Here is a 59,293-nt window from a genome sequence, read left to right as displayed (position 1 = left end):
GCTCCTGTTGTTCACATTACACACCTCTTCTTCCATGTACCTTGGATCCCCCTCTTTTTTTTTTTTTTTTTTGTTGTTTTTGTTTTTAAGATTTATTTATTATGTATACACCATTCTGCCTGTATGTCAGAAGAGGGTGCCAGTTCTCATTATAGATGGTCGTGAGCCACCATGTGGTTGCTGGGAATTGAAATCAGGACTTCTGGAAGAGCAGTCAGTTCTCTTAACCACTAAGCCATCTCTCCAGCCCCTGGATCCCAGGCTCTTGATGACTTTTCTCAGAGGTTCCTGGCTTTATGTAAGTCTTTCCCTCTCCTGCACTCACTTTTCTTCTCCCCCCTTTCCTCCAACTTCCTCCTGCAGTGTGCACATGTGTTGCGCCCAACCTCGACCAGCAAGGAAAAAAGCAACTCAGGGGAGAATCTTCTTCTAGCAGTTTAATCAGAATCCTTGAACATGCTTCTTCTTCTGACCCCGGGGAACCGCCCTGCACAGGCTTAAATCCCCTTGCGCTGACCAACCCTAGTGAGCCACGTGGACCCTGCAGATAGGCTGCTCTTATGCGGAAGCAAGCAAGCTGAACAGGCTTAGCCAAATAAGGACTTGTTTATGACAGAGAGTGCTCACCATCAGGAAGGTAGAAGGTGGAAGCCAGCACCATTTTTAAGGGCCTGCACTTCGCAGCTCTCTACACACATGCCCATCCAACCATGCAGCTTTTGCTGCCCTCCCCTGCTGCTGCCATCTATAGGCATTTTCTCACCAAATCACAGAAAACCAGCCTGTCCCTGAAAACAATGTGAACAGGGAAACCCAGGATCTAGTGATGAGCCCTGGTGGTTCTGGGGTGATAAACACATGCTGTCCCCCATATTCCCTCCCTTTATCCCCACAACCTCACCTCAATTCAAGCATAATTCTCGACTTGTGGAGGTGACTTTTACCTGCCTTGTATAAACAATGATTTTGCAGTGAGTTGTACCAGGGCCTCTTGGGACAGGCCCATGCTGCTCAAAGAAACTACTGTTCCCAGCTACAGTGACTCACTTGTCAACTAGTAGACTTATTACCCTTCCTCTGGAAAACGCAAAGTACTCGTAGGAGACCAGTCTTAGTCTAAGAGACATTGGGAAAGAGGCTTCAAAAGTTACACCATCCCAAGTATGAACTGAGCACTGGGTGTATGTTGGGAACTCTTTGAGGCACTGAGGAATCAGTCTCAGATGAAGCCAAGCAGAGTCCCATGTTCGATGACATATAAATGAATTGATAAGCATATGCTAGATGCTGAGAGGTTCTGTTTAAAATATAAGGCAGGCTGGCTTTGTGGTACAAGCTTAGAGACCCGGCTACTTGGAAGGGGACATGGGGGGAGGACAGTAACTCAAGGCCTGCCTGGTATACAGAATAAGTTCAAGGTTAGCCTGGGTGGTTTAGACAGAAACTTGTCTCAAAACAGAATTCAGAAGATGAGCTGGGGAATATAGATCAGTGGGAAAGTGCTTCCTGGCATGCCTAAGGCACTGGGCTCAATCCCTAGAACCATAGAAAAAGAAAGGAGGGAGGAAGGGAATGAAGGGAGGAGGGAAGGAAGAAAGGAAGAGGCTAGGCACTGATGTGTGAGAGAGCTCTCATCTTAACTAAGATAGAATGAGCGCTGGCAGAGTGTGCTGTCAGCACAGATCTTGCAAACCCCAAAAGTGGGACCATGGTTCACAGCCTGTAGAGACTGGGTGTCTGGATCCAAACAAGGGAAAAATAAGGGAAGGGACTGGTCCAGAGATAATGGCCTGGGGCTATCTCATGTAGGATCGCATGGTCTAAAGCATAAGAGCCTCCCTTCCTTGGAGTTTGGGTGGCAGATGAGGCCCCATTGAGTCAAGGTGTCAGTCTCTTTGGGGATGTTCTAGTATGCACATGGTCAGATAAGAACCCTCTCCAGACCTCCTTTTCTTTTCCTTGTTCTCATTTTCTTTATTATTAGCAATAGCATTTGAGCCTATTCTTTTTCTATAAGGGACAAACGCAAAATCTGCTGGGACCAAGAGGTCAAATGACAGAATATTAGAATGTAGCTGAGTGTGGTAGCTCACACCTGTAACCCTAGTACTGGAAAGGCTGAAATAGAATTGCTGGGACTTTAAAGGCCAGCCTGGGCTATCTACTGAGTACCAAGCCAGCCTGGGCTACAGAGCAAGACCCTGTATCTGAAAACTAATATGAGAGAATGGGAAAGAGCAATCAGATTGAAGAGAGCTTAATTTCCTTTATGGAGATATACATAATCATTGCTTTATAATGGGGGCTCAGGGATGATGGGGAGAAAGAATATCTTCATTCATCAATGACATCCCCAAAATGTCTTTCTTCCATGTTTATGACATAGTGCCTGAGAGATCTTACTGATCTCTCAGGGAAACAACTGTCCCTTCTAGACTTGTCCCATTGGCTCCCTGTATCTATTTGGAATGAAGCTTGGGAGAAAAGTCTGGAAAACTCCAGAATACAACCTCCCTAAGTCTATGAAAGTTTCCGTGGCTGTCTCTCTTTGGGCTATGTGTTGGTGACAATCAAGTTCCAGGAGAGGCAGCCTGAACATATGAGTGGGTAGTAGGGATATTTTACTGCACAGATAGCCTGGCTCCCACAATAAACTTTAAGTTTGGTGAGAAGTCTAGAAGCCTTTGTCCTATGGAGAAATGATTAAAGAAACTGGTTGTGTTTGGTTTGAGACAACAACAACAAAACTCAGGTGGATGCAGATATACAAATATTTGAAGGGCTCTAACATAAGCTTATACTGTATAACCAGAGCCAATGGAGCATGTTACCAAGATGCAAATATTGACCCATGTGAAAAATAGGATATCACAGCTAGGGGGCAGATTTGTGATACTCAGGTCAGCTTCTTAGATAGAAAGCTGAAGTCAAAAAGACGTAATTAGTTGATACAAAGTCAGAATTCTAAAACTAGTTTTCTAAATCAGTCCAGCCCCTCACTCTGCACTACATCACCAGGAAAGAACTTTCTAACTGATGATGAAATACAATTATGAAATGAGCTATTTCAACAAATCTGAGTAAGCAGAAACTGTCTCAGAGTAAGGTCACAGAGTAGAAATTGTTCATAACAGGAAGCTGTACTAGGAGTAACAAATGCATCATATGTATATACAAATTTCTGTCTTACAGGGCATGTCAGGTCCAACTAATAGATGCTAACACACTTTTCCCACTCAGTCTAGTGTGTATTGACAATACACCCACCAATGAAAGCTGATAGCCGGGATGAAAACTATTTGCTATTCCTGCCCCCGAACAATCTATAGCATCCTTCCAATAGTAAGAATTCATTACAATTTAAGGGAAGAATGAATGAATAAGCAATGAGATGAAAGAGGCCAGTGGAAGGGTTCTGCTAAGAAGTTGGAAAGCAGCCATGCTTTGTGGAGGAAGATTTATCTAGCTTCTTTTCTTCTGCCATTTTTCTCAGCATGTTGCTTGGGGGAAATATCAGCACTGTAAAGGGAAAGTGATGGGAAGTAGTTACACTATTACCAAGAAACACAAACCAGCAATCATACAAACAAGTGAATAATACACACAGCCATTGAAACCGTCATGTTTTTAGAATGTCTAAGAATAAAAGAGAAACACTGGCATTAGTCAGGATTCTTTGGGTCTATGCAAAAGCAAAAACAGCAACAGCAAAACAGATTTCTCTCTCTCTCTCTCTCACACACAGAGAGAGAGAGAGAGAGAGAGAGAGAGAGAGAGAGAGAGAGAGAGAGACCTCAACTAAAGCAAATAAGGATTCCATCCTAAAGTTGTTGCTCGGAGATCCCAATACTGACCAGACTTGGGGGTCTACATGGAATTATCCTATTATACTTTCTGCACTGCAGTCATTTACTAAAGAGTCAAAATCAGTGGCATTAGATCATCTTACTGAAGCCAAGGGCATTCCTTCTGAGACAATGGAAGAGTGGTATGTGACATTTTGTCAGAAGCAATAGTTGGTTTAACAAAATGAAGTTTTTACTGAAAAAAAAAAAGCTTGAACAGGAATCTGTGTAACAGGAAACATATCCATCTGCTCATTCGATAAGCCTTACTGAGCATCTGCCTCACAGATGTCTATCAGTTACTAAAGCACATCACAGCCCTGCCCTCAAAGGGCCCATGATCTCATTGTCAATAGCAGTACTGGGACAGCCATACAGCATCCCACCACCCCCCCCCACTGTTGAGTTCAAAGCTATTTCTTGATCTGCCTAACTCCTCTGTCCCCAGTAAGGGCCAGTCCAGTCTTTGGAAGAAATGGCAAATGGCAGCTTTGCCTAGAACAGCTGACAGGCATGGAAGACTGGATAGCATTGTGATGTCCTGGGCAGGTCTTCCCAAAGCAAGGGCTTCTGTTCAGCTATGTTCCTAGACTATGGAGAAGTCACAGACTGGTAGATAACCTTCAGCTTCCCCTTCAAGTGGGGCCAGAGCCACACTTCCAGGGCAGGGTGATCCTGTGACCTGGGGTTCTTGGATTGAGACACTGTCTTACTGTCTTGCCTTCAAGCCCTCACACAGACTTCCTGTTGCACTCTCTTACTGGGGCCACTCGGATGTCCCCAAAGTCAGGTAAAGTAAATGAAAATCAGGCCTAACTGGAGAGAAAGTGAGATGGGTAGCACCCCATCTGCTGCTCTCTGCCTGACCATTGGCTAGTCTCCTCACCAGCTGCCAAACTACTGCCAGGAGCTCAGAGCACTAGATACTTACCACAATCCTGCCCATCAGACCCAGGAACACATCATCCACAATCCTACAACACATGATCCACTGGTTATCTGACCCTCAGATATTGTAGAATCCTCCTCCTGTTATTGATAATGGTAACCTTACAGGCTAATACCCAGAAAATTCCTAACAGTCCCATCATCCAACATACCCTCACACCCATGCATGCACAGCACATACACACAACACACAAGCACAGCACACAGCCTTGGCTTCTTCCTAAGGCTTGAGCACACATCCCCACACTCAGTGATACCTCAGCATGAGCAGGTAAGAGAGAATGTGGACTGACCACGGACCTAGCTCCTACAAGGGAAAAAATAAGAGATTCAGGGGAGAGAATGAGGCTCACAGATTATCTGGAGGCCTGAAGCCCGGGTAGTCAAGAGAAGACAGATGTCTCATCAGTGTATTCATCTGCCAGACTGTTCTATATCAAAGGCCAGAGTTAGTACCCAGAGTGGCAGCCAAGTTCAGGTAGTGGCTAACTCAGAGTTTTGTTCCCTGGAGGCTGTGTCCTAAAAGGACAAGTAGAGTGGAATGCCTGCCAACCCAATCTCTATCAGTTACTCCTAGGGGACCATGATCAGAAATAGTATCACTCTGCACTGCATCAAGATGGCTACTGCTTGGGCTTATGCTACTGACAGCTATCCCTGGCTCACCTCCATCAGCAAGGAGAAATACCTGTAGTTCATTCTCCCTCTGAACCATACTCTGAATCCAAGATCCAGGAAGTCCCTGCCCAAACAAGAATTCTGAGACTTCTTTTCTGGATTCATTCTACCTAAGATAGGTAAAACCACCCATGTATGTGCCCCTAGGTCTGAAGTTAGCTTTGGGGCGGGGAGCAATCAGGTATCTGTGGCTTCCACATGTGTGTGGGAAATCCTCCACAGTGAAGGATGTAGTTACAGGTAAGAAAATAAAGGGTCCACCCTCAGGCCCAAGACAATGAACTAGTTTTTCCTTTACTACTGTAGGTTGTAGAATATTGGTTTACCCTATATGAAGATTTGTCACTGTGAATAGTCAATAGTTGGAAGTTCTGGGGAGAGAGAGGACTCTGGAAAGAAGGGAGGTGGAGAGATGCCAGGAAGTTACCAAAAAGGTCGGACATATGGTACAGAGTAGAGGTAACTGAGCTATGTGGTAGAATTTAGATTAATAGAAGCAGATTAATTTACATTATAAGAGCTAGTGGGACAAGCATAAGCTAAACACCAGAATTTCACAATCAATAATGAGTCTCCATGTAATTATTGGTGGGTTGGAAGTCCCAATGAAAAATAAGACTATATCTATGCTTTCATATGAAACCCCAAAGTTAAACTAGGCCTCCCCAGTAATTTTTGAAAGAAAACAAACAAAAACAACTTTAAGTAACAACATGTTTCTTGTTTAAGAATTTTGTACATGTGTGTACTATGTTTTGATTAAACTCACCCACGTTTCCTTCCCTTAAAATCATCCCACATCCTCCCTACCGCTTATCTTCACAATTTCATGTCCCCTTTTTTTTTCTTTTTCTTTTTTTTTTTTTTAATCCACTGAGTCTACTTAGTACTGTCTGTATGTGTGTGGGTGTTGGACTATCTGTTGGAGCATAAGCACACTCTCAGAGGCCACATCCCTGTAGGAGACTGACTCTCCCTACCCAATGTACCATAAACTGCCAATAGTTCCTCAGCCAGTAATAGGACTTCACAAGCCCTTCCTTGATCTGTGCCGGGATTTTTGGCTCATTTGATCATATGCAAGGAGTGTGTGTGCAGGGACAGCCACTGTGAATTCATGTGTGCAATGGTGCTGTCTTGTCCAGCACACAAACACTTTTCACTGCAGATGTCCACTACCTCTGACTTTTAAATCTTCCTGTTCCCTCTTCTGTGATGATTTATAGTTACAAATGTTAAGAGTGGCCTCCTTGGGCTCCTGTTATAACTTCTAGTCACTCTCCATAACTATAGGCAAAACTCCAGCTTTGCCTATAGCTCCTAAAGATACACAAAAGGCTATGAATTTGAACTTGGCCCAACAGACTCTGTTATCCCAGCCAACTAAGCTGTCTATCTTCAGGATTCATTCCCTCAGCATGCCTCTAACGTGTGCCTACTGCAAGCAAGCAACACTGGGAAAGAAGGTAGCTGCCTGACAGACAGACAAACCTACCTCTGCCTCTCTCTGCACTCAGGAAGCAACAGTCTACCAGGCAGAGACAGACACAGAACAAATTAGTACAAATGGGTAATTAAAATAGTACTAAGTTTCTTTAGAAGAAAATAACTGAGAACCGCAAGTGAGAAAAAATTGAGGGAGCAAAATATAGCTGTCAGGAAGGCAGCTTGCAAAATTACTCTCTCTAAGGAAGGGATGTTCAAGCCACAGCCAGCAGAAAGAGCAGGAATTGGTAAAGCAGAGTTGGGGAAGGCCTGCAAGCTCAGACATTGGCAAGTATGACGAGCCTTCTGGAAAGATTTCGATGTGTGTGAATGTCTACACTTTAGACTCTAAAGGAAGGCCCCTGTGGCCAGTGGGTAATGAGCGAGAGGGGCCTTGGAAGGAGCCTGATGCGGAGGCCAGGTCAGGCAGGGTCTAGTAAGACATGGTAAGATTTAAATTTTAATTATCAAGATAAGGGGAGGCCACCGAAGGGCTTTCAGGAAGGAAATGACATGATCCGACTTGCATTTTTAAAAGACCTGGCTGGCCCTGTGTGAGGACTGGAGCTAAGGGGGAAATAAAAGCCTGAATACAAGGCCACTGCAGTGATCCCAGCAGAAAGTGACTGCAGCCTCCAATAGACTAGAGCAGTGGTGGGAAAAGCAAATATATCCAATAAGCATCCAGCACCAAGAATAGACAGGGCATTGTGTCCTTGGTTGAAGGAAGGTCAAGGCCATCACAGGAGTATCTGGTCTGAGTAGACATGATGGGTAGATGTGGGTGTCATTCTTCAAAATTGGTAATATTGAAAGCCAAGCACATTGTGGGATAGAGTCAAAAAATTCCCTCATTCTTAATTATCAGGGGACAGGAGCTAATAAAACAATATGAGAAGGATGAAAAATATATTGGGTTGGATCATATGAAAATTGTCATAGATACAAGCAATACAGATGATTTCAGAGAATTCAACCTAGTAATTTCAATGTAAGTCAGCCTAAGGAAGAAAAATCCCTCCTCCGCTCTGGTTCCACACCCACCCAGGATCAAAAGGATATGCCTATAATCGGGCACTTTTTGCACTGCAGATCTGCCAGGATCCTTAGACGTGAACATGAGAATTGAGGTTTATGAGGTATTTTTTAAGGCAAAAACAGCTGCCAAAGAGCCTTCAGCCCATGCTCATCCAGACCCACAGTGTCCTTCCTTCTGGCCTGGATCCGGTTTTTGCATTTTCAGAAAAATCAAGACCATTCAGGACCTGATATCATAACAATGGAGAGAATTCAGTTGCCTGGTCAACTAGGAGGAAACCTCCTGTGACTCCAACCTACCTACAAAGACTCCTGCAGCATTGGGGTTCCACATAGACCGTCCTGGATGGAGTCCCTGAGAGCTGCCTTTCCAACAGTGACAGTGACATGGTCAAACTAAGTCAGACACAGAAGGCTGGGGCTTCACTTACTACAAAGCATCTGTTTTGTTCCCTGCCATGATTGTCACACAGGCCAGGTCAGAGGCGCTACAGTATCCTTTCATAGGAAGAGCAACAAGAATTACTGCCTCCTGTCAGGAAACTGGGAAACAGAGGGTGTAAAATGCCCTTGCAAGACAGTTGGGAGTTCACTTCTGGTTAGTGCCCCATGCCTGCCTGCTGATGGCTGGCAGCTGGCTGTACACAGCAAGGTTGAAGAAGGCAGGTCACTAGATGCTCAGTCACTCTGGGTTAGAAATGTCCCAGACTTCGGATGCTAATAGGATGACTGGGGAAAGGGAAGACAGAGAGAGATCCAAGAGTATCCCAAGTCTGAACAGAGGAGGAGACTATGGCCTACTCGTCCTATTCATTGGCCCTGTAGCCGCTCAGCCATCACTACCCCAGTAGACATCTTATCCCCTCACCACACAGCTTCCTGTTGGAAGGATACACAAACATCCCATTACCAAGTTGTCCCCTTGCTTGCAAGTGCCAGTACGATCTCAGTGCTGTTTTCAGAGCTAGGTCTCATTCCTGGAGGCTGACTCATCTGTGTTCTAAAAACTAAAGAGGGTTCTCCTTATACTGTTTGGGTTGGGGGAAAAAAATCTACAGAAAATGCAGAGAAAACCAAATTCCCTCAACCCTGGCAGGATGCAGCTTCAGTGGACTGTTTGCAGCAAAAGAAATAAAGGGGCCCAGCTTGGAAGATGGATCCCAGTACATAGCAGCAAACATAGACAAACCTTCCCAGCTCCAGACCCAAGGGTCTTAAGATGAAGGTAACAGCTATGAGCAGACCCCGCTCACACCCTCCATTCCAGACAAGCAAGGCTCTTATCTATCAGAGAGTTCTGACACATTCCTGAACTCTATCCCTTAATCCAGACACTCCTCCCCAACTCCCAACCTGCCATGCAATCCTTTATCCATCTTGCTCTCCAAGCAAGTGATTCAAGGCCCAGCCCTGGGCACTCCTACTTGCAGAAGCCTTTCCTCAAGTGATCTCACAGCACCAAGTCTCCCAGCTCACATAAAACTGAATCAGCAGCTACAGGCATCATTCTATAATTTTTCCAAATGAGCTTAATCATCTCCCTCAGGAGGCTGGCTGCTCCTGGAAGGATCGGGTCTCATTTCCCCACCCTGTCGCGCAAATTAAGCACATCTCCCAAAGCATGTTTGTTAATTAAGAGGTTAACGTGAGGCTCCAGGGGCAGACAGGTGGACAATACATAACCATTGCCACATATTCTCTCCACTGAGTGAGCCAAGCATCTCAGGTTGGGATGTTCTACTACTCTGACTCCCTTTCCAGACAGCACAGCCAATGGGCTGGGCTCAGACAACATTCTAGAGCCTTCATTCTGGAGAAGACTAACTGATCACCTCCCCAGGGACTGAGACCAAAAGTTATCTCCTCATTCTTCAAGTAATCTGTACCCTTATTTCTTTTCTTCCCTAGAAACAATATTTATTGAGTATTCTCTATATGCCTGGCATTTATTTATTATATAAACATTACCTATTTATGTATATGAGTATGTGTGTATGGGGGGAGGGCTATGCATGTGCCACAACACACATGCAGAGGTTAGAAGACAGTTTTATGGAGTTAGTTCTCTTCTTCTTTATGTGGGTCCTAGGGATTAAACTGAGATTGTCAGGATTATGCAGCAAGCACCTTTACTGGCTGAACATGTTCATGGCTGTTTTCAAAGTTTAAGTTCATTGGTGAATAAAGCAGATAAGAATCCCTGTCTTAGACTCCCTTCTTGTAGAGCTGGTAGGGGGACAACGAGGGGTGAATCTGTTACCTACAATCACCAGTAAGTGAAACTGTATGTGAGGTAGCATGCCCCAAAGACTGCCTATGGTCTTCAAATTAAAGAAAGGGGTGAGGACTAAGGATGACAAGCATAGGCAGAAGACACGGCCTTCAACAAGGTGGCCATGATGAACCACACTGAAAAGGATACTGTTGAGAGAGATTTGAAGAAGATGAGAACTTGTTTGCACTGGGCAATCTGGAAGAGCCAAGGGATCAGCCAGGATGAGAACCCTAAGGTGATGTAATGTGGCTGTCGTGGAGTGGGCTGGGGAGTGAGGGTGAACAATCACGCAAGTCACAGATGGCACAGAAAAGGTCTGCAACAGCCAAGAACTTTGGCTCTGGAAAGCAATTTGGGAAGTTTGAGCAGAAGAATGAATGCTCAGCAATCGGTTTGACTCCTCTATAGATACTAAGCCCTGGTGAATGGGAAGCTAGCAGGGCTATCACCCAGGGTCCCAATGATATAAGTCAGGCAAGACATCACAGTGCTCAGGAACTACAAAGCATCAGTAAAGAATGACAGGTTCTAGACTTACTCTGCAGGATCTCCTGACCAGGGGGAGATGGTGGGGAACAGATAAGAAAGGAATTAACAAATAGGGTTGCCATCTGCTGGAAGAGGGAAGTAGCAGGATGGATTTAGGGATGAGGGATGGTTGGTCTTCCCCACATGCTAACACTGAACTGTCTTAAATAAGCAGACAGCAAGTATGGAATTTAGGAGCGAAGTCTGGCCAGAGTGTGTAAATAAACGTGTGTGTTGTTGGTATGCAGGTCTGGCAACTGTGTGGGAGGTGAAGATTACCAATGGAGAAAACTGTTGACTTTATTTCCCTTTTCAGAGCATATGCTCCATTCCTGGAAAGGCTTAATGCTTACTGAAAAGAAGGAATCACATTTCCCCACAGGAGCAATGTGATAATAGCAGGTTAGACTCTGGACAAGGACCAGTTGCTCAATTTTTTTATAGCAGTAATCACAGACACGGTGTTTCCTCAAGTCCTTCACAAATTGCAAATGAGAAGACTACAAGTAGGAACTTTGACAGCCTGCTGCTTATAGACCACTATGGCCTAACTGGCAGACATGGCCCTTGGCACTTGCCTTGGAAGCCCGGAGCACTATCAACAGCTTACCCACTCATGCCCTTCTCTGTTCATCCCCTTCTCTCAGGGAGAGTTAAGTTCCCAGGTACCTTCTAGAAGGATCTGAAAGGACACTTGCAGCCTTTCTACTCTGCCTCTCTGAAATAATCACAAAGCCTTGACTATCATCTTTACCAAATCAGGATTAGGAGTAGCTAGCACAAACTATACATCATACTAATTTTACCCAGTTGCTGAGCTCCTGCGCTCCCAAAGGAGTAAATGATGAAAAAGGAGGAGACCAGACCACATCACCCTCCAGGGAAGCCTGGGTTGGTAAAGCTGGAGAACAGGACACTCTCCAACAGAAAAAGATAATTGAGTAAACACCCTTTCCCCTGGTCGAACAGCAGGGGAGAGGTTGGGATGAAGGGGCAAGGCTAGTCCCCTCAGCTTCCTATGAAGGTCAGATGAGAAAGGGGTCAAAGAGAGAAGTCAGGGGAGCTTTACAAGCAAAGAAAACCTGCCTTGGCCAAGAGCTGAGGCAAGTTGGGGGCTGGGGCTAGAGGAGGAGCTTTAGGAAATTAGGATCTCAAGATTAGGATCTTGGTATCCTGGCAGGAGAAAGGCAAGGGGGGATCCAGAAAATGCTGTGGAAACTGGCCAGAAAGTTCCTGAATTTAGTTGATTTTCTGAAGAAAAAGTAAAAGCTGCAGCAGCTAATCTGCATCCACCCTGCCCTGTGGGGAAGGCTCCTCCAGGCTTAAAAGCTGTGTGAAGAACCCCTAAGAGGAATGGGCCACCTGGGAGGGGTTGTCATGCTCAGGGCTACAGTGGGCACCCCAGAGGACAGCAACTGTAGGCCTAAGTGCCAGGAAGACACGCCCTGGCACCAGAGGATTCTGGAAGCTGATCCAGGACCCTGCCAAGCTTGTGTTTCAGGTGCTTCCTGTAATTATTAGTATCACTGCTACTAATGAGGATTGCTGTCAATATTAGTGGACTGCTGTGAAGCCTGGGCCTCCTACTTCGCTGCTGGCTGTTCACAGAATTCCTTGTCCTTTCCCTCCAGATGACGAACTGTCTCTAATTTCAATCCCAAAACATCCCCTTCCCTGCAGCCCTCCAAAACCCTCAGCCCTCATCCCAACCCCAGTATGGTTGGGTCCAGGCTTGCAGGCCTGCCCTTTGGTGGGATATGAGATTAGATATAGAGGACTCAACCACTTGCTGCGTCCCTGCTGTGTAGCCCTGTGTGTGTGTGTGTGTGTGTGTGTGTGTGTGTGTGTGTGTGTGTGTGTTATGCCCATCAATCAGTTAGCCTTCTCTGTGTTCCATTTCACAGATGAAGAAACTGACACTTTGGAAACCTGCTCAATAACTATGGATCTAGTTCTGTCTGACTCTAAGAGCACAGGCTCCTTTTGCATATGTGTACAAGAAAAATTCGCAGACCTTTATTACAACTGTTCTATTCCTCTTCTTTTTCTCCTACCCTCCCCCCAAGTCCACAAGGACCCACCATCACTATGCTCAGCCTTTATGAAAATAAATTCAGCAATTTGACCCCAGTCCTCCTCTGTTTAGTTCCTTGCCATTGCCCAGCACTTCTGTCTCTCTCCTATTGCTCAGTGTCCCATCTGAAAAGCAATGGCCACAGAGGACCAGCAGGCCATCTTGTCTACTCCCCACCAGTAGGCACAGTGACCAAAGCCCAAGCTCTCCTGATTTCCCAAAGTTTCCACTTCACCTGCCCTTCAGCACATTCAAACTAAGAACAAAGAGCTGCTGATAAAGATTTATATATAAAATCAGGTCATAGGCCAGATTGACCCTTAAGCTATACTTGCCAACCTGTGATTTAGGTCACATTACCTGAGTCCCTTTCTATTTGACTTCTACAATTTTATATAAACAGAGGCTGTTGTAGGAAAATTAATTTTAACAATTAGGAGCAAAGAACTGAGTGGAATTGGTTTTGTTTTCTCACCAGGAATAGATAAAAGTATTGTTTCAGATAGAAAAACAGATAGAGAGGAGGATTTCCCAGGCTCTCACGAAATCAGGGGACCAAGTCAGGAAGCTTCAGAGACACATCTAATGTCTTGATCCGTTATTCTTCTGCCTCCAACCAGGCTATAACTAGTCACAGTAAGTGGGGGCACACACACACACACACACACACACACACACACACACACCATGGTGGGGAGAGGAGAGAGAGACAGAGACAGAGAAACAGGGAGACAATGAAAGAGAGTGCATTTGGCTGGACCTAGACTTGACCCAGGGTAGTAAAAATGCAATGGTTACCCTGCATGGTCGTGGCTACTCTCTGAGGAATATGCAAGCAATACATAGGATTCCTCCTATCCACAGGCTTGAGAATTGACTCTGTAACTTTCTAAGGGAGGGGGAATCAGAGAGGCCGAGTAGGTGAAGTCTCAGAAGCATATCTAGCAGAGACGCCCATCATCAGATGTGCTGGAAGGCAAAATTTATGAAAATCTTGTGGATGCCAAATTGACATCCTAATGGCTATCAAGAGAGTGGTGTGCATTACCAAGGAGATGTTGATTATATACTAATTCTTCAATGACCCAAACAACTAGAATGCAGTCCTGGCAAGGTTGACAAGAGCTGCAAAAAACAGAACCAGAAAGAGGAATGGAAATAGGTGACTTTGTGCTATTTGAGTCTCTGGAGAAACAGACAGCAGTAAATCAGAACTGTTTTTAAGATTTCCCTTGGAGGTAGCGTCTGTGCTTAGCCAGCTGTTTGCCTGGCATTGCAGTTTAGATTAGTGACCACCAAAGTCCTGGGTGTTATGGGCTTGACTTCAGTCTCTGGCACTTTTGGGAGAAGGTGGAACCTTTAGAAGGTGAAGCTAGTGGAAGGAAGTTAAGACATCTGGGGCATGCCCAATGCCTCCTCAAACTTATCTTTGCTTTCCAACTTGGAGGAATGAGCCTTTCCTCTGGTGTGCTTTCACAACTATGCACTCTCATCAAAAGCCTAAAGGTGAAACAGCCAAGCAACCATGAACAGAAATCTCCAAAACTGTGAGTCAAAATCAGCTTTTCCTCTTTCAAAATTCTTATCTCAGGAGTTTGTCATAATGAATCAAAGCTGACTAGCAAGCATGGTGATATGACCCACCTAAATCTGGCAACGCAGCTATCCAACAATAGATGGATGACTGAAAGTAAATCCTAGAAATGTACAACCAAACGATTGTATCAAAACAGGGATGCTAAATACTAGAAACCTCACCACCTTTGGTTATTTTACTACCAACCTTTTTTATTTCTTTATTTTTTTCTATTGTATCTGAATTATGGAATGGTACAATGGTGTAACATGTGGAGTATGTCTCCCAAGCTCATACCACTAATATCATGTTGTCAGCTTGAGTATTCAACTGTGGAAGTATTTATGTCACAGAAGGTAAGAAATACTACAAATCAAAGCTTCCATGACCTCAACTCCAGCCCATCTCACCCCCAAATTAATTGCTCAATGTGTATCACCATGCATGCCCTCTTCCCACACTAAACAGGTTACAAGCACAAGAAATGAGGGGAAAAGACCTAGATGTTCTTGTAGTAAAATCAATTGTTGGGAAAGTAAGCTTCCTTCACTGTATACACTTAGAAACTTCCCTTGTGACCCAACTAAGCCCTCTGAATGTAGGTGACAGTCATGTGGCTTGATCTGTTGGGGTCACGTCACCTGGTAATGGGATCAGGACTTATCCTGGGTACATGGGACTTACCCTGGGCTTTTTGGAGCCCATTCCCTATGGTAGGATATATTGCTCAGCCTTAATACAATGGTGAGAGGCTTGGTCCTGCCTCAACTTTTTTGACTCTCTTAGAGAGGCCTTACCCCCTCTGAGGAGAGGATGGATAGAGGGTTAAGATGGGGGGAAAGGAGAAGGAGAGGAAGGGGAGACTAGGGCTAGTATGTAGAATGAAAAACACTTAAATATAAAAAAGGAGAAAATAAAAGACACTCTCCTGCTTCCCAGTTGACTCACCCTAACAGAAGTTGCTGCCCCAGCCTCACAATTGTCATTGCTTAACTGAAGGCTGAGTCTAAGCATGGCTCCCCAGCTCCCAGAATGGTGGAAAAGTCTGTCACTCAACACAACCAGTGCGCACATGGCTGCCTCAGCCCCTCACCAGCTCACAGAAGGCTGGGCTGGCAGTCCCTCAGAGTGGGAACACCTCCTCCTCACATCACTTGCATCAGTCACCTGCCTTAGGGCAAGTGTGCCTGGCACAGGGCCCTGCCAAAAAGCTAACTCTATCTATGAATAAGTCATCTGAAAAGCACTCATAAACATGGCCAAACGACTGCTGACTTCTGGAGTTCTCGACTCCCTCCCTAACTCTCTTCCCCCTTCATCTTTATACACCCCCAGTGCCCAGTTCCTGGTTCCTAGGTAAGCGGTCTTTGATTCAGGCATTCATTCTCTCTCATCTGTCTTGCCGAGGTAGTCAACACCACCATCCCTTGACAAACCTCAAGCCATCTCAGAAGTTTCCAGGTTATTTAATACCAAGCAGAATACTCTAAGCCTTATGCTTACCTACTTTATGTTGCCCTAGAACAGGAGAAGGAAGACTAGGAATGACCAATTTCTTTTAAGGAGAGGAAAAACAAAAGAATCTAGGCTTTCTACTAGCAGGTAGCTGGGGAAAGGCCTGCAAAACTAAGTGACTTAGAAATGCTATGGACGTCTGAAGATCCCTTAACCCACTAACATTAGACAGGTGTCCTGTGTGGAATACAACCATGTGGTCCACTAGAGGCAATGAGTGGAAATAGGATGCTCTGGGCTCCCTACCAAAGAATAAAAGGTACACACAGGCAATAGAAGAAATTTCTATGAGGTCTTCACAATCAAGGCTCATTGTTTAGGGAGGCAGTGAGCTGTCAATGAAGGTAGGCAAGAGAGGGGTTTGGGATAGCCCTCATCAGGAATGGTATAGAAGGAATTCAGCTATCAGAGAACAGCCTAGTGTCCTGGAGTCAAATATTCCTAGACAAAATCCTGAATTAATGTCCACCCTTTTCTGGCTCGGTTGAGATACTTTGTCCCCCTGAACATCAACTCCTTTTGTGTATAATGGGAATGATGCACAGCCTCACAGAACTAATGTCAAGAGGTAAGTAAAAATAAAGCATTTGAAAGCAGCTGGCACTTAGTGGGTGTCTAATAAACTTAACCTTCCCATCAATGACAGGGCTGAGCTAGATTTCCTCAGGTCTTCCTATTCTAGAGTATGAATGAGTTTATATTCCCTTCCTGGCTGGTGGAAAGGAAAGCATATACCTGGGAGAGATAAAGAAGTTTGGATTAGGTAGATGGTTGGAGAAAAGAGGATGCTGAGAATGGTCAGGGACCGTGTAGAGGTCACCTCTAACATCCACCCACCCCCACACTCGTTACCTCTTCTAGAGTAAAAAGGGAAACACGGGTTTGGAATTTTAAAATCGGTTCTGAAAGACCTCAGTTTCCCATGTGTATTGTGAAGGAACTGGACTGGCTGTCCCCTCCCAGCTGTGGCTTTCCCTACTGGAAGGGGAAGCAGAGGACTCAGATAGGAGGCAAGGCAGTAAGGAACAACTAGTGGGGTTCCCCACCCCTGGCCCAGCCCTCCGAGGAAGCGGGACAGCCACCTGGGTGTCATCTTTAAGCTTCTTTATTGTGCTAACACTGTTGCCTCGGAGCTCAAGTCTCACACACAGAACAATTCAGTCCTGACCCCCACCATCCCAGGGCTGGGGGCCCTCTGCCTTGGCTGGGGACACCTGGTTTTGTACCTCTGCGGTTCTGGGATACCGGCTGCTTCCCGCCCTTCCTCTCCCAGGAGGCCAGGGGTGAGGGAGAGAACTCTGAACTACCTTTGTCCGTCCCCACCCCCTCCTGCTTGAGAGCCACAGGAGGCTCTGTCCCTCTAGGCAACTCAGAGGGAAATTCCCCTGAACTCTCTGCCGCCTGGCGGCCGGGGAAAGCCAGGTCTGCGCCCGCCCGAGCCTGTCCCCAGCTGCAGGCGGAGAGCCCCGAACCGCCTCCCAGCCGGGGCGCAGCCCGGTGCTGCGCGCTCACACTAAGAGACCGTCCTTGCACGACCGCTGCTCAACCTGGGCACAGTCGGCGCAACCGGCCGGCTCCGCGCTCTTGACCTTGATGTAGACGGGGGAGGGACCCGCTTCGCAGGCTGCGGAGGGTGTGCGGGGCACTAGGGCCACGTCCTCGGGGCTGCCGCAGGGCGGAGGCGCGTACTTGCGGCGCAGGGAGCGGCTGACGTTCTGCGTCGGGTACCCCAGGAGCTGGGTGACGCGGCTGCCGCGCCCGCTGGCCTTGCACCCGGGCGCCTCGGCGTCCACTCTGGAAAACAACAGGCGGGCGCGTGAGCTGGCTCCTCCACGGCGCGGCGTTGGCACGGCCTGGGCAGAGCTGGGGCTCTTGGCAACCTCTCATCTCCCGCGTCTCCCTCCACCTGCCCCTCACCTCTTTCTCATTCTCTGAGCCTCAACCTACTCTCCTCTATGCACATTCTTGGGCCAGCGACCTTGCAGCGCCCCCATCCCCATCCTTTAGATCCCACTTGTCCTCGAGTGTCCCAGCAGCTCACGGCGGGCAGCCTCAGTTATGCGCCCTCTGTCCCTTTCTAGTGTTTGGCCGGAAGGGAGGCCTTAGTGATCCGGGAGCTGTGTCCCTCCTTTCCTTGACTAAACCTCACTCTGCGCTCTGGCAAAATCTCATCGCCCGTCTGTCCCTCGCTTTTCTTTCCCTCCGTCCCGAAGGCATTGCAATCATTAGCACTTGCTATTCTTGTTCTATTTTTATTTCTAGTTTGCTTCTAAAATAAGTTATTCGCACTATCGATGTTAACTCTTCTTAAATAGGTATGTTGAGGTTCCTGCCGGCGCAATACAAGGGAAGGGTGAAAACGCGGTCCCTGCCCTCCAGGAGCTTACAGTCTAAGCCAGACAGACCGAGGGATGCATAGACGATATGAAGGAAGAAAGGGAAGGCAGGGAGCAGAGGTGGAGACTGAAAGCGGGAGGGGGAAAGACAGAAAGCCATGCGGCGAGTGAGCAGGTCGACATGCTGCAGTCCCAGCACTCCATGGCGATGGTGGGCAGGTTTGGGGTGGGGTTCCCAGCCGGCCGATGACAGACAGGGGTGAAGAGGACAGGGCGCCGGTCCCCCGCCGTGCAGCAGCATGCAGCATGCATCAGGTTTTACCTGATCTCACTAGCCAAGTCGCCACAGGCCCCTCCGCCGACCCCGCCGCCGACCCCGTAGCCGAAGGCACCGCGGGCACCACCAGCCCCGCCGCCTCCGCAGCAGCAGCAGATGAGCCCCCAGATGCCTAGAGCCAGGCAGGCCAACATGAGCAAAGAGCCCAGCACTGCGCCGACGATCATGCCTACACGCTGGGAGTCTGTGGAGAGAAGTGGAGGTAATCAGGCCTCTGTCAGATAGCCCGACACGCCAAGGCAAATGTCTGTGGGAAAGAACCCAAGGCCCTGGGAAGCCCAGTGAGGAAAATGTGGGAAAGGTAAGCGAATCTGTAGATGGCTTCCAGCTGCTCTAGACAAAGGTCTAGCCTGACAGCAAAGGAGAGGAGACAAGCTGAGGTTCCAAAATGGAGCCTAGGTATCTGTAATCCAGCCCTCTCAGCCGGAGGACCCTCAGGGCTGCTTTACCTACCTGAGACCTTCACTTCTACCACGCAGACGCTGTAGCCCACATGGTTGGCCACTGTACACTGATACAGCCCATCATCATCCACATTGACACTTTTCAGCACCAGGTCCCCATTGCCCATGCCTGAAATTGGAAAGAGCATCAGAGGGGTAGTGAGACAGCCAAGTCTGGTCTCTAAGAGCCCTACCCTGCCCAGTCCCTGTGGGATGAAGGACAGAATACCACTCATAAAAAAAAATCAAGGAAGGTGTATACCAGTATTCACAAGCCCACTCCACTCTAAATACTCCCTTGCTGAGAAAGACCCCTGTCTCAGAAAGAAGACAGCATCACCATCAACTCTGTGGCCTCAGGGAAGTACATCCCGAGTCTCAGCTTCTCTAAATGCTAGGAGCCTCACACCCCTCATCCCATCTAATCCTCATGGCAGTTACTGGTAAGTATTCCTTTTCTCATCTGTCACAGAGGTGTTAAGCCACTTGCCTGAGATTTACCACCATCAGCATTCTAGCCAAGATTCAAGCCCAGCTCTTCCTTGGACCATGTTCCCTCAGAATTAACCATGCTGCTTTTGACTGACATCCCATTTATTCCTTCTCCCCCTTTGCTCAGTAGCAACTGCTGGGACACGCCCAAATGAGCAGTCAGTCTCTTGCAGACTTGGTACCACTGACAAGCTGTAGACTGTGGAAGTCCCAGCAGTGTCCCCCACCCCCACTCCTTCCCCTGGTCCTCTGCTTATCTTCACTCTCCCTTGGCTGGGCCCCCTCACCTTGATTGATGGAGCTGTGAAAAGACTCTTGATAAGACAGTTCAGAGTGGAAGCTGTGCTGGGAGTGGTAGGACCCAGCTCGGTAGGGGTGACTGTGGCCACTGATCTTGGCCCACTTGTAGGAGAGGGGCTGAGAGCCCCCATTGGCATAGCACTTCAATACCACATCGTTGCCCTTTGACATGTGGCCTTCAGTCCAGCACATGGGGACCGCAGGACGTGCTGTAACAAGGCAGGAGATTATAAACCCAGACACAGCCAAAGGACAGAGCCAAGCTCACACTTGACTCTGAAGCCTGGGGAAGGGGAGCCCAGAAGAACTAGTCATACCTTGGACAGTGACAATGACCTTCCTCGTGGCCATGGTGGTCTTCTTTACCCGACACTCATAGGTTGCTGTGTCAGATACCTGCAGATTCATGAGGTTGATAGAGGCATCATACTGGCTGGGATCTGAGGCTGCAAAGCGGACCCTCTGCTGCAGATGCGGGAGGTTTCCATGGCCGATCCTCTTGTCTTGATAAGTAAGAAACTGTGCAGAGAAAGAGAGAGCTGAGCCAAGGAGGGTCGTGTGAATCGAGTCAGCAATTCACTGACCTTCTCTAAAACTCAGTTTTCTCAGCTGGAAAAAAAAAAAAAAAGGATAGTGTCAGGCACACTGATCCCTTACAGAATGAGTGAGCGCTAATGAGATGAGATATTCTGGAGAAGTGTAAGTTCAGACAGGGTACTTGATACAGGGTAGAGGGAGGTGGAATCTGTCTGGTTTGATTCTTGGACGGACAGCTCTCATCCATGTTGCCTCACTCCCTGAGAGGTCTTTGAGGAAGTGTGTGTCTCGCTTGCCTTCTTCCTTCTCCCTCAGGATGTTGGCTTTCCCCTTCAGGTTTGACATCACAGAGTACACAGAGTAGAGAGAATCCTGTGTCAAGCACTTACCACATTCTCCCTATGTGCAGGTTCTGAGTTGACTTGCATCCACTCAATGTCCAGACCATTGGGACCATAGTCCTCAGGATCCAGGATGTAGGGGCAGCCTAGCCTCACATTGTCACCTTCTGCCAGATACATAACCTCCTGGCCATCCCCGTTGATCCTTACAGCAGACAACAGTGCTGGTGGGGGGGAAGATAAGAAGAGAAACAATGCTTGAATAGTCTGCCACTCTGCTACCTGTCAGCCAGAACTCAGTGGGGCTTCCATAGGAGGGAGGAGCTGCCTCTCTCTCTCTCTCTCTCTCTCTCTCTCCCTCTCTCTCTCTCTCTGTGTGTGTGTGTGTGTGTGTGTGTGTATGTGTGTATGTGTGTGTCTGTGTCTGTGTCTGTGTGTGAGATGTGTGTGCTAGCATAAACAATACTTAATATTGTTTGTTTATTCGTATGGCAGTCTCTGGGCATCCTTGTAACTTGTGTATATATTCTAGACTTGTGTAGATGTCCCATTGAACACTGTTTCCATACATATAGCTCTAGTGTTATATTTAATACATAATGGTGCATTTGAATGCATGAATATATATGCACAAATGTGCATTATATGTTTAGAGGGTCTTTGCAGATGCACAGATATCCATGCACATAACCATGTAGCATGTCTACCTACATATTTACATGATAGTGTAGGCAATTGTGTGTGCTCACACTCATGAATCACCCAAAGTTGTTAAATGTTCTATTGGAAGAAACAAGCTGTTTAAAAGCCACCTGCATGGGTTGGGTTTGGGCTCTATCTGGGTCAAGTGAAATGGTCCAGCCAGAGAGTATATCCAGGAGAGTGGATAGTATGACTCCTGGTGTCCCTTTCTGTCCTGAAAAACACAAGACTAGGTATCTCTCTCTTCTCTCTCTCTCTCTGTCTCTCTGTGTCTCTCTCTCTCTGTGTGTGGTATATGATAATGTATGCTGATTATATAAGTGTTCTAAGTGACAACCTTTGCCTCACAGTGGGCACTGTAACCTAGAGCCTGGCCTAGATTACATGTGCATGCCTTTGTCTATGGCAGCTTATATGTGTAGAATGAGCCTTGTATGGCACTGTACCATTGTAGACCGTGTTTCCTCCCTGTGTGATTGTGTGGCTCCCACTTTCTTGCTCCCTTTGGGGCCCCTCCTGCTACTGAGTCAGAGCAGGAGCTCAGGGTTTGGAGCCAGGATCAGGAAGCTTAGGGTAAACTCCTCCCCCTCCCTACCCTGAAGCCTCAGGCAAGCTCTAGCCCCAACCGGTTAGACCTAGAAAAGAATAAGGGGGGGAGTAAACCCAGGGTTCCACCCCAAGACACTCAGCTCCCTACCTCCCTGTCTCTGTAACACTCCCTCTACAAGCCCCTCACCAAGCTTCTCTATTGATGTCATTTTGAGTAAGCATGCTCTTTGGAGTTCCAGCCCCAAATCTCAGGGAGCCCCTCCCCACTTCCCCACCTCACCCCCACACAGGTATACACTGTCCTGGGCTAAATGAATAGACACAGGCATGTTCACTCAAGCCCTCAAATGTGAATATATGCCCATACAGTCCCCACTTTCTTACACATGGACTATCGGACACACATTTACAGGCAAACAAAGAAAGAGTACACATTAATCTAAGACACACCCACTGCACGCTCTTGTGACTTCCTGTTCATCCATTCAAGACCAGACATATCCGCAGAAGCCCTGAGCTCTGTGCTCTGTGTGTAGCCTAGCTCTGGAGAAGCTAGTGAGGGCCTTACATTTCACCCAACATCTCAATCATCACCGAAACTGCCCCTCTAAACCATGGCTAACCCACAAACACGCCATAATCCGATAGACTCTGACTTTTCCTCCAGCAGGCAGCCTGGCTTCTGGGACTCTAACGGGACCTAGAGATGCCTCCTCCAGCCTTAGGCCAAGCGAATACCAGCTCATTCCTAAGATAAGGATCCTGATGCCATCTGCCAGATCCTGGGGCGGCAAGTGGCAAGCCAGGGATGAGCCAGAATTCAGCTGAGAGCAAAGGCTCCACCCTGAGGATGAGACACTGGAAACAGCTGACAGCAGGGAGGATTCCCTTTTGCCATACCAGGTCAACCAAACAGAGGGTAAGTATTCAGAGAAAGGGGCTTGGGGAGGAGGGGCAAGCTGGAAAAGAATATCTCCACACCACAGCAGACTGTCTTGCTTCAATTGTCCCAGGTCATGGAGCCTCACCCTACCTCCTCAGCCTCCGTAGATGCTTTCTCAACCTCCTCCCAAGGAGCTTTTTTGTACCTCCTCCCACCCCTTGAGAAGTTGTTCCTGGCATATCACCCTGGTTTATCTTGCTGTGACACTGGGGAAGGATTTCCAGGGAATGTAAAAGAAGAAGGCAGCTTGCTTGCATGGAGGGAAGAGCCAGGATGAGAGTTGGTATAGAAAGGGACCCAGGTAAGACTTTGGGAGAGAGGGACACTGGGAAGTCAAGAGGCTGTCCAAGAAACTGGTGATTGTCCCTTATAAAATCACCAGCGTTGGCCACCCTCTGTGGGGAATATCACCTTGACAAGTGTCTGTCCTCAGCTAAGATATCTATTCTGGATCTTCAAGCTGATTTCAGACTGGAAGGGGACAAGAGAAGAAAACAGGCAGCTCAGAAAGTGCCGGCGCAGGACTCCACACAGCGACCATCTAGCCTGCATACCCTCATACACACAGCACACACAGAGATGCCCCCGGCTCTCCTGGCACAGCCAAAGCTTCCTGAGTAGGCAGTGCCTGAAAGGCCCTCAGTAGAGAAAGGGTGCAGCAGGTATCTTGACAGAAATGCAGCCAGAAACACAGCCATCAATGCATATGTGCACACACAGGCAGGAGTATCCCCATACACAGAAACAGAATGAAACAGCCCCCCTTCTCGCTCTCCCTCCTCCTACCCCTCCCTCTTCCTTCACCTAGACCCCAGGAGGGGTTCCATGCTATTTCCAACCATTTTCAATACTTAATAGAATGTCCCTTGCTGGGACTTGCCCAGTCCCTGGCAGGCAGCCATAGTATCCAAACCTGAGCCCTGCCTTCCAGTAGTGCCCCAGAGAGGTTATGGGTGCTCTGGGAGTTTACTATCCTGTCCACATCCTCAGCCTCATCCCAGAAGAGGCATCACCTGTGGACTCTCAAAGCACATGGGGCATGGACCAGAGGCCCTAGACCTGGGTTCTTGTTGGCTATGATAGAGGCAGCCCAGCATGTGAAATCCTTCCAAGGCAAACAGCTTTCCAGCCCATTGCTCTGGCTTGGGAGAGCTGGCCCTTTCACCAACCCAATGTGGGCCAGGCTCATCCTCAACCCCCATCCTGAGCTGCTACTCACCTGACTCACACCCTACCTGCAACTCCCACAACTAACTCCATATCTCCAAGCAAACCCTGTCTCCATCTCCCAGCATGGAAACATCACAAAGGGCACCTGCACACATATGTGAGCTATGTCAGTTACACCATGAAGATCTATTCCAAGGCCTCTTGCACACAGATGCTGTCCCAAGCCTTATGGCACAGGTTCTCCTGGTGGGGGAGGAGGAAGCTCCCTAAGCAGTATCCAAATCAGTATCAGCAAAATGAAGGTAGCCGGCCACTGCCAGTGCCTCTTAGACCATCTTTGAGGCTGTTCTGTGAGCCCTCACTCGTCCCTGACCTTCTGGCATAATGCTGAGCATCCCTGCCCCTGCCCAGCCCCATACCTGGGCTCAGGCACACGAGTAGTAGATGGAATGCTCCTCGAACTCCCATGTCTCTAGGCTTGATCTTTCCTCGGCCTGAGCTGGGCTCCAGTGGGCTGGTGGTGGTGGTGGGTGGAAAGGGCAGGTGGAGGGAGGGGGAGCAGAGGGCCCAGACACTGCCCGGGGTGGCAGGAAGGTGCAGTGAGTGCCAGGCTGAGGAGCAGCTGGAGTTATTTCTACAGGAGGGAGGGGGCCTGGTCCCCGCCTTGGGGAGGAGCCCAAGTAGCCCTAATTAGCAGGGTGACAGGATGGCCTACCCAGGCATTACCCAGCCCTCACCCAAGCTCTTCCCTGTCCCAAGAGTGCTGCACAGCAGCGACCAGCGGGACATGTAATTAGGCACCTGTTAAACCTCCACTTCCTCCTGACCAAGTCCCCAGGGTGACAGCAGTTGTCCCATTTTACAGCGTCCACAGAGCTCCCCTCACCACTCATTTGTCTTCTGCTTCCCTGGGGGGAAGTGGGAAAGAGGAAGGAGAAGCCAGATTTGGGGAGGAAAGATGGCCAGGATCGGATCTGAAGAGTTAACACTGACCAAAGATACCCCAGAGCCTCACATGCCCTCCCATTGCAGATTTCCAGGTCCCAACCCCTTCAAGCACCCCTTGCTTCCCAGGGGGACCCCTCCAGATCAGGTCTAAAATATAGTGCACCAGAGAAGGGATGCTTCTCCCTTGTTGGGACCTGGGCCTAGAGGAAAAGCCCAGGTAACAGGAGACACTGGAATGTAGCTTTTCTCTGTCCCTTCAAAGAGAGTGGGGCCTCCTGGGCTGAAGAGGGAAAGGATGGGTGTGTGTAAGTACAGGGTCTTCCCTTGCTACTGCTTCTTCTTTGCAAGTTCTGGGACCCCAGAGAGCAGGATGTGCTAAGAAGGGTCTAGATCCCTACCTCCCACAGGAATCTAAATCAGTTCACCAAGACTTAAAGAAGCGGGACAGAGGGGTCAGGGCATTTGGGGGGAGTGAGGGGCTGTGAAGGGTGATGGAATGTTTGAGGTGGGCAGGGCAAGAGGTCATTCATGTGAGTGTATACATCTCTTGAAGGTATGAAGGTGGTAGAAAAGCTAAGCACACCCCCCACCCTCCAGTACGCTTTCTTTGGGATTTCTTGGAATCTTAGCCAGGCCCAGTGTTAACAGGGGCCATAATCCCCTAAGAACAAAGACTCTCAAAAAGCTGGGACTGTCCACTGGGCATCATCAGGGTGACTAAGACATCACAGTTCTAGGCAGTCAGGTTGAAGCTGGAGTGGGAGGGTCTTAGCAAGCAGAAGGGGGGAGGCCAGCCATGGTTGGCTGATCCATGGGCTCACAATAGTTCCTTAACCTTCCCTGGATCCCAGGACTATCCAACAGGAGGCAAATCATAAGAAGTCTCATTCTACAGCTCCTTCAAGGGATCCCAGAGCCTTCTCTGCAACCCACCTGGGCTCAGGAAGGGCAGCAGGGGGAACAGTCTTCAGGAGAGTTATGGGATTCAGGAATCTGCCAGGGCCACCCCACCCGCCTTGGAAGAACAATAAGGAAGCACAAGGAGTCCACTCAGCTCTGTGTCCCAAATCCTTTTACCCAAACCGCCAACAATAACAGGTTGCTCAAGGGCCCACCTGATATACACAGTAGCTATCCTTATTTCCTTATCTATTTTGGGGATTTATGGGGTTGTCCTGAGCCTTCTGGGAAACAGGTAGGGAAGCAGAAGCCCAGAGAAACAAACATTCAGTTCAGTTGCAGCTATTGGCTGAGTAGGGGATAGCCAGGCATCCTGACTCTCAGCCCCTAGTGGTCCAAAAGAGGGCTTAGTAGTCATACAGACCACTACACAGCAGAGGAAAGAGTGGAAGATCAGTGGTGGGTGGAGGGGAAAGCAGGCAGGACCAGGAAGAGAGAGAGACCAAATGGATAGAGCTATGGTTCCATTCACCTGAGGTATAGGGATTCATTTGAGCTCTGGATTTGAGATAATGTGTCGTGATGGCTGCCCCTGGGATTAAATTTGGGGTTGTTTACATTTTTGTATGAGAATGAGGCCAGATCTGAGGTTAGGATTAAAGTTAAGGTCAGTATTAAGGTTAGAACCACAACTAGAGGTACAGCTAGGAGTTCAGGCTGGGCTCTGTGTCATGATAAAGAAACCATTTTTAGTGTCATTTACAGATATGCTTAGGAATACATGTTGAGATAAATGAAAGGCTGGGTTGAAATTGATTTAGGATTTCTTACAAATGATTTTGAATTGAGTTTGGGATTTAAATCAAAAGAGAGTGCAGCTACAGTTAAAACATGGGTGAAAAATATGCTCAAGGGGTTCAAGGCAATCAAAACTGAGATTTTATAATATAGAAAGATACCAACCCTCTCCTGCTAAGTTCAGGTTTGGCTCAGCTCTGGAAACATACTAGAGGTACAGATAGATATACCCGATGTCTGAGGGAGGGATTCAAAAGTGCACGAGCCCATATGAAAGGGGATGAAGCAACTTAATCCCACAACAAATGTACCCTCTGAAGTCCTGCTCTACCACCTGCTCATGGCCTAAGGAAGCTTCCAGATGCAGGAAGCTATGAGTAACCAGTGGAGATCTGTCGCCAAAAGATGGGGCCCATCAGAGGGATTTACTGGGGAAGGACCTGTGGAGTCTCAAAGAGGTTGAGGTTGAGGGGTTGAGAAAGAATAAGGACCTATTAATAGATGCTTCTAGAAAAGTACTTTTGAGGGAACACAGAGGGTTTCCCAGAGGGGGGGGAAAAAAAGGCCAGAGGTAATCTTTGGTCCTTCTTGACCTACTGAAGGCTAATTGTCACTTGCTTGCAATTTGGAGCCTATAAAGGAAGCTGTAGGTCTTCCTGCCCTATGCCACAGGGGTTTGGGGGCAAGGGGTGGGGTAAGGGGACCAGGCCACCAGACCTAGGTTCAGCCTAATGTTTCTACCTTCTGAGACTGGCCTGCAGCCCACTGCCTCTCTGGGTCTCACCCTCAACAAAGGAAGAGGTCCTACTCCCGAGAGGCACCGGCTCGAACTCTTCCCTTGCCTTCCTCGCACCGTGTGTCTCCACCCTAAACTAACTGTTTTCACTCCCCACTTCCCTGTCAAATCCCATAAAGATCCAGGCTGGTCTCAGACAATCTTGGACTTCTGTGCCAGGAGAGAGGGACAACTGCACTCACTTCTGTTCTCGGACAGAAATAAGTCAAAGATGAAGACCTAACAGAGACAGTGAGGAGTGGAAGAAGCCGGAAAGGATTCAGAGACGCTAGAGCCAGCTTCTGAGATGGGCCACAGCCCAACCCCAAGTCCCTTTAGGGTACAGGCAGCCTCCTCATCCTCCAAAGCCACCTTCTCAGCAATTCCACACAAGCACCTAGCCTGACTTGCCCCAGCTCCTTCCCAGGCTCCCTAGGTACAGGCTCAGATCCCCGCTGACTCAGGACTACATTCTGACCCCCTTCTAGACCTCCCTCTCTCACAGCCCCTCTGCCCCCTCTTCCTTGCAGACCTAGAGTTTACCCCAGAACATCTAGGGAAGAGTTACCCAGCAGAGGAAGTCTCTGAAGAGTTTGGGAGCAAGAGTTGTGAACCACCACAGAGAGGAGGATATCATGTAGGACTCAAAGCAAGATGGTCACAGAGAAGTTGAATTCTGGATGTCAAGGGTCTATGGCAGCTGCTGACATCTCACCGAATTTCAGTGAAGGTAATAGGATGAAGGACTACCGGGTGAGGCCAAGGGCTGGGGTTCAGAGATGGTGCTGTGGGCGTGAGAGAATCATTGTAATGCTAACAGGAAGGGTTCCAGTCAGGTGTGAGAAAAGCAGTGAAATCTGTGTGAGCACTTAAGTTTGAAAGTGTGCACAAGGCCGGGGATTGAAATACACATCAAGGCTTCAAGCAATAGCTTGAAACACAAATGACCCATTGATATTCTGTGCCCATCCCTCAGCTCCTGAGTCTCTGTTTCCACTGGCTCACCTCAAAAAGAGGAATGCTGCAAAAAGGAACCTGGATATACCCAAATCTCTCCCATCAAGCAGTATCCTAGGGCTGATGGTAGTTCACACAGTCTTGACTTCTGAAGGAGTGGCCTGACCCACCACTTTGAGCAAGGCTCAAGAGCCTAGAATGGTTGACTGAGTATCATCAATTGAAACATCAGGGGGACAAGCAAAGTTGAGATGTAAAGAGTATGTGTCCTGGTGACAGAGCTGAGGAAGAACTGAGAGCCCTGAAGATACAGGTGTCTTCACCTCACAGAGTCAGCTACATCTCCATCCCTCAGACCTCCATCACTTCCATAACTACTAGACTTCATGCAGAAAGTGAGGAAAAAGCAAATGAGTCTCAACTCCTCCCCCACAGCATCCCTCCCCACTGAGAGACACAGACCAGCAGAGGGATGCTTAGCCTGTGGTGTGATAAGCTGTGCTAATAAAATTCACAAGGTCCTGTTTGGTGGAAATGATGTTTAAACAGAGATTATAAAAGTTATTGATGATGCACCATAGAGAGAACTAGAGGACCCCAGAGGTGACCAGAGTTATGTCTCAGTGCTTGGGAAGTAAGCCAAGGTCCTGCCAGACATAATTCAGAAGAATGAAACCAGGAGTGACAGCTGATGATTATTCTTCGACAGAGGAGATGAGATCCTTGAGAACTAAACCACTTGGAAGCGGCTACTCAAACCCTAAGAGTACTTCACTGGGATCATAGCCAGGTCCTCAGGAGATAGTCTATAGCTCGGATTGATTGGCCTGAACCATGTGTCCCTGTGTGTGCAGACAGATTTTTGTGATAAATTAATCCATGTATCCCAGTGGGACTTTGGCTTTTGGACACAAGGAATAAATTTTCTTTTGCTTCAATACTTGGATTTTTTTGATCACATATCTTCAAGGGGAAGCCATGGTCTCCTCAGCCCCCAGGGTGGTCCCAGGCCTGTCCTGCTTTGAACAACTGCCCAGAGATGGTGGGAAGTGGAGAGAGGCATCAGAAGAAAGCTGATTTCTGGTTCATAGCTTTCCCCACTAAAGCCTGACCAGGCAGGCCTTCACTCTGCCCTCCCTGTTTGTTTCCTGTTGCCTGGATACAGGGATAAAGGACCCAGTTGAAAGAAGGTGGGGCTTCTCTAGCTCTGCCAGGCCTGGCTGGAGAGGGAAGTGTTAACTGTCAGGAGAGCCATAAGCCCTGCCCAAGGGTGAAGAGGAAGCCTCCCTCCTCCCCCAGGTTCCTCCTTCCAACACTTCCTCTGGAAGCCTCTGTAGAGCCCTGTGTTTCCAGAATCATGGGCACTTTCCCACATGAGGCTTGCCATGCAGAGAGAGACAGAAGACTTTGGTCTTTAGAGAGATTCTGCACCTCTGTAGTGCCAAAGGCTGAGGCTAGGGGCTGTGCATTTGATGCAAAAGAAGACACGGGTAGACTAAAAAGATTTCTGAGCAGCAGGGTAGGTAGTAGGTGTCCTGTCTTTGTTGGGGGGAAGGGGTGGAATGCAAGCCAGACTGTTCAGCCATTTGGCTAAGGTTTACAAAGAAGACTGGGACACTGGCAATTCTCGGTGGTCTCTTCTAGTCTTGGTTCTCATGATTTGGTGCTCATTCCCATTGGCTAATGGGACAGGCTTTCTCCAGCAGCCATGTAGGGGGGAAAAAATCACTAACTCTGGTTTCTTCCAGACCCTCCCCTCCCCATCTTATCTCCTGTCATCACCTTACCTCCTCTTTCTGGGAGTCTGAGAAAGTCACTACCTCAGCTCTATCATTGTCCCAGCATCAAAGTCACCAAAGCCATTGAGACAAAAGCCACCCTTTCCAAGAGGGATGTGGGTATGAATGAAGGAGTTTGTACCTCAAGAGGCATAACCCAGCAAGCAGAGACAAAAGCAGGAGCTGTGGACACTAATGTAGATGGGGTGGGACGGGATGGGGGGAACTATTTAAGGGCAGAACAAATCAATCTTGAAATTCAGGCATGCCAGGTAAACTTCACACGATTTCCTGGGATACATCTCAGTTTGTTGAAGGGGATGTGGGTAACTTTTAGACTGAAAGGCACCTGAGGTCTCTAGTGAGCAGAAGCCTTTACCACAGGGTTTCCAAAATTCACAATAATATAGCAGGAGGGGTGTGGTCGAAAGAACAGAAAGTGAGGAACTCTCTGTCCCTAAGCCTCCAAGCCTGTGTGCCAGACTTCTTGTCTGACAGAGGCCACCTTCCCTCACCTCCTAAAATGCAGTGGGCCTTTGAACTCCAAGAGCCCCTTTCATCCGAGCCTATTCAAAATGCTTTTACAGAGACCAATTAATGCACAGCTGTGACCCAAGTCACATAAGGGGATACTGAAGCTTTCAGGAATATCTCAGCACCCCACTGAGTCAGGGACTACCTGGCTAGGCCACCAGAGCCAGCAGCTGAGTCATACCCCACTGCAGCAAGTACAAAATTCAGAGGCTACCCCCAAGCCAGTGCAGAGCATGGTGTAGACGACAGGCTCGGTGTGGGTAGTGGATAGAGCCCAGGCAGGAGCTGGGGGCACATATGCCCAGGAGGCAGCTGCTTGCTGTACCTAAGAGCCCAGCCCCTGAGTTTCCTAGACTGTACCAACCCAGCCTGACATTGCAATGTCTGGAGGATTCCAGAGGCATAAGATGGGTTAAGAAATCCTTAGCAGCTAATACATACCTTTATATAAAGAAATAGTATATAAAGGAATCTGAGCCTGGTGTGGCAGTCAATGCCTTTGATCCCAGCACTCAGGAGGAAGAGGCAATTGGATTTCTTTGAGTTAGAAGCCATCCTGATCTGCATGGTAAGTTCCAGGACAAGCCAGGGCTATGTAAAGAGATGCTATCTCAAAAACAAACAAACAAACAAACAAAAAACCTGCTACAACTATGTTACTAATAGTTTGGGCACTCAAAACAAACAAAAACAACTTTACAGCAAAGACAATACATCTCCTACTTTTCTATACACACACACACACATACAAACACACACACACACACACACACACACACACACACACTCTGCTTTGCTTCTCTGCAGCCTCCCAGATAACCCCAAGGCTGATCTGTGGCTTGGAGGGGAACACAAAGCTACTTGTGTCTCTGAGCATGAAGGCAGTTGAAGCCTCACTAGCTGAAAAAAGCTCAACAAAGCGCCAAGAGCTAACCTTTAGAGGCAAGACTGAGACTGGTTTCCTGAGCCTGAGGGTGCTAGAACCCTCAATACCACACCTTTGTGTTCCCAAATGCACTTCACTACCATCCTGTAAACTCTACTCACCCGACTTCCTGCTGGTTTAACCACTGCTGCCATAGATAGTCCCACCAGCCCCTACTTCAGGCAGGTGACGTTTTTTATGGAACTAGTCCCATTATCAATCATCATTAAGAGGACTAGAAAGGGGCTGGAGATACAGTTTGATAATAGAATGCTTGTCTAGCATATGTGAGGCCCCCATATTAATTCCCCAGCAATTAAATAAAACACACCCCACAAAATACCTTAAATATTGTGGGTAGAAGATTTATACAAGATGACGATATGGAGCAGCCCAATACCCCGACAGCTTTCGGAACTCTCCCACTTAGAAGAACTAGGACCCAGTGGATGAGCCAACTGATTGTGGAGGTTATGGGCATTGTGAAAGGTCTATCATGAATCTTGAAAGAAGAAATCGAATCCCTCCTCCACATCATGGGCCAATACTGATTGGAGGAGCAATCTCTTGTGATTCTCTCTCAAATCATCTTCACATTCTTAGTTGACTAGTCCTTTCTCCTGAGCCAGACCTTTATCCACATGGCCTAGATCTGTGTCACTCTGGGGCCTTGGGCTCTGCAATCCCCACAGACCTGCATTCCACCAGTAACAGCCTGGACAAATGTCAGGCTTGTTTTACAACTGTGAACCTGGCCCAAATTTTCTTATGTAGATTCAGTAGTTGGTAATGGGTATGGAACCTCCTTCCTCTCTGGCTTGCACACCTGATAGGCCTGTTCTTTTCAGCCCTGAGAAGGACAGCAGGTGTAGAACTAGCCAAATATTGGGTACCAAGGATGTTTCTGGCATTCTTGAGAAAGAAAATTCTCTGGAAAAGACGAGGTTTGTTCTGTGGTCCCAGCAGGTTTCACCTGAACAATCAATGGTGACAGTGAGCCAGCTAGAGTGCTTGATGGCACTGCCAGTGCCTTCTCTCCTATCCTGAACTGGGCACCTCATCTTCCAAGCCCTTTAGGGAGGAATGCATAAACTTCTTCAGATAAGAGGGCATTGAGTTAGGGATACCACAAAAGGAAGGTAAGGAAGCCTTTTCCCCATCTGATGGAGCTTCCCACCTACTGTGTGAAAGCTATAGTCTTCCAGCTGGGGACAGTGGAGAAGGTGACTGGGGATCCGAGGAAGAGGAAACACAGGAAGCAGCTTGTGACTCTCCTCCTGCCCTATGAAAAGAAGACTCTTGCCCCAGGCCCTTGTAACCCAGCGTTGTAAACACCCAGGACGCACCAGACAGTTGTCCTCTCCTCCTTGGTACAGGATGCATGGAGGAAGACAAGACTGGGCGCTGAATCTGGGAGATGGAGCAAGCCCCTGGGGATGGGGGAGATGGGCACCGCAGTGGTGGCTTTAGAGAATTATCTCCACCATTGATAGGTGACACTCCAGTTTAAAATGGAAAGCTTGATACCCAGGGGCCTTCTAAAAGTGCTGAGGTCATGAAAGGTATATGAAAGGTTGTGGAGCTGAGGAGAAAATCAGAAGTTCAATGAGAAGCTTCCAGAAAAGGGGACCCAGTCTACTGTAAACACTGAGTACCTCCATGGAACGTGGCATAACAAGTACTTAGCGACTGCCTGAAGAGCAAATGGAAGTAAGTAGGAGTAGACTGGGGCAAGGAAGGACAAGTTAAAAACAGAACTGACTTTTAGGAGGCCTTCTCCTGGAATAAGGTGAACTGAGGATAACAGGACCAAGAGTGAGGGTCAGCTGTATTTGGATAAAGAGCTGGGTCCTGGGTGTACCTCCATGGGAATGGGGCAAATGTCTGTGCTGCAGTACTGGCTTAGTTGAAAGAGTCTAAGCAGGAGAGCCCAGAGCAGAGAGATGGGCTCACACACCGCCCCCTCCTTATGTGTGGTCTGAGCCACAGTAAAGAGCCCAGGATAAGCCAGTCTGAGCTATCCATGCTCCTTCCTCTCCAGCTCCGCCTCATGCAACCTTTTCACCAACCCTCAACAAAAGCCTGTCTTTAATTCGGCCTCAGTGCCCCCAAGTTCCTATGAACTGGGTCCAGGACCTGAAGAAACCCCCACCTGAGTGCCATCTGGCTCCAGACCCTGAGCCTCAAGCTGGCACACACTCGGGTGTAGTTTATTTTGATCCACCTTCGGTGCCTACTGGAATCCCCATCCCCACAGCAGTAAACCTGAGGTGTTCTTCGGAGAATAGAATAGCTTTAATCTGTAACTAGGAAATGTCTAGATTAGCAGCAACTGCGGATGCCCCAAGGACTGGGCAGAACCCATGTCCTCCCAAAGCCCATAGCGTCTCCCGTTCAGTTCACAGAAGTGGTTGGCAGGATGTTGGCTTTGCGCTCAGCTTCGATGCAGTATTTCTCGGGAAGGCCGGTTGCTCTGCAGGTCGGGAAACAAGAGGTATGTATGTATTAATAAGTAAGGTACTTAACAAAGGTGTGACGGGAGAAATCGTGCCCTGAGCCTCCACAACCTGGGGCCCCTGTACCCCCAGCCTGTTCCTACCATCTACCCACCAAAGCATATTCCTGTCAAGGTCCTAACACACTGCCAAGGAGCCATCAGCTGGCCAACAAGGCCCAGTCCCAGAATCTTCTGCTAGAGACCCTTCCAGGACAAGCCTCAGGCCGGAAATCCTCTCACTAAGCTCCTCCTTCGGTGGTCATGGCTTTTCCAGCCTGCTATGCCACCTCTTTGGGTCTTTGGGGACGAGTTGAAGAGCAGAGAAAGAAAGGAACCAGGTGCACCTCAGCTCTTCCAGCTTTTGCTTCTTGATGTCCTCAATGCGTTCACGGCGCTTCTGGGCTTCCTCCTTGAGGCGCCGGCCCTCTTCGAAGGTAGCCAGCCGGTTCTGCACCTGCTTCTGCTGATTCTCACGCACCTGCCGCCGGAGCTCATTGGCATGCTGCAGGCACCCTGTGGCCTTTTTCTCCTGCTCCAGCTTCTCCTTCTCGATCTGCTGTCTCTGAGCCCTGGGGAGGGGACAAAAGGAATGCAATTGGCTGAGCTCCTGGGTTAACCTTCAGTGGCCAAGCTTCTGAGTCTGCAGCCGGCCAACTTCCAGGCCTCAGGGACCAGGCTGAAAGGGCCTAACCATGTGCTTTCCTCTCCAGAAATAGAACCGTTGTCATATATCATAGTGTTGAAATTCTTAATACTTTCTAAGATGTTTTTCATTTTATTCTATGTGTATGGGTGTTTCTCGTGCATGTGTGTTTGGACACCACATCCATGCCTAATGCCCTCAGAGACCAAAGGAGAGCATCGGATCCCCTGGGACTGGAGTTGTGAGCTGCCATGTGGGTGATGGGTATCAATCCTGAATCCACTGGGAGAACAGCCATGCTCTCATCTACTGGGGCATCTCTTCGGCCCTTCAGTATTTTTTAAACAAGAATCCCCACCATCTAATCTTTCACTGGACTCTGTAGATTCTGTAGCGGGGTCCCACAACTGGGCTTTCACCCACAGAGAGCTCCCCTCCTCTCCCTGCTAATGATGCATAAAACTCCTCTCCAGCTGGATCTAAGTTATCTTCTCCCTTTTCCTCTTTGATGATAACGACATCGACAAAACAACGTAAGAATAAAGAAACAGCATCTGTGATGTTAGCCCTTCTTCTGTTGCTGGAAGAAAGCAAGAACTCAGTCTGACATCTCAATATCTCCACAATCCATCTATGAATGTCTTCTATAAGAACATTCTTCTACAAGAATACTACACGACCCTAACTAATGACAGGGCGGACATCTCTAATGGCATCCAGAGACCCTCAAATGAAATGTATTTCATCTAACCTAATGTCAGATTCCTTCTCAATACAATCAAAACCAAATTGTAAAACTATCTTAGGCTGGGATTTCTCACCTGCTTTTCTCCCACAGACTCGCCGATACCAAAATAAAGATCCCCTCCCAACACCAACAACCACTGTCGCTTATTCATCTCCTTACTGTCTTACAAAATCCGCCCCACATGAGGAACACTCTCAGGTCCTAACAGCTCCTCCAACCATGCAAATGTCTCCCCCCCCCCCAAATCACACACCTCTATGGAACCTTTCCCAATATACAGGAAGGGACTGCTGGTCTCCATGCCCCTCTGTAGTTAGACACCAAGTGCCCCACAGCCCATATGGATATGTTGTGGCAGGAGTGTTCTCCCTGCTCGTGGTCACTTCCGTGTGTGTGTGTGTGTGTGTGTGTGTGTGTGTGTGTGTGTGTGTGTGATTAGCCTCCTATTGTTTCACACTCATCTAAGTGAAGGATTAATTGTGGGAAAGGGATAGCTGTATTGGTCACTAGAGAGCTGTTAGGATGGTGGGCAGCTGAAAATCCAAATGGCAGGGACTTAGTTAACCTTCAGTATCGCCTCCACTAGATCACTGACTATCCCCTGGGCATATCTGTGAGGGGGTTTCCAGTGAGGTTTAACTGGGGGTGGGGGGTAAGATGCACTCTGAATTTGGGCAGCGCCATCCTGTGGACTGGGCTCCTGGACTAAGAAATTTTAGTGGAGAAAGAGAGCTGAGCAGCATCACTCTTCCCTGTCTGCCCTCTCCCTTATTTGTCTTGTGTTTTATTTTGTTTTGTTCTGGTTTGGTTTGGTTTCCAATATGGGGCTTCACTGTGTAGCCTTGGGTGTCCTGGAACACACTCTGTAGTCCAAGCTGGCCTTGAACTCACAGACATCTGCCTGCCTCTGCCTCCCGTGTGCTGGGACAAAGGCTTAAACCTCCACAGCTGTCTTTCTGCCTGCTCCTTGACTATGGATGCTATGCAACCAGTCACCTTGCTGCATGGCTTCCCTGCCATAATGGATTGTATCCCCTCAAACCATAAGCCAAAATAAACCCTTCCTTAAATTGCTTTTATTGGATATTTTGTCATGACACTAAAAAAGTAGTTAATACACTGGTCATAGCACAAGGTGAAGGCAATAGCTGTGGTCACTGACTTCATGTTAGAATCACCTATGAGCTTTCAAAAGCTACTTGCCCCCAGAGTGTCTAAACTACAACCTGTTAGGGTGCAAACCTGAATGTCCATATTTTTCGGAAGGTCCTGACTTAGCTCTCTCTGCTCAGTCAACAGCCTAAAAGTTCAAGGCCTTCTACCCAGAAGCAGGAAGTCCACATGCAGGCTGTACTGAAGGTAATGCTTGAGAACTAGGAAAATATGAATTGCTGGCTGCGGCAGAGACACGCTGGGAGTGAAGAAAACCTGTCTTGGAAGCCTTGTGGTTTGGAGACTCTAGGTCTAGATGCAAGCTAGGGTAGCAGGTGAAGTTGGACTTCTCTAAAGTGCCGGACCAGCTTTAATAGCTGGATAGTGTATATGCTTCAGGCAAGCAGAGCAAAGCAGAGTCAAGTGGGTCAGCAGCAAACGTAGGACTTGGAATTCATCCCATTAATATTTATTAGTGTCTGCCAAAGGCACACAGCTGTCCAAGGGCATGGAGGCAAGGAAGACTGGGGGAGACATCTGGAAGGCAATCTGGAGCCCAAAGGCAGGCAGGCTCTGTGGGGGATTTAGGAGGTTGTCTCTTACCAGGTATGCAGTGACCACAGCACAACCCCAGGGGCAGGAAAATTGGGAGAGCCAAAAGGCATCACAGCCAGTGGGAACAAGCAAGGGCAAGATCCTGTGCAACTCCAGGAATCAGGTTCTGGCCTGAAGAGAGATTCTACAGATCTGCTCCGACTCCACTAGGGGTGCAGGAACCCTGGCCTGCCTTGCTCCTGACTGAGACTGTCCCGAGAGGAAGGACCCAGAGCCCAGACCTGAAGATGGCTCAGTGCTAATCAGTCTCACTTTGTCTGTGCATAACATCTACTCCACATTCTCCAAACTTGAATTTTATTTGTCCAGTGGCAGCAGATCTGACTGGGAGAAAACAACAGAGACAGAAGCCCATTGCTCTGAGGCAGGATGAGAAGACTGAGCAGTTTAAGTCCTGGCCCTTTGTGTACATGCTGGGATCATCATTGAACCCAAACAACAAAGAGTAACAATAAGAGCTGCCAAGCACCAGGGAGGTGACGGTAGATGAGGTTCACCCAACTAGGGAATCTCTGAAAGCCTTCCTATGGAGCAGGCAAGAACGGGGCTTGGTGATACCCAGAGTCTTGAACACACACTGCTTGCCAGCTCTGAGTCAAATCAGTAGCAAAGACACCCTCAGAGTTCCGCTCCAGCGACACAACCTAGAGTTACCCTCTGCCTCCCCTGGGTCTCTCCAACTGCACTTTTCCTAGTTTGCTGTGGAGTTGTGGGATCTAGGGGAGGCAGAAAAGACCAGATGCATATACCTTTATTTACATCATTACTGATTCAGGATAAATTAACCCTTAGTTCCTTAAACACTTCCAGATGCTATTTTCCAATTCTCTAATCATAAAATTTTTGGCTCAAATGGCTTTGAAATATTTCAGCCATCTATCTAGTCAGAATGATTGTGGCAACGTGATCAAGATGGATGTACACTTGCCTGTTAACATGGCAGAAAGCTCTTCTCCATCCAACACACACACACAAGCACACGTGCACACACTCGTGCATGCACACAGGCACACAGACGCACACGCACTCGCCAGCCAGGCTTCTCCGGGCCGCTCCTACCGAAGGATCCTCTCGAACTCGTCTCGGTCTCGTTGCACTTGAACGGCCAGCGTGTGTTCCTTGAAAGCCACCTGCTCCAGCCGGCTTTTGCGCAGCTTTTCCTCTGTCTCCATCTTCTTTTGCGCGTTTTCCTTTTCCTTTCGCCGCCATTCTCGATCTGCAACCTCCTGGTTGCGTTTGGCCCGCAAGGCGTCCTGAGAAACCAGGCAGTTGGACAGGGGAGAGGGGAAAGAATGAACTATGAGGGTACAAAAGAAGGACGTAGAGCCACTGACTTAGACTTCAGTTTGCTTCGATGAAGCACCATGGATTCCTCTGGCAGAAAATTACTGCCAAAAGAAATGGAATCCTGACATAGATCTTTGGGGTCAGAATACTTTCTGAGGGGTCACCTTGCCCTGCCTTTAGTCTTTCCCGGTTCTTCAAGCACCTCCAGGCACTCCTAGAATTGCTTCTAATTTTAAAAACTGCTCATGATAGCAATGCCGCATTTTCCTCTGGTGACATATTTCATTAGTCAGTTAAGGCTAAAAATTCTTCTTTGTGTAGCAGTGAAAAACTTTCTCCAGAACCTGAGTGCATACTTCTGCTCACATGCTGCCACCGTGGACAATGGGAACAGGCTCACCCTTCCTTCTCAGGTGGATTTTTCAGAGTACATCCCATCATTAAATGACATTTGTCTGCGGTTAGATTTGGAGGCCACTTTACAGGCTGTCAAGGAATGGCTGCAGGAGTGGGAGGGACAAAGGAAAGCCAAGAGGAAGAGGAAGTGTATACCTGCTCTGCTCGGTAATCCTGGGCCTTCTCCTGCATGGCCCTCAGGCGGGCAATCTCCTTCTCCTTCTCCCTCCGGATTCTTTCCTGCTCAGCCTCAAACTCTGCCTCTCGAGCCTGCCGGGAAGAGAAGACCTCATGATAATCCAGCTTTGCACAATCTCCACAGTGAACATCTCTTCCAGCATCTCCCCTGACCACTTCCTGGCTCTATCTAAGATGGGATGGGGGGGGGGGCGGGACCTTAGCAATGCACAAACATGAGGACCAATTAGCATTTGAAGAAGGGGGTCTTTCTCAGGCAATGTCTTAGAGGGCCCAGGCAGCCTCTCATGAGACAGATGCTGTGGGTGCCGAAATGGATTTGAACACAGGAACCCTGAGCTAGGCTTCTGTACCCCTGTCACACTGAAGGTAATTTCAAGTTGCAAGGACAGCCGAGCCAAGTAACAACTGTGGTTCTCTGGCCTTGTAAAATGCAGCTGGTGGAGGCTGCCTCATTAGCCATCCGTATAGTGCCCCCCAACCCCTGTTGCCATCTCCTGTTGCCCCCGCCACCACCCCTAACCTCAACCAAGTTTCTGTCAATCCCAGAGTGTTTAGCAAACACTTCAAGAGTGAACCATCAAAAATTGTTCCTTTTATCACCTCTGTGAAAGAACAGGAATGAACATTGCCCAAGTTTCTCCACTGCTGCTTCTAGAACAGTCACACGACCACCAGCACCTCTTGTGGCACCATGAAAATTGTCCCTTATCCCTCATTATTCTACCTGCCCAGCCTGACTTCAAGAAGCCCAGTGAATTGCCTGCTTTGGAGTCATGCTCCGCTAGGTCAAGCTGATCCCTCTGCCTCATAGTGCCCTGAATGTCAGGGGATAAAATTCTAGATGCTTCCACAAGCACTCTCTGCCTTTTCTGCAAACACATCATACAGAAGTAGGATGTGTCTACTGTCATTATAGAGCTCCTAATTTGGATCCATACACAAAGAAGTCATTTTTTCTGCCACTTTGAGTATGTCTTCCTGTTTTAACATAAATCCACGTTCACTCTAAACTATATTTAAACTATATTTAAAAGTCTTTTTTTTTTTTTTTGAAGGGGTGGCCCTCCACTCCTCACATACCCCAGTCATTCCATCATTCAACTTTGTCCCAGGATGAGTGAGTCCACACACTGGGGAGCTCTATCCATCCATAGCTGTCTGAAGATATTGCTTCCTGGGAGGCAACTGTTTTTAATATCCAATACCAGATGTCTTATACAAGAGCTTTTACAAATAAATAAATAAATGTATGGAGAAGCTTCTCTTGGTTTCTAGGGTATTCGGACCCTGAGGAGTTCACAGAAACTTCACTTCCACCAAGCGTTTTTTTCTTTTACTGCATGTGACCCTGATGATCCCAACTTTTAAATGAAGGAATTAATGGCACACTGGTTGTGTATGTGTGTGGGGGGCGGGGAGGGTTCTGATGAAGAGGAAAAAGGAGCCAGGCCTATGTATTTTAGAATGAAGACACGGCTGTCTTCTGCTAGAGTCCCATTATTGCTCAGGTCTGTTGTGGACCTGCCACTCCCGGGCACAGGTCCCAGCGTCACACATCAAGCCCCTACCATCTTCTTCCTGGTGAACTCCATCACCGTCTGCTCTGCCAGTTTCTCCTGTGCCAGCCGCTCTGCCTTCTGTCTCTGATTTTCATCATTGATGCGTTTAATTTCAGCTTGCATCTTCAGCTTTTCCTGATGCCTCCGTTCCAGATCCTGCCAGCAAAAGGAAGAGAGCCTCAGAGAAGAGGAAGGCATGACAAAAAGCTGCTGGCATGTTGTTATAGAGAGACACGAAGCAGAGGCAAGTCACGCAGCCATCACCAGCCCAGATTAAAGCTGCCTTTCTTCCTTCCTTCCTTTCTTTTTTTCTTTAATTTTTAAATTTAGATTTGAAACCAGCTTGTTTCACATGTCAATCCCAGTTCCCTCACCCTCCCCTCGTCCCCTATCCCCCCCCCACCCCTCATCCCATCCCCTTTCTGCTCCCCAGGGAGGGTGAGGCCTTCCATGGGGAGTCTTCAAAGTCTGTCATCATTTGGAGCAGGGCCTAGGCCCTCCCCCATGTGTCTAGGCTGAGAGAGTATCCCTCTACGTGGAATGGGCTCCCAAAATCGATTCGTGTACTAGGGATAAATACTGATCCACTATCAGAGGCCAGATAGACTACCCAGGCCTCCTAACTTACACCCAAGTGCAGGGAGATTGGGGTCTATGATTGCCCCTTTGTTCAGGTCAGCTGTTTCTGTGGGTTCTCCAGCCTGGTCTTGACCCCTTTGTTCATCACTCCTCCCTCTCTGCAACTGGATTCCAGGAGTTTGTTTCAGTGTTTAGTTGTGGGTGTCTTAAAGCTGTCTTTCAAGGTCGATCAATAAGCAACTTTGATATCAAATAGCTTTTTTGCAATCTTCATCCAACTCAACTTGGTGATGGCCCCTGACACTGTTTATCTCTCTATGATTTCTGGAAACAGAGGTCTTAAAATTCTCTCCCTCTTGCCATGCTAAAGTTTACCCCTATAACCTCATGAGCTACCACCCTCTGGCTTTCAATTTCCTTCTCTTAAAGAAATGCAAACTCAAAGCAGTGATTATTCACCAGTAATGACTACAAAACTAAAAGCAGAACATTGGTGGCTCTTTAATCCCAGCACTAGGGAGGCAGAGGCAGGGGGATCTCCATGACTTTAAGGCCAGCCTGGTCTACAGAGCAAATTCCAGGCCAGCCAGGACTACACAGAGATACCCTGTCGCAAAAAACAAACAACAAAAAATGTTGTTCAAATTGAATTGTTCCCACTCACTGGGCATTAGCAGAAGCTGTTTCCCAGATCCTTGAAGGCAGGATGAGAAACTGATGTGTGGATGAGAAACTGAGATCCAGCAGTTGATCCAAGGTCCCACAGCCAATAAACTCTTCCTGAATTAACATTTCTGCCCTCTGGAAATCTTACTGGACTGTTTCAGCTTTTGGTTCTTTCTGCTTCTGAGTTTTCTACACTTGAGACTGGTTTCCTACACTTGAGACTGGTTTCCTACCTTTGGGAGGTGAAGGTGATGGCATTCTGTGCCTGCTAGAGACAGGGGAACCTATATCATTCCCCTCCCTCCCCCAACAGCGTGTAGCCCAATGTGAGGAAGACAGAAAATGCCCAATAAACTATGAGTAAACAAAGACCAAAGCAAGTAGTATGTGATTCTGGAGGAGATGGGAGGGTTAGGGTTAGGGTTGGGGGCAGGGGCTTAGACACAGAGCCACAGAAAGCAGAGGAGTGCTAATTGGAATGTTAAGATCTTTTCTACAGAGAAAGCCTCTATTTTTTTTTCCCCACCCCAAGCCTCCAAACTAGGGTATTTTTTTTTTTTTTTTTTTTTTTAAGACAGGGTCCCACTACCCTAACCCTATCTGGCCTAGAACTCCCATAGACCAGGCTGGCCTCGAGCTCACAGAGATCACCTGCCTTTGCCTCAGGAGTGCTGGCATTAAAGGTGTGGGCTGCCACACCCAGCATATTCTTGAGTCACGTGCAGAGACGCTGGAATCTTGTGCAGCTGGCTGCCCATCACCTCCAACAGCTCTCAGGCTCTGCTTCAGACTTCTTCCCACCCACTCACCCAGCTTCCCGCACTGCTTACTGCTTCCGGGCCTCCATTTCTTCAAGAGCTGAACCTCCCCAAAGCCTTGCAGCCCCAGCTTTAGCCTTGATCCACTCAGCCAAGGCCTTTCAGCTGCTACCCAACTTAGGGCTTCCCTGCTCCAAGAAGCTTCCAGACCAGGTCCCCACAGCAGCTCTGTGGGTTGCAGACTTCCCTCACTCTCTCCTGACTCTCACACTACACTCTCTCCTTGTTTCTCTCCTCACACAACTTTTCCCTTCCACCCGTCCGGCTCTCCATCCTGCCCTCCTCGTCTCCATTTCTCCCTTTCCAGCTTTTGCTCACCAGTTTTAGGATTCCCATTGGTAGCCATGGCATTCTTCACACTAACCCTCATAGCTAAGCACAACTGTTACAGCTGATCTAGGACATTTGTATAATCATGTATTTATTTGCTTCACTGCCTGTGTGTTTACTCTATGCTTTGTTGTTTTGGCTAGCTTGTTTGACTTCCAAGGAACCAAAGGGACTTTCCCTGTTTCTTGTCATCAAAGCCCTTCAAAGCAACCCAGAAAAACTCCCTTGACTCTTCTCCATCTTGTTAACAAGGTGGGAAGAGCTGTCCTGCTCCCCGGAGTGCTGACAAGCAACTCTATGTTGAGGTGCAGGGTTCTACCCTAAACTTGCCTAATAATACTTCCTGGAGACTTGGGAGTGTCTTGTGGAAGGACATCCAAAGGACAGTGACACATCAGTGTAATGGTGTTGACTCACTGACTGCTGGAACTTCCCAGCGAGCCCACCAATTCCCACCTCACTCCCTGCATATTTTCCCCATACCTCTTTTTCTTGACCCTTTCCCACACTTCTCCCCTGAGCCAGTATCCTAGCTAGTGTGTGGTCTATCTTCTTGGTCTCCTTTGCAAGTAGTTCACAAGGCTACAAGCCCCCTTTCCCCTCCCCCCCCAGAGCTCTGCAACCTACTCTTCACACTAGTCCTTATACTGTAGGTGTTCTGAGGATCTGCAGATAGGACCCTTAATGGTCCCCAGTCACTCACCAATACCCAATGTACTGGTTGATGATAACTCAATCATCCATACACATGTGGTGGGGGAGGGGGACAAAAATTAAAAGACCATGTGTTCCATGAGTTAAATGGCATCATGAAAAAGAATCAGGTAAAGGAATGTTGTTAGATAAGAGGAATTGTTTCTGGTGTTCTATAGCACAGCAGGATAATTACAGTCAACAATAATTTCAATTGTACATTTGAAAATACTAGAAAATATCCCGAGTGATAGACACACACACACACACACACACACACACACACACACACACACACAAAATGTTGACTATCTGAGGTGATGGATATTCAAGTCACCCTGCTCTGACCATTACATACCCTATATATAGAACTGTCACACCATAGGTCACAAACATGCACAATTGCTAGGTGTCAGTTAAAAATAAAAATTATATTAAAGAAACAAGTGAATCAACAAGTGAGAGAATGTATCTAGATCAAAAGCTTAACCAAACGCCACATGCAAACCTTATTTAGAAACTCATTTGGAAAAAGGAAAATAGCTGAAAATACATTTCTGTATCAATTAAAGAAAGCTGAATATAGGTTAATACTGGATGATGTTATGGGATCTTTGGAGGAGTTTTTGATGGAGGCTGTGTAACTAGGCCTTTGTTCTTCAGAGATTCAGGGTGAAGTACTTAATAGCAAAGTGTTAAGAGATCTAGAGGCAGAAGTAGTTTAACCAAATATTAAGGTAAATTGTTAATCACTAAACCAAAGTGGAGTGCTTATGGATATGGTTACAATTCTTTCAACTTTTGTCTGTGTGTAAAGTTTTCAAAAAAAAAAAAAATGGGTTGGCAAAGGGGTGAGTATGATCAAAGCACATTGTACAAAATTGTCAAAGGACTAATCAAACTTTAACGTTCATTTTCTCAAATGCTTGCTATAGGACCAGTGACATGGCTCGGTGACTAAAATGCTTGCCACACAAGCATGAGGACTCTGAAGACTGGAGGTTCAATCCCCAGAAATCTTGTAAATGCTGAGTCAGTGTGGTGGTCCACTTGTAATTATAGCCTGAGAAGACAGAGAAAGACCACCAGAGCAGACTGGGTAGCAAGAGTAGGCTTGAGTGAGAGCTGCCTCGGTGGATAAGGCAGAAAATTGATAGAAGATGATTCTAGACATCAACCTGGGGCTTCCCACATGCATGTGGGCACACGTGTGTCTGTCACATGCAAAAGCATTCATACCTACAGACATACGTACATATCTCTTTGCTGCATGTTTCATGTCTTGCAACAGATCAAATAAGGCAAATAAAAGAGAGCTTTAAACTTTATAAAGTTTACACAGGTATGCCATCGGGTATTTTGTTCTATTTTGTTTCTGGTTTTTGTTTTGTTTTGTTTTTCTCATTAAATGTTCTTACTCATTTTATCGAAGCTAACAGGGATAAAAGGTTTGGCTTCACAACACAATTAATGACAATGGGATATTGTGTGCTTTGAAAGAGACAACAGCAGGGAGGGGGAAACTAAAGTGCTACTGTTCATCTATGGAGTGTATAATTTCCCTCTGTAACTGAGGAAAAGACTGTAAAACATCCCTCTGTTTACTTGGGCAAAGCATGCAGCCATATATTTCCTTTATGTGTCTGTTCACATTGATATGCCAGTCTCAGACCCCAAGTCCCTGGGAGGCAAGGACAATATTTATCCAAATCACAGCTTATCCCCCAGCATGATGCCATGGCCAAACAAATGTTTCAGACAGCAATTAAGAAGTTGATGATGATGGTGTTGTGCAATGAGTGTGTGCCTTGTCGGAAGAGAATCACTCCATACCCTGAGCCCCAAAATCCTGGAGGGCTTTGCTACTAGTACAGGTGAAACTCAGTGTGGTCTGGTAGCCTGTTACCTGCAAATCCTCCTCCTGGAGCCTTTCCAGATATGCTAGCATCTGCTCCTTCTCCTGTTCACGATGTTCAGCAAGCAGTGATCTCTCCTCTTCATTCTTTTTTATCTGTTCCAAGATGTGCCTTTTTCCCCTGAGAAAAAAACAGGACCAGAGTGGCTCTGAAATCAAAAGTCCAAGTTTCTTCCCTCACTTCTACCCAAATAGCCCCCAAACAGGGAGGTTTCACAAGCATCATTTGACAAGTGTCCATTTGGTGTGCTTATGTTTCCTGCACCCAGGCCAACGTCCTTCCCTTGAGTGTCCTGGAGCAATAAACCCTCAGTTTGCTGTGTTCTAATTTCAGGACATCCCTGTCTTAGATTCCTCTTTTTTATCTGTCTGCCCAGGAGTTACCTTACATAATAACCCACCTCTCCCTTCTAGTATTTAACAAGCTTCTAGAATCCAGCTTTTTCCCCAAGTCGTCTAATGATGTGGGAAGATAGCTTCCTCCCCCAGCTTCACAGAGCTTTGTAGATTTTCAAAGTCCAGGATGTGTAATTCCTTTAGTGTTTCTCCTCTGTTATCTCCCAACCTGACTACCATGCCTACTCTGCTCACTGTCTTTTTGTGTACATACTCACACTGAAGACTCTCGGCTGTTGATAGACAGGGCTCAACCCTGAGCTCCACTCAGCAAAGCCCTCTTTTCAACAATCAATACAGGGAAACTCTACAATCAGTGTTCCCTGCCAAGTGACCCCAGGGTGCTGTAAGTATGTCAGTAAACTTGGAGGCACCTTAGAGACTGTGACATGAGTAAAGTCTGCAGGGATGGGAGAAGACAAGGCAGAGATGTGAATCAAGTAGAAATGTTAAACTCTTATTCAGATACTGGATGCTTCTTATGGCCGAAGACAGAAGGAGGGGCAGGAGAGTTTGCCTGGAAAATGGGTTTGAGCTCAATCATATAAAGATTGGCTCAGGACCCTAGAGCTGCCTAAGGAGGCAGAGTGTTCCTTCATAGGACCTGCTCATAAAGACTTTGAAGATGTGAAGAGGAGTGTGGAGTGGGTGACAGGAGACACTGAGAACGAACATCAAATTGGAGTACACAAAGAAGCACCTACTACAGCCTCATGAATAAGCTTTACAGATTGTGTGTGTTCCTGTGTCGTTCCGCAGGAGATGAGAGACATCAGATCCTCACAACCACGTCTCAGTTCTCCCCTCTTTGCTAGGCTGCCTGGATGTGAAGATACATGAAAACATCCAAAGAATGCCAAACCCAGGTCTTTACATACCGGGTCATCTCTTCCTTCCTCATCCTTTCCCGGTCCTTCTGCCTCTGAAGGGATTTCTGCCGGTCTACTTCCATCATCTCATCCAGCCGTCTCTCCTCTGCTTCCAGTTCCTTTTGTATCTGCCGCTTCTCCAGGATCTGGGCATCCCGTATTGCGTGGCACTTGGCATTCAGAATAATCTAGGGAGTGGGGAAAAGATTGTGGTGCTAGGCTTGGGGGAGATGGTGAGCATTATGAGTGTGTGGAGATTTAGGGGGGGGGGATAAATGAGAGGAGAACACTACTGAATGTGCTGGAGATGTGCAAAATCCATCACAAGTTCAAAGAAAAGGTGCCGTTTTCCCACTCTCTTCTTAACACAGCATAGCTTAAATATTTACTGGGCTCTTAAATTAGGCACTAAGGTTTATTCAAGGAGAGACAACATCACTCAGTATTGTAGAGTTTAAGAGGTAATGGATCAGCCTTCCAAAATATGATGAAAACTATGATGTTCACCTACATAAACACACACAAAATCTCCATAAGACTTTAGCAGTTCCTTCGCAAGTACTCATGAATACCATATTATGCTTAAGGGAACCAAGCAGAAAGCAAACCACTGGATTTTTTAATCAAGAACACAACATGACATAAAAGAAATGAAAAACCATGGTGCCACCATTAAGAACCAGAAAGTAAGAGCTTTGGAGAAATAAAAGCAGGTGCAAGTGAAAAGGATTCACCTAAGAGGTGGAAATCAGAAATGAAGGGGTTGGGGAGTCAACATTTTTCATTTGGTCAATAAGGAATTACAGAACAGAATTGCAAATGAGCCCTTGACCTTTAAGCTCCCTGCTAAAAGAAGTACTCAGGCCCCTTCAAAAAGAATCCTCTAGACTCCACAATCATCCAGAGCCAGACTTGAACTAACAGGATAAAAATAAAAGTGAGGTTCTTATCAATGACAGTTCACAAAAGCTGTCCCATATCTTGGCTTATTTAATACTGTCAGTAATTCTACTAAACAGTGTTGCCATCACTGTTTTATACATGGACTCTTGAGTGAGGCTCAGGGAGAGCAAGTGACTTGCTTGCTCTAATCACCCAGCAAGCAAGGCTGGTCTTCTCCTCCTCCTCCCCTTGGCAGCCCAGCCCACAAGAGTCCCTCACCTTGCCCAGTGTGTGGATAAGAGCAAAGAGGGAGTGCCAGTGAGTCCTCAAATAAAAGGAAGAGATCCACCTTGCTCATGTCCTTGAGCTCCTCTTCCTGCTCCATGCGAAGCTTGTTGGCTCTCTCCAGAAGGTTCTGGGCCCGCTCCTTGGCCTCCTCCTCCAGGTCACTCAGCTTCTTGTTGTTGCTCCAGGCCATTTCCTTCTGCTTCATGATCTTCTTGCGGATTGTCACTGCTTCCTAAGGGACACCAGCCTGGATTGGTGGGGGGTTACTCCCTGGGAACTTGTCTGCCACAGGTAACCTGGGGGATTTCTCCTCAGTCCATCACTGTATCAGAGCAGAGATGTTTCATAGCCTGGCTTTACTGTCTTTCTCCCAGTGGCCCACATATCCCTTGCATATTCCAAGGATTTCCTTCCAGTCTTTGTTGTCCAACATTTCTCATCTAAATGCACATACACACCTCAATCTAGCATGCCTTAACTGAGTCCATCCCCTCTGGTATGAGAAGCTGGCTTCCCCACTACACTCTTCTGTCCTGCCATCACCCATCCACCAAGGACAAGGCTATGAAGGTGAGTTACCAAGATGGCTTTCTTCTCCTTCTTGAAGGCCTGTTCTCTGGCCTCCAACTCTTCTTTGGTGAGGACTTGGGATGCCCATTTGATCCGCTCAAACTCCTCAGGGCTGATGATTAGGGATTCCCCAGAGGGGTCCTCTGTGGGAACACTGACACAGGAATGACCAGCGTTAGGGAGGAGAGCAGGCTCCAAGCTCCCTCACTCTCTTCTCCTCCCCATACTATGCTGAAGCAGAAGAGTCTGCAACTTCATGGACCATTGGAGTGAAGGGTTTCAGGGGAGAAGCAAGTGATGCTGCAGGTTAAAGAAAAAAAAAAGACATTTTACACCTTTCTATCTATAATCTATCTCATATGCTGCATTCTCTGTGTAACTATCCATGACTCTTCCTTCTGTTCATGTATGTCCATCCTGCCCCCAAGCATTTTCCTCTGAGCCCCACCACATTCTGACTCCGTTTTACTGCCCACATCAGGACCAATCGTGCAAGGCCTGTTTCAAACTTCTTTGAGATGAGGCTCTATCTTAACTACATCTGTGGCCTTAATCTCTGACCCAATGCTTGGTACTTAGCACTCAAAATAAAGCTGTTGAATTGAGCTTTAAAAAGAGATTAATCCTGATGCATAAAAAAAGCATTAAGAGAATGCTAGGCAAGGTTGAAATAGATGCTGGTGGGAAATCTAAATATCCCTGCCCATCCAGCCTAGATAGAAGCTTTGAACCCTAAATGTTAATTAAAAACTCTGATCGACAGCTGCTGGAGACATGTCTCTTGAACTCTCCTTGTAGCTACCCAACGCATTCAACAAACCTATAGCTAATTATAATGATTAGAAACAAATAACATACTTTAAGGATGGAGGAGGGAGTAGTTGAGAGGTGGGAATAAAGCTGTTTCTGGGCGAGGCAATTTAACAGGTGCATGGCAACAAGACGCAGATGATCTATGGCAGGAAGTGAAATCTCATCTAATAAAACTAGTGTGGGTTGTCCAGGAAGTAGATTTACATAGTAGCCAAGGTCCTATACTGCACCAAGTGGTATGGCCCCAAACAACTGAGGGTATGAAGTGATCAAGAGCACCCTGGCTCTGTGACAGTGGATCTGAAACACCACCGGTGTGTCTGCAGAGAGACCACTCCAAGAAGTAGCACCCCTCGGCAACTGCCCACATGGGGCTGTCAGGTGGCCAGCCTCAGCTGAACAAAGGCTGTAGTCAAGTCCAGGTCCTGCACTGGGACCCAGCTGTGTCTCTTCAGCTTAAGCCATGAATCAAGGGCTTCAAATTCTGGGAACTTACGTCATTTACCATTCAGCAATGGAGCCAGAGTGGTAGGAATGGGTAGAGAGCATGAAGCACTAAACACAAGTGCTAAACCACCAAAACATGGCACTGGCTCCTGGCACTTAGCTGAGCATACAGCCATAGCAGCATGCTAGCCAGGGAGTAAAACTGAGGTAACCCCAGGGGAGCCTGGAGAGGCCCTGTGAATTTCCTCCGATAGCCATGCAGTCTGGGAAGAAGCCAAAGTGCTAATTAGGCATCTGGTCAGTTTCCCTTTGCTTTGGATCCCTGATGTAGCCAAAAGGAAGTGACTCATCTGGCTCACTTCCCTTCACCCAGTACACCACTGAGGGTTTAGAAGCATTGCCCTCTACCAGTTACTTTCAGAGGCCAAAGCTCATCCTAAGAAAGGGAGGAGAGAGAAACTTTGGAGGGAAGGGCAGTGTGATGGTGGCTATGAAAGGGGAAGGAGAAAGGCCAAGATGGAGAAGAAAGAACTCTGACACAAAACGGGGACATATATTGGTTCTTTTCTTTCACATGTAGAATTTAGGGGTGCGTGCGTGCATACGTGCATGCGTGCATATGTATGTATGTGAGAGAGAGAGAGAGAGAGAGAGAGAGAGAGAGAGAGAGAGAGAGGCATCATGGAAACAGAGGACTGTAAGAGGGAGGAAGAGATTTAAGTAGGAGAAGGGAACTATGGAGCATATTGGAATATATGTGTCATGATAGCAGACAGGAACTATTTGGAGGAAGAACGGGACCATGGAGAAGGGGAGAGGGAGGACAGGGAAGGCACTCGGGAAAGGACAGACAAGAACAAAGTATATAGATGTAAGAAAACGTCACAATGAAACCCACTTCCATGTATGTTAACAACAACAACAACAACAACAAAAAGATTTTTTAGACAATCTATACAGGCAAACAGAGCAAAAAACACAAAAGGAAAAGAGGAAAGGCGTGAACAGGAAAGCCGTTGGAATTGGGATGCCTGGATAGACTCTACCGGTTTTCCCATCACCATGCACAGAGGCAGTGGTGGCTGAGCCAGGAACCTGGGACTAAGCCGTGGGGACTCACATGAGTTCTCGAACCATGTCTCGGGTGATGAGCTGGATTGTCTCTGGCTTGTGGTCCAAGCCCAGAGCAGTGAGAGTTTTCCGGACAGCATGTTTATCTCGGAGCAGCACGATAGGGCTGTCACTCTTGCCCTGGGGCGGAGGCTATGAGATCAGATAGGAAGACTTAGAAGCCAGTCAGTCACTCTACTTCCCACTGATCCATTCTAATGTCAGGCATAGCTTCCCTGGGGCTTCCACCCCACTCAGCCGCAGCCGTGGGAGGTGGGGGGAACTTCTCTAGCATAGACTGCTGAACACTCAAGAGTGGCTAGGGCACGGTAGAGCCTCTTATTCTTGGGCAGACATTCCTCCTAAGGATGCCAGAGACTGTGCCAAGGGGTGCAGAGGAGAGTGGATGACAGTGTATATCTATCCCTATGTTAAAACCTTTAGGAATGAAAATTAAAATGTTAGTGTTTAGGTTGTCTCTCCATGAACATTTCTGGTCTTGTGAAATTCTTGGACCACACTGTGAATTTGAAGCAATACATGTTACAAGTTAATCTGCCCTTTAGATTTATAATTTGTAATCCCTTCTAATGATTAATGGTTTTTTTAAAAGCCATATTGAGGGAGTTAGACACAGCTAAGTGGCCTAACAGGACCCTGACTTTAAAACTAAAGTGTTTGGGCCAAGCATGGAGCAGAGGCAGGAGAGGAGGAATGCTAGTTTGAAGCCAGCCTAGGCTATGCAGCAAGACTCTCAGCAAAACAATTGTGGTTGAGGAGGTCACCGAAGGAGGATTCAGCAAAATGAACACAGAGCAGGTGTGTGATCTTTTTCAGACTTTTTTTCTAACTGTGAAAAGAGTTATCAAGAAGATACAACCACAGGTTTCAGGGAATTTCTAAACACGGAGAAATGTAGGTAAATGCAGTAACTGACACCTGTTTGGGGGGGTGGGCGTGGCTCTGACGAGTTCACTTTGCACCTTCCCCTGAGCACTGCTGCCACCTGCCGTTCATCTCTGCTTCCGGAAGGTCCCGACTCAGTCATGCCACAGGCCACTTCTGCCCCCTACCGCCAACTTCCTAGACTCTTATATACCCACAAGGCCCAGGGCACAACGAATCATGGAACACTTGGCCATTTCCCACCCTCCTTTTGACTAGAAATTTTCTACTCTAAGTGTAATTATGAAGTCGCACCCTTTTGATGCTTGCCTTTACCGGTGGGGAAAACGCTGCACAGGGGGAGATCTTCCGAGAGACCCTCTAGAAAGCCGGTTTCCACGCACATTGAGACCAATAAAGGGAAGAAACAGACACCAGCTCTCCATTCCCCAGCCCACCTATACCTCCAAAGTGTCACCTCTTTCTCCTCTCTGCTCTTCCTCTCTCTTAATCCCTCCCTGCTTGGCTCTCCAAGTCTCCCTCTTTTTTTTTTTTTTTTCTTTTTTCCTCTTTCTTATCTGCCACCACAGACACCAAAATTGTTTCCAACAACTCGCCACCTCTCCTTTTTTGCACTCCTGGAATTGTCATTGTCCTAACCTGGGTCAGTCTTGCTTGTCTCCCCAAGCTAAGCAATTGTTTTATTTGAGCACCCGAGGTCAAAATGAGATGGCTGTGCTTTTTTGCGTGCTGATGCTGTGAAGAAATGGGAATTTTCAGGGGAGAGGAACCAGGTACCCCTGTTTTAGAACACACAAGATCCCGGGGGGGGGGGGCGTGGCGTACAGCTAGGGCCTCGGAACTTTGGTGTGAAATCTCAGTAATGTGACTAGTGCAAGTTTCGTCCTAAGCAATGCTGGTCTAGGTCATTGCTATCTAGGAGTGGCTTCCTGTGGAGGTGGGGGGGGTCGCTGATGATTAGTTAGTTACCTTGACACCTCCGAAAAGGCTCTCATCTACCTCCGAGTTCATGGCTTTAGTACGATAGCGAGTCCTGTTCCGTGACCGGTTGGAAGCGGTGGAAGCAGAGCTTGAGGCATCCCCTGTGCTTAGTGGCTGCAGGAAGAGACAAAAAAAGTATTAGACGTCGGTGTCCAGCGACTTCCAGACCATGGGCAGCGAACATCTCTCTAGACTATGCTGAGAGCTGGGAGAGTGATCACTCAGGGAAAACGTCTTGCAGGGGCACAACATCCCCAAGGGGTGGGGGAACCTCTTGACAAAGCACACTAGCTCTACAAAAGAGAATTTCTGTAGTCTTGGGAGCTGATAAAGTCAAGTCAGCCACAAGGTACAGATGAAAGGATGGAGAAAAAGATGACAAGAGGAATGGAGAAATGTCATACCCCATTGCGTGCCCAGTCATGGTTTCCCACAAGATTGGCCTCGAGGAACCAGCTGCTCCTGTCCTCTTCACTTTGTCAGCCCAGCCCTAGGCCCCCTTCGCTAAGGACATACCACAAAAGGAAATAAAAGATGTAGAGACTCATTTGGGTCACAGCTCAGCATGTGATGACTGACAAACTTTAGGTAGTGGATGAGCAACGATTACCCGCTACAATCAGACAAGATTAACCAAAGTGTAATATACACTGTGCCAATAGCTTCCTATGTTTGGCAAATGCTCCCCTCTAACAACTATGAGAGACAAGGCTCTTTCCCAACAACAAAAGCTGAAAACAACATGTGTTTGCCTTCCTAGTCAAGCAGGGGATCTAAGCTGAGCCAATAAGATGCCTGAGACCTGACAGCGACTAGAGAGCTGGTGATGCAAGACATAGAACAAGGAAAGCCTTTCTGACACGGATGGCAAGAGCAGCCACACTCGGCATCTGGGACAACACTGATAAGGGTACCACCAGCATGCAAAGCCAGCATTGCTGGGGAGCGTGTGCCAGACCAGCTCTCTGCTTGGGTTTTGGCCTTTGTTTCAGCTGAAGAGGCACCCTCTGTTCCTACTTTCCAAACCTTGCTTCCCTGCTGGTACAAAATCAGTGGGCTTTCCTAAATCCTCTCAGGGTGTTCCATCCTACTTAAATGACAGTTCTGGTTCTGCTGCTTACAACACAACCCAGCTAGTCACAACCTCTGGTCCCAGGAGTCACTTCAGGTTCAGCTTCAGCTTGACGCCACAGTAGATATCTACATCCAGGAAGCCATTTCTGCAAGGACTTTTGGATAACGGTAGCCTTAATCTAAAGCTGATTCATACTTGACTTTGGAAGAGTCCACACCCGCCTCCACAAAGCTCAATGAGCTGAGATATCTTGGGGAAATGGTCTAGACACACTGGGTCCCTCCAAGTCTGGGAATCAGCAGCCACAGTGTGGGGGTGGGGGCGCAAACAGGCGTGGACTTTGCATTCCAGGTCACTAAACACTGGCTGTGTTTTACAAGCTCTCGGTGATCTGCCCTAACCAACAAGACCTCCTCCCAGCCCCTCCCCTGCCCCTGCACCTGTGTCAGGGTTTTTACACCAAACTGGGCTATGGTCCCTCAGCTGGCTCTCTACCAAGCACTGGGAACTGCTGCTTGGCACAGCCAGAAGAGGCTCACTGAGGGAGTCAACCCCCCCCCCTTTGTGTCTTCAGCCAGCCCCAAGACAGCAGAGCAGACAAGCCTGGGCTTATAAAAGGGTAAATATGGCAGCCCCTGTGGTGCCTCTGGAGGTTGTCATATGGGGTGGGGGGCACTGTGGCAACCACTCCCCTGTCCTTTGAAAATAGCCTAAGAGAAAATGAACAGAAACTTCAGTAGACAGGATTGAGGCTAAACATGAGGGTGGGGTAGACAAAGGTGGAAGGGTAACAAGGGGCAGAGTTTGAGTTCTCTGTGTGATTCAGGGGAAAAGTGCAGGGCCTGCTAGGTGCATAGTAGGAACCCAACTTACAGGCATGTGATATAAAACAAGGAATGAAATTAAACAAAGTGATCTCTCAAGGAGTCTAGACCAAACCGAGATGGATGTCTCTGGGAAATACATGTCTGACTCCAAGTCACTCCCCCATTCCACATTTTCCAGATCACCTATGCGGTCTGCACTTTGGATAATAACATATACGACAGTGCTTAGGAGTACAGATGGAAAGTATCATTATTGTTTTCGCATCTGTTTTCCTGTTTCTTTTCAAGGGCTCCTTGTGTGTGGCATTGTGCACCAGACTATAGGTCCCTCAAGGCAGAGACTGTCTTCTCTTTTCCTGTGTCCTTGGTACCCAGGTTGGAGGAAGTCACTGCAGGAAATAATCCACTGCCTGAACCTAGAAGTTGGAACAGAGGAAGGAAAGCAAATAACCACAGAAAAATAGCCACTGAGCAGGCCAGGGGGAAGCTATGAGCATTAGTGTTGGTATCTGAGAAAACCTCATTTGAGAGCCGCTGACTTTGAAGCCGCAAGCCTTACCCTAGGGCTAGAATAACCAATTTTGCCAAGAGTAACAAGAAGAACTAGGGAGGTCACTGTATAAACACGCTAGAAAAAAAATGAAGAACCAAGCAGAAATGGAAAGTTGGATCCCTCTGGATCAGAGACAATAGCCAAGTGGTCTTCTTACGAGGTTAAGGGCTGGTTTCATTTCTTGCGTGACCAAATAAATATCCCCACAACGCTGAGCAGTAGCTAGCCAGAAGCTGCCTGCCTCTGCTTGGAAGGAGACAGTGTTGGAAGGAAAAGTGGCTTGCTCCAGCTACCAACAGTTGAGGAGGCCAAGGGCAATGGAGAGACAATCAAATGACACTACAACCAAAGGGGATCACCATTGCTACACTCCAGAGGGTCCCTAAAAGCTGGGAACTTGAATATTTATTTCTTTCATAATTAACCAGCTTCTTCTGAAATCCACCAAACCCCACAAAAGCTAGGCAGCCTCTAAGCCTAAAGTATGTCCACAAATACAACCCAATTACCCCCTTAGCCACCCAGGTTGCCAGACAAGCACGCAAGCCTTGCATTAATATGTTTATCTTGGTGACCCAGCTGCCCCTTCTCTTAAATTCCATCTCATCCCATTGGCATGAGAATCCATTCTAAACAAGGTTGCTCTAATAGAGATGCTGAGGCAGAAAGGTTAAGTCAAATGGATAGAGATGAAATAGGGAGAGCTCGATAATATACAAAGTTATTAAGGAAAGGTGTCTCTTTCAATAGGAGAGGGAAGAGGATGTGACGAATGGGGCAGGGGAGAAACATATTGACAAGACACATATTCTAAGGCATGCACAAGCACTCCTATAGAAGTATTGGTGGAGAGAGCTGGCGTAATTGCAAAATGCTTGTTGCACAAAAGTGATGACCTGAGTTTGGATCTCTGGCATTCACATAAAAGCATAGTGGTACCCATCTGTGATTTATCCCCACACTCCTGAATTTCAGGTGAATATTACCATCTGAAGCTGTTCCTCACATTGAGCAACTTTCTGCAATGAATAGATAACTATTTTATGACCAAGAAACATAATAAATTCATGATAATAGCATAATAACAATAAACTCTTGTTGAAAACAAAGTATAACTGTATGGGGCTGGTATCTGACTCTGAAGGCAAGACAATACAGCCCCTAAAAACAACTTCAATTTTATTTATATTGATGGCAGGATATAGGATACTTGGTTTAAATTCAACAAGATAATGCTAGCAGGGACCGGAATAGGTTGATGTGGAGTTTTCCCTGACGTAAGTCCAACACCTGTCAATTGAACAAAGACAAAGGCATGTTCCTTCTTAGATGCACTTCCTACTCTGGGAGCTAGTTCCTCTTACACACAGATTCAACACAGGTCCACCATCAGACCTCAGATTCTTGGCCTTTTCCATAGACTTGGCTACTAAGAAAGGAGAGATCCCACACATTAGGTCCCTGGCCTTTTACTCTGAGACATCCAGCTGGTTGTCCTCTTTCTTTAAGTGGACGAGACTGCCCATCTGTGGCAGGTCACCTATCATTGCAGCAGAGTTGGTACTGAGGCTCACACTCCTGCCTCTGGAAGATGATATTAATAATTTTCTTTTGAAGTGATTAATAGCCTGTCTATGATCCTCTATCTTCTCATTCCTCCATGCTCTCAACAAAGCTTGTGAGTAGCACTATAGACATGCATGCACACACATGCACACGCATGCACATGCACACCTGGCCTGCTGGGGATTACTCAAACCCACTCCCTTTCCAACATGTCTATATACCCATTCCTGTCCAAAGGATTCCATAAGGCTTGAGTCACTCAGCCAGACGCTTGTCTTGAGTGGTCTTTGGGTGGGAATCTCTGAGCAGGGAATTATGCAGCCCACAAGTCTAGTGAGTCCAGCTGCAATTTACTGATTCATGAGCATTTGGGAAACAGATACTTTTAAAGCAGGAGAGATGAGCTGACATCTACTGCCTGTCCTTAGATGCCATGCGTGATGCCAGGTCTTTACACACACACACACACACACACACACACACACACACGCACGCACACGCACACGCACACACACACACTGCTATGCTGAAGGAAGACAATTAAATGACATGTACAACCAAAGGGGATCCCCATCACTACATTCCAGAGGGTCCCCAAAAGTTGGGAACTTGAATACTTATTTCTTTCATAATTAACCAGCTTCTTCTGAAATCCACTAACCCCCCCCAAAAAAAAAGCTAGGCAGCCTCTGAGCCTAACGTGTGCCCACAAATACAATCCAATTACCCCCTTAGCCACCCAGGTTGCCAGACATTCTAAGTAAGTTCCAGTAACTGGATGCTCCAACACCTGTCCGAAGCCTCCCCGGCCTCTCAGAGCCAACATGCTCAGGTCCAGGCTTTCATGGCTCCTACCAGGTCTTTCTTATCCCTTCAATCTATGACCATGGCAGTCCACCCCAGCTCAAGGAATCCCAGGACTTATCCCAATTATCCCCTAGGACTTTGTAAACCTGGGGCCCTCCTCATTCATTCATTCATCCATCCATCCACTCATTCATCCACAAATGCTATGGTGTGCCCACCGAGTGATCCTAAATCATTCCTACACAAGTGAGAACCGATGCTCTTCTGGAACATTAGGTGCCTTTCCCATGATCACCCTGATGGTTAACCGCATAGAGGGTCATCAGGCCTTCCTACCGGTGCTTTTCTCCACATCACACAACCCAAGAGGACCCAGCCCAATGGGGTGGGGAAAGGTGCAGCACATCCCCCAATCAGCCCTACCAGAGGTTGCCAATCCCTACTAAGTCTTTTGAATCTGCCTCTGGACTTCTTTTGCTCCATTTTCACGGTGGTCCCGTCCTCAGTCCCAGAACTTCCTATCCTCCCCAGCTTCTCAGAGACAACCCCAGCTTTCCCCCTCAGAACCCCAGCCCACTTCAGGACTCAGGAACTATAGCTACCCAGAGCCTCACCATCTCTGCCACCGCTTCAGCTGCAGGCGCCTCCACCGGCTCCCCGGGAGCTGACGCGTTACCGTAGCAACCAAGAACTCGTAGTCAGCGTTTTAGCCCCGCCCATGCCCCGCCCTCCTAATTCCTGGGGCAGCCACAAGGTAGTTTAGAAGCAGGAACCCTTCCTTCCCTCGAGCTTTTCCCACCCTACGGTAGAGCAGAACAAAGCTCTTAAAGGTTGAACCCCTTGGATACGCCCCTGACGTCCATTTTTGCTTTGATTCAGTTTACGCCAGGCTCAAACTTTGAAGGGCCTACTTTCCATGAGCTCCGGAAGGCTCAACTATCAAGGAGCCCAAGAGCCAGGCCCAGGATCTTGATTTTTTCCCTCACAGACCCTTCCACCCAACCTAGGTTACCATGGTTACTGCTACGGGTTTCCAGGAGGAACTAAACCAAACCTGATGAGAGTTCAGGCTGCAGAGATGCAAGCAGCATTAAAACCAAACAAATTTCCCAGTAGGGGGAAGTCTGACTCGACCAAAGAATGAACTAGCCCTGAAGACGGGTATATAGTCTCACAAGATCTGAAATCTGGGGGGGAGTTTATTGAAAATACAGGGAGTCTGAGACAGTTCAAAGCCAGCCTGGGCAGCATAGCAAGCTCCATCTCAATAAATAAGTAAATAAACTAAAAATCTAAGTCCTACCCAAACGACGTCAAAAATCCATGGCTCCAGCTTAGGGGACCTGTGAATGTTTTCAGGAGCTTTAAGCTTCACCC

The 59,293-nt window shown here is 47.6% G+C and overlaps 2 protein-coding genes and 1 long non-coding RNA gene across 3 annotated transcripts; 1 reads left to right on the top strand and 2 right to left on the bottom strand.

Annotated features, from left to right (window-relative positions):
- Positions 1–17,348: 17,348 nt before the first annotated feature.
- Vsig8 (V-set and immunoglobulin domain containing 8) lies at positions 17,349–24,696 on the bottom strand. The gene is made up of 7 exons (XM_051186316.1): positions 24,532–24,696; positions 20,797–20,972; positions 20,188–20,389; positions 19,858–20,079; positions 19,089–19,208; positions 18,621–18,819; positions 17,349–17,756 (listed from the first exon to the last, which is right to left on the bottom strand). Exons 1-7 carry the CDS (start codon positions 24,578–24,580, stop codon positions 17,471–17,473), a joined length of 1,254 nt encoding a protein of 417 aa, XP_051042273.1. The 5' UTR covers positions 24,581–24,696; the 3' UTR covers positions 17,349–17,470.
- On the top strand, positions 22,628–28,597 carry LOC127223631 (uncharacterized). Its single transcript, XR_007834640.1, has 3 exons — positions 22,628–22,918; positions 28,064–28,263; positions 28,510–28,597. It is a non-coding gene; the product is annotated as an uncharacterized LOC127223631 (long non-coding RNA).
- A 5,407-nt stretch (positions 28,598–34,004) lies between these two features.
- Positions 34,005–58,605, bottom strand: Cfap45 (cilia and flagella associated protein 45). Its single transcript, XM_051186314.1, has 12 exons — positions 58,531–58,605; positions 53,077–53,202; positions 51,212–51,354; positions 48,841–48,985; positions 48,323–48,493; positions 47,101–47,279; positions 45,818–45,947; positions 40,835–40,981; positions 39,222–39,335; positions 38,442–38,635; positions 34,569–34,793; positions 34,005–34,200 (listed from the first exon to the last, which is right to left on the bottom strand). Exons 1-12 carry the CDS (start codon positions 58,531–58,533, stop codon positions 34,122–34,124), a joined length of 1,656 nt encoding a protein of 551 aa, XP_051042271.1. The 5' UTR covers positions 58,534–58,605; the 3' UTR covers positions 34,005–34,121.
- Between the last annotated feature and the right edge of the window lie 688 nt (positions 58,606–59,293).

Source organism: Phodopus roborovskii, unplaced genomic scaffold, assembly GCF_943737965.1.
Source record: "Phodopus roborovskii unplaced genomic scaffold, PHOROB, whole genome shotgun sequence".
Taxonomy (NCBI): Eukaryota; Metazoa; Chordata; class Mammalia; order Rodentia; family Cricetidae; genus Phodopus; species Phodopus roborovskii.
The sequence above is the reverse complement of the archived record's forward strand: the minus strand, read 5'-3'. Positions and strand labels throughout refer to the sequence as shown.

Bases quoted from the DNA above. Each gene is read 5' to 3' on its own strand.
- Vsig8 (XM_051186316.1), bottom strand. From the start codon at position 24,580: ATGGGAGTTCGAGGAGCATTCCATCTACTACTCGTGTGCCTGAGCCCA. The intron at 20,390-20,796 runs GTAAGTGCTTGA...TTCTCTGCACAG, and splicing joins CTGCACATAGGGAGAATGTG to TTTCTTACTTATCAAGACAA. The intron at 20,080-20,187 runs GTATGACTAGTT...GCCTTGTTACAG, and splicing joins GGTCATTGTCACTGTCCAAG to CACGTCCTGCGGTCCCCATG.
- Cfap45 (XM_051186314.1), bottom strand. The intron at 38,636-39,221 runs GTATACACTTCC...CTGGTTTCTCAG, and splicing joins AGGATTACCGAGCAGAGCAG to GACGCCTTGCGGGCCAAACG. The intron at 34,201-34,568 runs GTGCACCTGGTT...CCCGACCTGCAG, and splicing joins CAAAAGCTGGAAGAGCTGAG to AGCAACCGGCCTTCCCGAGA.